Raw genomic sequence first — 72089 nt, 5'->3', positions numbered from 1 at the left:
ATAACCCGGAAACTACAGAAGTATGGCGAATGTATTTCAATGGCTCGTTGAAGCTGCAAGGGGCAGGTGGAGGGATCCTCTTTATTGCACCTGGAGGTGAACAACTCAAATATGCTCTTCAATTGTTATTCCCAGCGTCCAACAATGCAGCAGAATACGAAGCTTTGATTCATGGACTAAACATTGCCATATCACTGGGCATCAAGAGACTGATGGTATATGGGGATTCTCTGGTGGTCATATGTCAGATAAACAAAGAGTGGGATTACTCGAATGACTCCATGGGGAAATACTGCTCCGCCGTCCGAAAGCTGGAAGACAAATTTGAAGGTTTGGAATTTCATCATGTGGAGAGAGACCACAACACGGCAGCTAATGCATTGTCCAAGCTAGGATCTAGTCGGACTCAGGTCCCGCCTGGAGTTTTTGTCCAAGAAGTACTGCACCCGAGCATTTCACTAGATCGGGTAGAGGAATGCAATATTCTGAGCTAACTAGAGTCAGATCCTGATGACTGGAGGGAGTCGATCATCAGGTACATAAAGAATGAGGAAGAGCCGGATGACAAAAATGCAGCAGAGCACATTGCAAGGCAGTCAACTCATTATACTCTCATTGGGAAAACACTATACAGAAGGGGCGCATCAGGAGTCCTCATGAAATGCATTCTTTCGGCTACAAGGAAGCAACTGCTAGATGAGGTCCATGCTAGGCAATGCAGGATACACGCAACATCAAGGACTCTGGTTGGGAAGGTCTTCAGGTCTGGTTTCTACTGGCCAACAACAAAGAGTGATGCAGCCGAGTTAGTCCAGAGATGCGAAGCCTGCCAGTACTTATCAAAATAGCAGCATCTACCAGCACAGCAACTACAAACCATACCTGTAACCTGGCCGTTCGCGTGCTGGGGACTGGATATGATTGGACCCTTCAAGAAAGCTCAAGGAGGATACACTCATGTACTGGTTGCTATCGACAAATTCACTAAATGGATAGAGTTCAAACCCATTGCTTCTTTAACTTCAGCTAAGGCAGTGGAATTCATACAAGACATAATATTCAGGTTCGGAATACCGAATAATATCATAACCGACCTGGGATCCAATTTCACAAGCTCAGAGTTCTTCAATTTCTGTGAACAGAAAAGCATTCAGATCAAATATGCCTCGGTGGCGCACCCAAGAGCGAACGGACAAGTAGAAAGAGCCAACGGGATGATATTGGAGGCGCTCAGAAAGAAAGTCTTCGACAAGAATGAAACGTTTGCAGGAAAGTGGATCAGAGAGTTTCCATATGTTGTCTGGAGCCTGAGAACTCAACCTAGCCGAGCTTTGCACGAAAACACTCCTTTCTTTATGGTCTATGGTTCGGAGGCAGTGCTACCCGCTGATCTCAAGTTTGGGGCACCGAGATTAATCTTTGAAAACATAGCAGAAGATGAGGCTACTAGACTAGAGGATGTTGATATACTAGAAGAAGAATGATTGAATACGGTGATTTAGTCAGCCAGGTATCAGCAAACTCTAAGGCGCTATCATGATAGGGCCATACGACATCGTTCCTTCACAGTGGGAGATCTCGTCCTCCGCCGAATTCTAACGGGGGAGGGACGACACAAATTGTCGCCACTATGGAAGGGGCCATTCATAGTAGCAGAAGTCACTCGACCTGGATCATATCGTCTTACTCAAACGGACGTCACAGAAATTGGGAACTCATGGAATATAGAACATCTCAGGAAGTTTTACCCCTAGCTATATTTCAAAAGCTATTGGGACGGCCTTGTATTCTGTAAACCGGGAAATATATCATCAATAAAAAGACTTCATTCTCAAAGGCGCTCAAATTGTTTACTGTCAACCTGCATGCTTACTTAACTCAGGGTGACCACTATGCCCTACTAATGGAGCAATCGATTTAAGTCGGCAACGACTTAAGGCGGTGTGACATGCTCACGCTTACTTAACTCAGGGTGACCACTATACCCTACTAACAGAGCAATCGATTTAAGTCAGCAATGACTTAAGGCGGTGTGACATGCTCACGCTTACTTAACTCAGGGTGACCACTATACCCTACTAACGGAGCAATCGACTTAAGTCGGCGACGATTTAAGGCGGTGCGACATGCTCACGCATAACTCAGGGTGGCCACTATACCCTACTAACGGAGCAATCGACTTAAGTCGGCGACGACTTAAGGCGGTGCGACATGCTCACGCGTAACTTAGGGTGACCACTATACCATACTAACGGAACAATCGACTTAAGTCGGCAACGACTTAAGGTGGTATGACATGCTCATGCGTAACTCAGGGTGACTACTATACCCTACTAATAGAGCAGTCGTTTTAAGTCGGTAGTGACTTAAATTGGCACGGCGCACTCACGCCTACTCGATCCAACACAAGCACGTTTGCAATTACTCATCTTAGGGCGATCTCTATGCCTCGCGAAACAAGAAGAAATTTCAAAATCATCACACTGCATTTAGTTCTGCAATTGTAGCTACTATTGGATTCTAACAATAGGAAAATAATAATGGCATTCAGTACTGAAAACGCTTTCTGACAGAATATTCGAGCACACTAACCACATATACAAGGCATTCAGTGTATCTACTTGGTAATGTTTTTCTCAGGAACGACCGATGAAGAGGGGCGACTCGAAGAATCAGGAGCAGCATTCACATCTGCAACTATGTCGTCAGGAACAATCACACCGGGTCTCCTCATCAAGATTCGCACCGCGCGAATGGCTTTGTCCATAGCTCTGTCGCGTTGGGCCCTCAAAGTAGCGGAAGTGTCTTCAGCAGCCTTGACAGCCAGCCGAGCAGCTTCTAGCTCCTGGACGACTGATCTCTTGGAAGCGCGCAGATCCTTGATGATAGAATCTTTGCTCGACACCAATTGCCTAAGGAAAATCATATCATCTAGGGACTCTTGCAGCTTATAACGATGATTATCCAAGTCCTCCATGGTGAAACGATGGCTCCTCTCCAAGATAGTCAAAGAGTTGCTGGCATCGCGATATAACTTGTCAAGGTTGTCACGAGAAGTTGCAAGGGTATGTTTTTCCTCCTGCAGACAAGAATCAGTTCTCCAACGTCAAGCAAGCATTAAGAACACAGTAGAGAAAGTCAAGTAAAGCTTAATTCATTGGCCACCTTTTCAGAGTCAAGCTGAGCATTGAGAGTGGAATTCAGCATGTTGGCATCATTCAGAGAAGCAGAAACCCGGGCCAAGTCCGTCTGACCTTGAGAATATTTCTCTTCAAGATCAGTGTACCGTCGAGCCATATCTAGCAAGAAACGGTCAAACAAGGGTGTTCAGCCAAAAAGCAGATCAGTCAAGTAGCCAAGGAAGAAACAAAGGGCACTAACCAGCATTCGCCATCTCCAAATCAGATACCCGCTGCCGAAGCAGCACTGGATTCCAATGTGTTAGAGACAGAGCTCTTTCTGGGACAGAGGCACCCTGCGATCTCAGCTGACCAGCCATCTCGTCAACCAATGCCTGACATTGAAAACAAATGAGTGTAAGAACAGTATTTCACCTGGAGTATAGTCAGGTCAGAAAAAACCAAATTACCTAGAGATTGGAGAAGAACGAAGGAACCCCCAAATCATGGGAATTCAGTTGGTGATTTGATGAAGGATTACCAACCGAAGCAATCTGCAGAGCATCAGTGGGGACCAATTCAGCGTCACCAGCAGAAATCAAAACTCTATCATCAGATGCGCTAGCCTCTAAGGCGACCTCCTGACCCGAAGCTCGTGCTGCTGTCATGCAACCAGAATGTGGAGGAGAAGACCCGACGTGAACATCCATGGAAGTATGAGAATGAGAACCCGCTTGGACACCCTCGGGGGCTGGGTCATAGCTCGCGCTGCCCACCTGAGCCGGATCACCACCGGCAACACCCTCGGGGGCTGGGTAAACGCAAGTGCCATCCTTGGGGACCGAGTTCTCTGTAGCAGTCACCTCTAAGGCTGAAGGATTTTCAACCACTTCCATGGGAACGGAGCAATCCAGATCAGTCTCTTGACTCTTAAAACGTGCTCCAGGGTCGATGAGGCACGAGACGCTGCTCGGGATAACTCTAACCCGACAGCAGGCACATCAGCACAAATTTCCATCATTCCACCATCTGCCGGCTCCGACAACAGATCTTCAGGGACCATATCTTTGAGAGTCTGATCAAAATTTGCCAGAGACAATTCTTGCAGACCAACGAGAGCAGACAAAGCTGGAGAAGGAACACCACTACTCTCCCCACTGGCTATATAGCGCCGACTGTTCTTCCGAATTAAGGGGATTTCCTCCTCCTCTTCCTCATCCTCATCAATAATACAGATAGTACACCCATTGGGATCAGCTCTGGCCGGATTACACCCATTGGGGTCAGCATCATCAAGGTCACACCCATTGGGGTCAGCATCAGTCGGGTCACACCCATTGGGTTCAGCTTCAGTAAAAATGGCACTGGCACTTCCCCGGCAGCAGGAGCAGAAGGGCCGGCATCCTCATTCAAGCATGACACTCACCGAAGACGTCTCTTTTTCTTTTTCTTCCCCTCAGCAGGAGAAGTTGGATGATTGGTTCGGCGAGGACGCTTCGGGCGAATACTATCAGATCTCTGAATGTCCAAAGTTTTTCCAGACTCTGGGATGGGTGCTACAGCTAGTGTTTTAGCAGGGACCGAATCAGAGGAATCCTTAGCCAACATGTCCAGCATGGCACTTATTTCTGCGTCGCTCGGATTCAAAGGCATCTCAAAATGAACCTGCCTCTCGTCATCGGGGATCTCACCAAGCGAAACAACCAAAGCCTCAACCTCTTCGGGAGAAGGTCGCACTCTAAGGCCCAAGCCACTGTCACCAGCAGGAGGATTTGACACAAAACTGATGAAAGCCTTGGAAGGAGGCAGATTCCAGGCTGAGTATGCAACAGAAGCACCGACATTCGACACCTTGTCTCTAAGAATCATCTCAAGCCGGCTTACCAGATCCACAGTAGGAATCCTTCTATTGGTAACCCGGGTCGAATCAGTGAGGCCACGATACAGATAAGCTGGGTACGCTCTGTCTTTCAGTGGTTGAATGTTCTTAAAAACAAAATCGGCGACCACAGCCTCGGCAGTCAAACCCTTCTCCTTCAACAAGCCAACCTCGGCAAGCAGAGCCCCGGCCTCAGCTGCCTCCAAGTCTATGGGGGGATTCAGTCCAACTTGGAGCGCGAACATCTGGCTGTCTCCCTGACCGAGGGGGAGATAATTCCCGTGATTCTCTACGATAAACCATTCCAGGCGCCATCCTTTGATGCTGTCCTTGAGTGGGATGTCGAGGTACTCGGTTTTCCTCCCACGGCGCATCTCCAAACTCGCACCCCCCACGAGTTGGTGCTGTCCCCCGGCCATCCCAGGCCGACAGTGATACAAGTATTTCCACAAGCCAAAATGTGGCAGAATACCAAGGTAGGCTTCACACAAATGAACAAAAAACAGAAACTTGCAGAATAGAATTGGGATTCAAATGAGTTATATTCAGATGATAGAAGTCAAGGAGACCGCAGAAGAAAGGAGAAATAGGAAGAGCAAGGCCGCAGATGAGAAAAGGAATATTAATAACGGACTCGTGGGTGTCCTCTGTTGGGACAGTGACCCCACGGCAGATCCGCCAAGAACAAAGTTCCTTCGGAGGAAGAACTCCGACGGAGACAAGGTGAAGAAGGTCGGACTCAGAAACAACAGACATGTGGTTACCTGCGAAAGGCAACTGGCTGTTGGGATCGATGGGAGGAATGGTTGCGGCAGATGAACTCTGAGTCTTCCGCTTGGGCGCCATCTCAATCTTGTTGGCGAGCGGGGCGGAGGCAGTATCGCAAGAAAGCAGAGAAGGTCTGGATGCAGAAAAGCAAGACTAGGGCTCAGAATACAGAGGCATGCGACGGCGCAGTACAAATGGGGTTTTCCCAGGCCAGATGCCATTTCTAAAAAGTGCCCAGTCATCACTCACCTGTTATTTCTAAAACACTGGCGTGCCATGTCATCACTCGGCCGTTATTTCCAAAACGGTCGACGTGACCCAATATAACTCAGCTGTTATTTCTAAAAACGCTGACGTTACCAGTCTTCACTCGGCCGCTATTTCCAAAACGACCGACGTGGCCTGTTATCACTCGGCTGTTATCTCTAAAACGCCGACGTCACCAGTAACCGCTCGGTCGTTATTTCTAAAACACCGATGTGGCCCTTTATCACTCAGCTGTTATTTCTAAAAACGCCGATGTCACAAGTAATCACTCGGTCATTATTCCTAAAGCGATGAAGTGGCTCTAAAGGACTCGGCTGTTACCTCTAAAACGCCGACACCGCAAAAAAGGAAAACCACTCGGTTACCACCTCTGAAAATACTAATAGTAAATCAGTCGTTTTCTCTACGAATATGCAGGCAAATCTAAAACGTGACTCGACGATTCTAAGTCGTTATTCAAGCATTACATCCAAGAACAACAGCCGCATTAAGCATAAATACGATCGACCGATCGACGGGAAGGCAAAGGAACGCACACAGAATGGGGCGAAATCTTCTTCATTATAAAGGGAGGGGAAGTATTACCAAACTTAAAAAACCAACTCATTATGAGTTGGTTTTCTTCCCACTGTTTGATACCCTACACTACTACATTACATTTCACTACACTATACTACTAACTACTACTACATTATTTCACTAATACTACTTCTACTACTAATCTATACTAACATTTAAAACCAGTGGCGCCTAGCCACTTGCCTTGTTGCTGCCCTTGCTGCTGCCGTCCCTGCCGTCACCGCTGCTGCCCCTGCCGTCACCGCTGCCGCCCTTGCCGCCACCTTCGCCGCCGTCGCCGCCACCTTCGCCACCGTCGCCGTCGCCATCGCCGCCGCCTCCGTCGTCGCCCTTGCCCTCGCCATCGCCGTCACCACTGCCCTCCTCGGACGAGTCCAAGGAGTTCTCCTCGTCTGAGGAGACCTCCGACTCATCCGAGCCCTCGAGCCCGGCACGCTCGATGTCCCTGATGTAGGTCCATACCTCTACGGCGATCCCCTGGGAGTCGTCTGAATCATCAGACGATGCCGGGGGAGAGGCATGGACTAGCGAGCCCTCTGACTCGGAGGAGAACTCCTCCGAGTACTCCGAGTCGCCGAAGTCCTCCGAGGGAGGAGTCGGCTCTCGTTTCCGCTTATCGCCGGAATGATGTGAGGAACTCCCACCTTTCTTGCTCTTGCCCATGGTGGAGAAGGGAAGTGAAGAGAGTAAGCAACAAGCGGCAGTAAGACATGTGAAGATGCCGGAGAAGCAAGCACACTATTTATAGAAGAAGAAGGCCACCGCTCACCTCCTACCACGGCCACTGAACAGTCACAAAAATTCAATATGCAATTTAAACCGTCTGGAAACATGTCAGGCGGCTAGCGTCGTTCCACGTAACACGACACCCATTGGGACTCCAGTCAACTGCTTGGGCGATATGATTACACCCACGGTCACGTCAAGTTACTACTCAGAAGCAGTTTGCTAAACGCTCAGCTCACCAAGCCGTCCCTTGCCTACACCCATTAGGGGGGACGTCCAGGAATTTTCAATAGATTTTCCCAAGCAGTCACATCCATACAGTATACGCAATGAATACCTCAAGACAGAAGGAAGATATCAACAGAGATCAGAGGAAAGCCAAATATAGCCGATGAGGTACAAGTCTAATCAACAGAAGCATTGAAGCACAAAGTGATATAAAGACTAGCCAAAGGCCATCTACCAAACGTCCAATCAGTCGCAGATCAAATAAATTGCAAGACCTAACAAGATACGGGCAGATCGTGTGCTCGATTTCAAAGACAAAAATGTATGCTGACCTCTAAAGCATAATGTTTATGATATAATGCTGATCTCTAAAGCATTTGACAAAAGGAAAGGATGATTTCTGAAAAACGGCGTGAGATGAAGACCTTCGAGTGGATTATTTTCAAAAATCCACTCAAAGCTCGGGGGCTACACCCATTGGATGCACCTTTGGTGCACCCAATGAATCATCAACCCCAAGAGGTAGAATGCTGACTTCTAAAGCATTAGGCGAAACTAAGACAAGGCTGACTTCTAAAAAAGCACAAGTGGGAGATAAAATTGATTTCTGAGAAGACTTGAAATGAAGACCTTCGAGTGGATTATTTACAAAAATCCACTCGAAGCTCGGGGGCTACACCCATTGGGTGCACCTTCGGTGCACCCAATGAATTTTGAAGTTCTATAGAGCAAAATGCTGACCTCCGAAGCATAAACTCGAGACAGAACACCGAATTTTGAGGAATAATAGCGGAAGAAGACAGTAAAAGATCGTTTTTACCGGATCACTCAGAGTTCATAAGCAGTGGCCCGACAGACTTATTTTCAAGGCATTCCTTATCAAAATCAAAAAAGCTGCAAGCTGGACCAAGGATCTTTGGGCCGGTTATTTCAAAATCAACCCAAAGATCGGAGGCTTGTGGGGACGGATATCCCCCGGGTCCACCGGAAGGATAAAAGTCCTCACAAAAGGCCCGTGGGCCCAATAATTTGCAAGGTCATTCCTTCGTGGGCCTAGGGAGGAACGTCTAGTGAAGTGGATTGACACAAGACCGGATCGACGCAAGCCCATACGGCCCGATGAATTTGAGCAATGATCACAACAGTGATCCGACCTTCCCGCGCAGGGGCCTCATACATCGGAACGGAGCGGGGATAGGTCGACTCGATTATAGGAAGATAGACTCAGTCAGTTCACTATTACTTAGGCACACGTTGTTATCATATCCACATATAACACCCCACGGTCGAGTATATAAGGCCTAGGGGGCACTCCCTCAAAAGCATCTCACTACTTAGCCATCCACCTGTTTCTCTACGTCCTCAACACGAGAGAACCTCCTTGTAATCCACCACATAAAGTGCTCACGCCAGGACATAGGGTGTTACGCATCTCAAGGCGGCCCGAACCTGTACAAAACTGTCCACCGTCTCTCGTGCATTAGCACGAACCATCGAGCTACAGTCGGTAACACCGTCCTACTCCACAAAGCACCTCGAGGGGCAACCCCTGGTGCGCGGTCGGACCCAAAACACCGACAGTGTCCCAATGGACAAGGGTTGCACTCAACCCCTCTCAAGCGATCCTATGACCAACTTGAGTTCCACAATCTTCCTTATCTCAATATGAATATCCTCGCAAAGATCTCCACAAGTTGGAGTCTCTTGCACCCTTACAAGTTTCATGAGAGATGAACTCTAGATCAGCACAAGGGAGAGATAGAACACACACAAGAGCTAAGAGAACACCACCCAAAGACACAACATGAACACACAACAAAGAAACAACACAATCTTGCAGAACTGGCACTCGAATCTCTTCGGGGTGTCTCACGAATGCTTAGGAATGGAGTGTAGGATCTTAGTATGCTTGGTGTGTAGAAGAGGTCAAAATGGGGGCCTACTTATAGCCCCAATTCCCCTTCTATCCATTGGACTTGCCCACCAAAACTATTATGTGCACGGTCACTAGACCGGTCTAGTGCACACCGGACTAGGAACAGGGGCGGTCAATCTAGGATCCTGATTGACGTCTTCCAAATTGGCTGAGCACCGGACCGGTCCGAGGCACAAGGACTTCCAGATAGACTTTCCCTTTTCTCCTTGTCCTAGTCATCATTGTTATCAAGATAGTTTGTTATAAAGTGACTAGACTTACCACACTTGAAGCAGACATGCTTCCCCTTTGACTTGTTCGTGTTGTAGTCCTTGTGCCCTTTCAATGCACTCTTAATGTGCTTGATGATAAGCGCCATCTCCTCATCCTTGAGGCCGGCAAACTCGACTTGTTCCACCTTGCTTGGAAGCGCCTTCTTCTCTTTTGTTGCTTTGAAAGCAACAACTTGTGGCTCGATGGAGGGGGTGCTTCCATTAGCAATGTCATCGATGTACTTGGCATCTTTAACCATCATTTCATGACTAACAAATTTGCCAAGCACTACCTCGGGATTCATCTTAGTGTACCTAGTATTTTAACGGATCAAGGAAACAAGATTTGTATCTAAAACAGTAATGACCTTAGCATGAGTCGGACGACTTCATGATCCATCGATCTTTTGCTTCCATAGTTCCACACTTGGTCACCAGGATCATGAGTCTGTTGTACATTTCTTGTGGCCCTTCTCCCCTCTTCATGGTGAACCTCCCAAGTTCACCCTCAATGACCTCCATTTGCTGACTTTGGTCATCAAGTTGTCTTCGTGCGCGATCTTCATTATGTCCCAAATTTCTTTGGAATTTTCTAAGCCATTTACCTTGTTGTACTCTTCTCTGCATAGAGAAGCTAGCAAAACAGTAGTAGCTTGGGCATTTATATGAATTAATTCTTCTACATCCGGTATATGCATTCCATTTTCTATAATGTCCCAAATGCAAGCATGGAGTGAAAAAAGATGACTACACATTTTGTGGCTCCACCAAGAATAATCCTCTCTATGAAAGTGAGGAGGTTTGCCAAGAGGAATAGAAAGTAGTTGGCCATTTGAATTGCGAGAAATACATGAATAAATAAATGGAGTGCGGTTGAACTTAGATTAACCGTCTTTTGTTCATGACGCCTGGATATAGATTCCTCCATGCCCGAAGGAGATGGTGATGTAGAAGAGTCCATCTCGTATTAAATGACCTTTTTGATACACCTTTTATTGCAATCCTTCTTAGAGCATGGGGAGTCAACGGTCTTCTCCACTTTCTTATTGGCGACAGTCTTGTCCCCTTTGTTCTTCTCGTCGTGTTCATCGACCATATTCCTCTTCCCTTTAGGATCAACTCCCGACATCACTTCTAGTAGTTAGCCTCAAAAAGTAGTGTCAGGCTTTGATATCAACTGAGAGTCACCTAGAGGGGGGTGAATAGGTGATGCCTAGAAACCAAAACTTAAACACAAACTTGGATCACAAATGAAGAGTTAGTGCATACTAAGATCCAAGAGAGTGAGAGTATGGAGAGAAGTTCTCTTCACTTGATTGCTCTTACAAGATGTGAAATTAACTTATAGAAATATTTCAAGAGAATAGGAGAACTTAGAGAGGAAGAAACATTCGCAAAAGAAAAGCACACAAGACACATGATTTTATCCCGTGGTTCAGTCAAGCCTCAAATGCTTGCCTACTCCATGTTGTGGTGTCCCGACAGACAAGGGTTGCACTCAACCCCTCTCAAGCGATCCTATGATCAACATGAGTGCTACAGTCTTCCTTATCTCAATATGAATCTCCTCGCAATGATCTCCACAAGTTGGAGGCTCTTGCACCCTTACAAGTTTTATGAGAGATGAACTCTAGATCATCACAAGGGAGAGATAGAGCACACACAAGAGCTAAAAGAACACCACCCAAAGACACAACACGAACGCATAACAAACAAACAACACAATCTTGTAGAACTGGTCCTCGGATCGCTTCAGGGTGTCTCACGAATGCTTATGAATGAAGTTTAGGCTCTTGGTATGCTTGGTGTGTAGAAGAGGTCGAATTAGGGGCCTATTTGTAGTCTCAGGTCCCCACTTGCTGCTGGACCCTGAGAGCACATAGAGGTGGGGGTGAATAGGTGATTCTGCAAATTTTTCTTAAAACAACACAAACTTGGTCTATAATATGAGTTAGAGTAAATAAAACCAAGTCTAAGAGTAGAGGAGAGAAAGGACTCTTCACTTAATTTCTCCCTTGAGATGTGTATTAAACTAGGAGCAATATGTAAGTGAAGTGTAAGCTCAAAGAAAAGTTTGAGATGTCCATAATGGGGGAGTTAAAGGTTCAAGTCCATCAACTCAAGGATGGCACCTTCATCTCTCAAACTAAGTACACATAGGTTATATTAAAGAAGTTTGGGATGAAGGGTGGTGTTGGGGGCCTTCATCTTCCGAAGGTCCTCGAAAACATGACTAACCATTTGTTTTTCAGCATGATATGGATTGTTACAGGGAGCTTCGGCTTTAGGATGGAGGTTTTCCCCTATGACAAAGGCATTCAAGGTGAAGATATGATCCGAAGATGATAAGAATGAACACCGAAGCTATAATCGAAGAGTAATAGCTTCGACTTATAATGATGATGAAGACTGAACATGATGCTGACCGGAAGGGGAAAAGACTAGATAGTCCTTAATGATTCATGTTAATATTATAGGTAAATGTCAGGGACATAAATATACTTTTACCCGGGCTGCGTCCCGTGCCTATAAATAGATGAACAGTAGCACCATATTGTTCAAGCTGGATTGTAATCACTCTCACGTCAACACCTTCGAGCAAGCCGAAGGTATCAATGTAATACAGATTCTGTTAATACTCATGCATATTTTACGGAATGCAAGTATGAATGAATTAATGAGTTATACTCGCTAGTTTCATCTCTTTGTATTCTTGTTTATCTATAAGATGATGAAGGCTTGTCCTTCATGACCTTCGTCTGATGATCATTATGTCCATGGGGAGATAATGCTTCGGAAGACGAAGGTCCTTAATACTTAACAATTGTGTTGCCTGTTTCTTGACTCACAACATTTGAGAGCAAGTGACCAACATTGGCGCCCACCTCCGGTGAACTCACTTCCACAACCTTTGGCAAGCATTCACCTTCATCATGCCACCAAAGAAGGCAATAGCATCAAGGGCTGCCCTGTAGCCACTGGACACCAACTAAGAGACACTCTCACTGAGAGAAGCTAGGATCCAGAAAAGGAAGGCTACTAGCCCAACACCACAGGAAGAGGAGTTGGACTAGGAAATCAAAGATCTAGAAGCTATACATCAACAAGTACGGAGGAAGAGAGAGAAGATGCTTCGGCTAGCCGAACTTCAGAGGAAGATCGATGAAGCTGCTGAAGAAATACGCCACATCACCCAAGATGACTAAGGACAAAGGCCTCAACAGAGATAGCTTCATCAAGAAAGTCCAACCAATGATGATGGATGGTATGATGACTTTTGTCATGGTAACTTTGCTTTTGATGATGCTTTTCCTCTAGCAATAGAGTTGCAGGCTACCCCATGGCCACCATCGTACAAGCCACCGCAGTATCCCATGTACGATGGGCACTCGGATCCAAAGCAGTTTCTCATGAGCTACGAAGCAACCATATCCTCATATGGGGGGGGCAACACGACTGTCATGGCAAAATCCTTCATCATGGCATTCAGGAGTGTATCTCAGACGTGGTATTCTTCCCTTCACCCGGGAACGATCACGTCATGGCAAAAGTTGAAGGACATGCTGGTAACTAGCTTCCAGGGTTTCCAAACGAAGCTAGTAACTGCCCAAGCATTGTTCCAATGTACGCAAGATCATGAAGAGTACTTGCATAGATTCCTACGACTCAGAGCCCAGGCACCAACGATACCTACTGAGATTGTCATCGAAGCTATGATCAAGGGGCTCCGGCCAGGACCGACGACACAATATTTTGCTAGGAAGCCACCACAAACTCTGGAGAAGCTCCTCCAGAAGATGGATAAATATATCCGATGTGACAATGATTTTCGCTAGAGAAGGGAGGAGGCTTACAGGTATTCTGAGATGACTAGGGGCTTCGGAGGAAGATTCCATCCCAGGCATGTAAGAGTAATCCACAATCCCAGCACAAATGATGACAGGGCAAACCACACCCAAGGCAGCCAGCAAAGCTCACAATCTTCGGGGATGCAGCAAACCTCTTACAAGCCACCAACTCCAAGAGGTAGAGGGGGAAGAAGCTTCGGAGGAAGGTTCAGCACTCACCCCAGGAGATTATTCTATTTATTCTGTGGGGAGGATAAGGGACACACAACAAGGACGTGCCAAGTCACGATCCAAAAGCAGAAGGAGATCGCTGAAGCCGAAGCATGGCAGAATCAGTCGAAGCAGGTCTTGCATACTACCTCATGTTATTCGCCATATATCCCTGAATATGTGGGCAACCAGCAACCCACGACATCAGTTGCTTCGGCAAGTCATTCTTAAGCTTCTTGGGCTCAAGTACCACCACCACCACCACTTACGCCTACCTTGGTTCATAATCAGTAGCCAGAAGGGCATCGCCAGGTGCAACAACAACGCGACACTCGGGAGGAGTCCGAATCTCGCACAGTCAATAGCATGTGCCCAAATCAAGACACATTTACTAAAAGCAGCACAAGGGCTCGACTTCAATGTAAATTTTATTTTTCTATCTTTATATTTCTCTTCCAAAAGACAAATATAAGGAGGTTTAACCTTCGGCGTGTTGTAATAAATCTGTGGTTACACCATTGAGTGTAACAAGAAAGGTGAAGAAGCTCCAAAGTCGTTCCTAAGGGGATGCAGAGCTAAAATATCACCTAAGTAAAAGGTGAAGAAGCTCCAAAGTCGTTCCTAAGGGGATGCAGAGCTAAAATACCACCTAAGTAAAAGGTGAAGAAGCTCCAAAGTCGTTCCTAAGGGAATGCAGAGCTGAAATGCCACCTAAGTAAAAGGTGAAGAGACTCTAAAGTCGTTCCTAAGGCAATGCAGAGTCTTGGTTTTCTTTGATGATATGAGCATAAATATCATTTCCATCATACATCATTTTGCATCGACAAATGCACTCCTTCAAATATATCTGCCAGCTCGTCAAAGAGTGTACCAATAACACAAGATATGCCTTCGTAGACACATTTTTAAACAGGGATGGTACCTTCGTCAATAGTACTGCTATGCAACAGCCAGGACTTGGTATTCAGTATTGTCTCGGCAAAGAAGGGGAATTTCTTTCTTCGTGAAGCGTGAAAAGAAGTGAAGGTGTTTTTTCGCTAGCGGCTCAAAAAAACGGTATGTACGAAAGTTTCACGCATCACAAAGAAATATATTACATTAATATACATGCAAATAGTTGATAATTGTTTCTTACAAAAATGAAAGCTATGTACAAGGACACTAAACTTTAAAATATACAGAACTTCACTATTCTTTTAGAACTTTATCGGCAGCTTCGTTCAGCAGCTTGTCGATAGTTTCGTCAATAGACTCATCAGCAATCTTAATCATATCGAGCGCCTCCTTCATAGATGGATCAGTTTCAGGATCATATGGCTCGGGAGGGGGAGAAAGCTCAACTGCATTAAAACACAAATATCTGTTAGTACCGAAGTTGCAAAAAATTTCGAACCTAAGCTATAAAGATATACCTATAAGCCTAGCCCGTTCAATAGCTTCTTCAACTCTTTTAGCCTCATCTAAGGCGTCATGAGTGAAAGAGAAATATGCCCTTGGGCCATTTCTATAAATGTTTTGATGATTAGATGCCAACACATATTGTTTTGGTTCATATGTGCTAAAGTGCAAATCAAGAATCAAGGTATGTTTCTAGCCCTGATAAATTGTTTTTGGATACTGACATATCTCTTTAAGTGCTAGGGACACTGCCAAGAAAATTTGAAAAGAATTGGAGAAGTCTTGGTTGCATTCAGCCAAACCAGCACCAGTCTATGGCACACTGGACTGTCCGGTGGTGCACCAGACAGTGTCCAGTGCCCAGGCTGGCCCAGCGACGAACTCGTCGCTCTCGGGAATTCACCGAGGACACCGCAGCTAAAATTCACCGGACTGTCCGGGGAGCCAACGGCGCCCGCGGCCAACGGTCGGCAGCGCGATCAATGGGCGACACGTGGCCGAGCCAACGATCGATTGGTCACACCGGACTGTCCGGTGTGCACCATACAGTGTCTAATGCACCAACGGACCGAAGGTCCAACGATCGGCTGCACCTGATTAGGAAGGAGATCGGACACCGGACTGTTACTGTTCATGTCCAGTGCGCCACCCGACAGAAGGCAAGAATTGCCTTCCAATTGGATCTCCAACGGCTCCTAGATGCCATGGGGCTATAAAGGGACCCCTAGATGCATGGAGCAGTACACCAAGCATTCACTAATCATTCTAAGACGCCTAGACTGCACCACCACGCATTCGGATCACTGTGTTAGAGATTTGAGCACCATTTGAGCTGTGAACTCCCTGCGCCGTGTTTTGTGCTCACGTCTTGGCTTGTGTGTGTATGTTTGCTGCGAATTGAGTCTTGTGTGTGTTGCTTTCCCTCTCTTACTCTTGTGCTTCTCTTGTGATCAAAGATAGTAAGGGCGAGAGGCTCCAATTTGTGGAGATTCCTTGCAAACGGGAAAAGACTGCTAAGAAAGAAAATCGTGGTACTCAAAGTTGATCATTGGATCATTTGAGAGGGATTGAGTGCAATCCTTGACCGAAGGAGGTCACCACAACGTGGAGTAGGCATTGGCCGAACCACGGGATAAAAATCACTGTGTCTTGTGTCCATCTTCATCGTGATTGGTTTTCTTCTAAAGTTTACTTTAGCAACTTGGTCTTAATTGACTAACATCTCATAACCAAGTTCTTGCTATTTAGTATTGAATTTTACAGAATCACCTATTCACCCCTGATAGCACCTAGAGGGAGGGGGGTGAATAGGTGATCCTGTAAAAACTTAAAACTTATAACCACAAAACTTGGTTAAGTGTTAGTACAATGAAAACAAGTGGCTAAGGACCGAGCTCTTGCAAAACACAATAGTTACAGTGAGAACAAGCACAAGAGACACGATGATTTATCCTGTGGTTCGGCCAAGTATAACACTTGCCTACTCCACGTTGTGGCATCCCAACGGACGAGAGTTGCACTCAACTCCTCTCAAGTGATCCAATGATCAGCTTGAATACCACGGTTTTCTTCTTTCTTTACTTTTTCCCGTTTGCGAGGAATCTCCACAACTTGGAGTCTCTCGCCCTTACAATAAGGATCAAGGTGAAAGTACCAGAGTAAGGGAGGGAAGCAACACACACAAATCCACAGCAATACGCACACACACAGCCAAGACTTGAGCTCAAATGAATAGCACAAAGTTCACCACTAGAACGAAGCTCAAATCACTAAGAATATCAATCGAGTGCGCAAAGACGGAGTGTGAATGATTAAGAACGCTCAAATTATGCTTGGTGTACTCCTTCATGCGCCTAGGGGTCCCTTTTATAGCCCCAAGGTAGCTAGGAGCCGTTGAGAGCAATCCAGAAAGGCAATTCTTGCCTTCTGTCGGGTGGCGCACCGGACAGTCCGTTGCGCCACCGGACAGGCACTGTTCACTGTCCGGTGCAGATTGCTTTCCTATTTTTTCACACCTGACCGTTGAAGATTTGGAGTCGTTGGCGCACCGGACAGTCCGGTGCCCCCATCAGATCGTTGGCTCAGCCACGCGTCACGCGCGGATTGCGCGGCCGGTCGTTGGCTCACCGGACAGTCCGGTGATTTTTAGCCGTACGCCACCGTCGAGACTCGAGAGCGGCCAGTTGACCAGACTCCAGCCTGTGTCACCGGACACTGTCCGGTGCACCACCGGACAGTCCGGTGCACTCAGACTTCGTAGAGTCTTCACTGCTCCGGCCAAGTCTTTTTCCTTTTGTGTTTTCTCTGATTCTAGCACTTAGACAAATATGTTAGTACACAAAAAAACCAATGTACTAAGTCTAGAATCATACCTTTGTGTTGATTTACACTTCATCCACCATTTGGCACAATTTAATACTTCAACCATTTGTGTTGGGCACTTAATCACCAAAATACTTAGAAATGACCCAAGGGTACATTTCCCTTTCAATCTCCCCCTTTTTGGTGATTTATGCCAACACAACACAAAGCAACACATAGAAGTGCAGCATTAATGCAAATAAGAACAAGAATTGTTTTTGATTAAAATTTGGCATATTTGGATCATCCTTTGCCACCACTTGGTTTTGTTTTTGCAAATCAACTTCAATTTCCTATCTCTAAGTCAAACACACTTGTTGAGGCATAAGATAGGTATTCCAAGAGAAATTGATCAAAGATTCAAAAACTCCCCCTTTTTCCCATAATCAAACATTCTCCCCACAAGAGACCAACTTTTGACAATAAGAGACAATAAGAGTATTTTGACAAAACAAAAGCTCTAACTCTACTGTTTTCAAAATTCTCAAGTGGTAGCTGATCCATTTGCCTTAGCCTTATTTTCTCCCCCTTTGGCATCAAACACCAAAACAGGATCATTTTTGGCCCTTTAACCTCATTGCCTCACCAAAATTGTCAATTAAGAGCAAAAGGCAATAAGATCATGGAGATGAACTTGGAGTAAGTTACCCTCTCATCGGAGTGCAGTGGCAATCTTTCATGGTCCAAGTCCACCTTTCCCTTTCAATACACCTTTGAGACTAATTTAAGAAAACTCAAGCACATGGTTAATCTCAAAGGGTCAAGTTGTAGCACATCTCCCCCTATATATGTGCATCACTCACACATGGACTTTTGAGGTCTGGGGATTGCTTGTACAACTTGAGCACCATAATCAACAAAATGCATAAAGGAACATGATCAAGGGCATAAAACACATGTATGCTATAAATCAATCCAAGTTCCGTGAATCTAAGACATTTAGCTCACTACGCAGCCTGCAAAAGGTCTTCTCATCTAAAGGCTTGGTAAATATATCGGCTAGCTGGTTCTCGGTGCTAACATAAAACACTCGATATCTCCCTTTTGCTGGTGGTCTCTCAAAAAGTGATGCCGGATATCTATGTGCTTAGTGCGGCTGTGTTCAACAGGATTATCCGCCATGCGGATTGCACTCTCATTGTCACATAGGAGTGGGACTTTGCTCAGATTGTAGCCAAAGTCCCTGAGGGTTTGCCTCATCCAAAGTAGTTGCGCGCAACACTGTCCTGCGGCAACATACTCGGCCTCAGCGGTGGATAGGGCAACGGAAGTTTGTTTCTTAGAACTCTAAGACACCAGGGACCTTCCTAAGAATTGGCATGTCCCTGATGTACTCTTCCTATCAACCTTGCATCCAGCATAATCGGAGTCTGAATATCCAATCAAGTCAAAGGTAGACCCCTTTGGATACCAGATCCCGAAGCAAGGCGTAGCAACTAAATATCTAAGTATTCGCTTAACGGCCACAAGGTGACACTCCCTTGGATCGGATTGAAATCTAGCACACATGCATACGCTTAGCATAATATCCGGTCTACTAGCACATAAATAAAGTAAAGACCCTATCATAGACCGATATGCCTTTTGATCAACGAACTTACCTCCTTTGTTGAGGTCGACATGTCCGTCGGTTCCCATTGGAGTCTTTGCGACCTTGGCGTCCTTCATCCCAAACCGCTTGATCAAATCTTGCATGTACTTCGTTTGGGAGATGAAGGTGTCGTCCTTGAGTTGCTTCACTTGGAACCCAAGGAAGTAGTTCAACTCGCCCATCATTGACATCTCAAATTTTTGAGTCATCACCCTGCTAAACTCTTCACAAGACTTTTGGTTAGTAGAACCAAATATTATGTCATCAACATAAATTTGGCACACAAATAAGTCACCATCACAAGTCTTAGTGAATAAAGTTGGATCGGCTTTCCCAACCTTAAAAGCATTAGCAATTAAAAAGTCTCTAAGGCATTCATACCATGCTCTTGGGGCTTGCTTAAGTCCATAGAGCGCCTTAGAGAGCTTACACATGTGGTCGGGGTACCGTTCATCCTCAAAGCCAGGTGGTTGCTCTACGTACACCTCCTCCTTGATTGGCCCATTGAGGAAAGCGCTCTTCACATCCATTTGGAACAACCTGAAAGAATGGTGAGCAGCATAGGCTAACAAAATACGAATAGACTCTAGCCTAGCCACAGGAGCAAAAGTCTCCTCAAAGTTCAAACCTGCGACTTGGGCATAACCTTTTGCCACAAGTCTCGCCTTGTTCCTTGTCACCACCCCGTGCTCGTCCTGTTTGTTGCGGAACACCCATTTGGTTCCCACAACGTTTTGCTTTGGACGTGGCACCAGGGTCCAAACTTCATTTCGCTTGAAGTTATTGAGCTCTTCCTGCATGGCCAACACCTTGTCCGGATCTAGCAAGTCCTCTTCTACCCTGAAAGGCTCAATAGAAGAGACAAAAGAGTAGTGTTCACAAAAATTAACTAATCTAGAGCGAGTAGTTACTACCCTGCTTATATCACCCAAAATCTGGTCGACGGGATGATTCCTTTGAATTGTCACTCGGACTTGAGTTGGTGGGGCTTGAGGTGCTTCTTCCTCCATAGCATGATCATCTTGTGCTCCCCCTTGATCGCACGCCTCTTGATGAACATGTTCATCAGTTTGAGTTGGGGGATGCACCATTGTTGAGGAAGAAGGTTGATCTTGCTCCTTTTGTTCCTGTGGTCACACATCTCCAATCGCCATGGTGCGTATGGCGGCCGTTGGAACATCTTCTTCATCTACATCATCAAGATCAACTTGCTCTCTTGGAGAGCCATTAGTCTCATCAAATACAACGTCGCTAGAGACTTCAACTAAACCCGATGATTTGTTGAAGACTCTATACGCCTTTGTATTTGAGTCATAACCTAACAAAAACCCTTCTACAGCTTTGGGAGCAAATTTAGAATTTCTACCTTTCTTCACTAGAATATAACATTTACTCCAAATACACGAAAGTATGACACGTTGGGTTTCTTACCGGTTAGGAGTTCGTACGACGTCTTCTTGAGGAGGCGATGAAGGTAGACCCGGTTTATGGCGTGGCAAGCCGTGTTCACGGCTTCCGACCAAAACCGCTCAGGCGTCTTGAACTCTCCAAGCATCGTTCTCGCCATGTCTATGAGCATCCTGTTCTTCATCTCTACCACATCGTTTTGCTGTGGTGTGTAGGGAGCGGAGAACTCGTGCTTGATTCCTTCCTCCTCAAGGTACTCCTCTACTTGAAGGTTCTTGAACTCGGACCCGTTGTCGCTCCTTATCTTCTTCACCTTGAGCTCAAATTCGTTTTGAGCTCTCCTTAGGAAGCGCTTAAGGGTCCCTTGGGTTTCTGTTTTATCCTGCAAGAAGAATACCCAAGTGAAGCGGGAAAAATCATCAACAATAACAAGACCATAATTACTTCCCCCGATGCTGAGGTAGGCGACGGGTCCGAAGAGGTCCATATGCAGCAGCTCCAGGGGTCTTGATGTGGTCATCACGTTCTTGCTGTGATGAGCATTTCCCACTTGTTTACCTGCTTGACAAGCTACACAAGGTCTATCTTTTTCGAAAGTCACATTTGTTAGACCTAACACATGTTCTCCCTTTAGAAGTTTGTGAAGGTTCTTCATCCCCACATGTGCTAGACGGCGATGCCACAGCCAGCCCATGCTAGTCTTAGCAATTAAGCATGCATCTAGACCGACCTCTTCCTTTGCAAAATCAACTAAATAGAGTTTGTCGTCTAGTACACCCTTAAAAGCTAATGAACCATCACTCCTTCTAAAGACAAACACATCTACATTAGTAAATAAGCAATTATAACCCATATTACAAAGTTGACTAACGGACAACAAGTTATACCCGAGCGATTCAACTAAAAACACATTAGAGATGGAATGCTCGGATGAAATAGCTATTTTTCCTAGTCCTTTAACCTTGCCTTGATTCCCGTCACCGAATATGATTGAATCTTGGGAATCTTTGTTCTTGACGTAGGAGGTGAACATCTTCTTCTCCCCCGTCATGTGGTTTGTGCATCCACTGTCGATAATCCAGCTTGAGCCCCCGGATGCATAAACCTGCACGGCAATTTAGGCTTGGGTTTTAGGTACCCAACTCTTGTTGGGTCCTACAAGGTTAGTAACAATAGCCTTAGGGACCCAAATGCAAGTTTTATCTCCTTTGCATTTTGCCCCTAATTTCTTAGCAATTACTTTCTTATTCTTCCTATAAATTGTAAAAGAAGCATTGCAAGCATGGTAAATTGTAGAAGGTTCATTACTTGCTTTCCTAGGTACATGAACAACATTTCTCCTAGGCATATCTCTACCATACACAGAGGAAGAACTTGAAGGAAACATGTCATTTGAATCATACGCATTACAACTCCTATCATGATGAACATTTCTAAAAAAATTTCCTATCATAAATAAATGCATGATACTTTTGAGCACTATTAGCCATAGGGGCCTTCCCTTTCTCCTTTGTGAAAGTGGGAGCCCTTTGGCTTGTTAAGTTCTTGGCTTCCCTTTTAAAGCCAAGCCCATCCTTAATTGAGGGGTGTCTACCAATAGTGTAGGCATCCCTTGCAAATTTTAGTTTGTCAAATTCATTCTTGCTAGTCTTAAGTTGGGCATTAAGACTAGCCACTTCATCACTTAATTTGTAAATGGAAATTAAGTGTCCACTACAAGCATCAACATTAAAATCCTTACACCTATTGCAAATCACAACATGTTCTACACAAGAGCTTTATTTATTAGCTATTTCTAACTTAGTATTTAAATCATCGTTAATACTCTTTAAGCTAGAAGTAGATTCATGGCATGTAGATAATTCACATGAAAGCATTTCATTTCTTTTAACCTCTAAAGCAAGAGAATTTTGCGCACTAACAAATTTATCATGCTCTTCATATAAAAGATCCTCTTGCTTCTCTAACAATCTATTTTTCTCATTCAAAGCATCAATTAATTCATTGATCTTATCAATTTTAGTTCTATCTAAACCTTTGAATAAGCTTGCGTAGTCTACTTCATCATCACTAGACTCATCATCACTTGAAGAAGCATACGTAATAGTACTTCGAGTACTTACCTTCTTCTCCTTTGCCATGAGGAAGGTGTGATGCTCGTTGGGAAAGAGAGACGATTTGTTGAAGGCTGTGGCGGCGAGTCCTTCGTCGTCGGATCGGACGAAGAACAATCCGAGTCCCATTCTTTTCCAAGGTGTGCCTCGCCCTTAGCCTTCTTGTAAACCTTCTTGTTCTCGCTCTTCCCATTCTTTCCTTGTTCCTGGTCACTATCATTGTCGGGACAGTTAGCAATAAAGTGACCAATCTTACCACACTTGAAGCAGGAGCGCTTTCCCTTCGTCTTGCTCTTGTTGGGATGCTCCTTGCGACCTTTGAGCGCCGTCTTGAAGCGCTTGATGATGAGGGCCATTTCATTCTCATTTAGCCCGGCCGCCTCAACTTGCGCCACCTTGCTAGGTAGCGTCTCCCTGCTACTTGTTGCTTTGAGAGCAACAATTTGAGTCTCGTGGATCGGCATTGGACCATTCAACGCCTCATCAACATATCTTGCCTCCTTGATCATCATTTGCTCGCTTACGAACTTTCCGAGTATTTCCTAGGGCGTCATCTTGATGTACCTAGGATTCTCACGAATAGAGTTTACAAGATGAGGATCAAGGACAGTGAAGGACCTTAGCATAAGTCGGACGACGTCGTGGTCCGTCCATCACGTGCTCCCATAGCTCCTTATCTTGTTGACCAGGGTCTTGAGCCTATTGTACGTTTGAGTTGGCTCCTCTCCCCTGATCATCGCGAACCTTCCTAGTTCGCCTTCCACCAAATCCATCTTGGTGAGCATGGTGGCGTCGTTCCCCTCATGCGAGATCTTGAGGGTGTCCCAAATCTGCTTGGCGTTGTCCAAGCCGCTCACCTTATTGTACTCTTCCCTGCACAAGGATGCTAAAAGAACAGTAGTAGCTTGTGCATTTTTATGGATTTGTTCATTGATAAACATGGAGTTATCCGAACTATCAAATCGCATTCCATTTTCTACTATCTCCCATATACTTGGATGAAGAGAGAACAAGTGGCTACGCATTTTGTGACTCCAAAATTCGTAGTCCTCTCCATCAAAGTGTGGAGGTTTACCAAGTGGAATGGAAAGCAAATGAGCATTGGAATTATGCGGAATACGAGAATAATCGAAAGAAAAGTTCGAGTTAACCGTTTTCTTTTTCTCCTCGTATTCGTCGTCCTTTTGAGAAGAGGAAGATTCGTCGCTGTCGTAGTAGACAATCTTCTTGATGCGCCTCTTCTTCTTTCCATCCTTCTTCTTTTGACTCGAGCCGGAGTCATTAGCTTTGTTGTCCCTTGGCTCGTTGAAGATGGACTCCTTCTCATTGTCATTGACCACCATCCCCTTTCCCTTAGGATCCATCTCTTCGGGCGATTAGTCCCTTTCTTGAAGAGAACGGCTCTGATACCAATTGATAGCAACTAGAGGGGGGTGAATAGGTGATCCTGTAAAAACTTAAAACTTATAACCACAAAACTTGGTTAAGTGTTAGTACAATGAAAACAAGTGGCTAAGGACCGAGCTCTTGCGAAACACAATAGTTACAGTGAGAACAAGCACAAGAGACACGATGATTTATCCCGTGGTTCGGCCAAGTATAACACTTGCCTACTCCACGTTGTGGCGTCCCAACGGACGAGAGTTGAACTCAACTCCTCTCAAGTGATCCAATGATCACCTTGAATACCACAGTTTTCTTCTTTCTTTACTCTTTCCCGTTTGCGAGGAATCTCCACAACTTGGAGTCTCTCGCCCTTACAATAAGGATCAAGGTGAAAGTACCAGAGTAAGGGAGGGAAGCAACACACACAAATCCACAGCAATACGCACACACACAGCCAAGACTTGAGCTCAAATGAATAGCACAAAGTTCACCACTAGAACGGAGCTCAAATCACTAAGAATATCAATCGAGTGCGCAAAGACGGAGTGTGAATGATTAAGAATGCTCAAAGTATGCTTGGTGTACTCCTTCATGTGCCTAGGGGTCCCTTTTATAGCCCCAAGGCAGCTAGGAGCCGTTGAGAGCAATCCAGGAAGGCAATTCTTGCCTTCTGTCGGGTGGCGCACCGGACAGTCCGGTGCGCCACCGTCCGGTACTGTTCACTATCTGGTGCAGATTGCTTTCCTATTTTGTTGCAGCCGACCGTTGAAGATTTGGAGCCGTAGGCGCACCGGATTCTGTCCGGTGCCCCCATCAGAACGTTGGCTCAGCCACGCGTCACGCGCGGATTGCGCAGCCGACCGTTGGCTCGACCGACCGTTGGCTCACCGGACAGTCCGGTGCACCATAGGACAGTCCGGTGATTTTTAGCCGTACGCTGCCGTCGAGACCCGAGAGCGGCCAGTTGACCAGACTCCAGCCTGGCGCACCGAACAGTCCGGTGCACCCAGACTTCGCAGAGTCTTGGCTGCTCCAGCCAAGTCTTTTTCCTTTTGTGTTTTCTCTGATTCTAGCACTTAGACAAATATGTTAGTACACAAAAAAACCAATGTACTAAGTCTAGAATCATACCTTTGTGTTGATTTATACTTCATCCACCATTTGGCACAATTTAATACTTCAACCATTTGTGTTGGGCACTTAATCACCAAAATGCTTAGAAATGACCCAAGGGTACATTTCCCTTTCAACCCCCCTCTAGGTGCTCTCAATTGGTATCAGAGTCGTACTCTTCATCTAAGGGACTAATCGCCCGAAGAGATGGATCCTAAGGGCAAGGGGATGGTGATCAACAATAAGGAGAAGGAGTCCCTCTTCAATGAGCCAAAATACGACAAGCCCACTGACTCATGCTTGAGTCACAAGAAGAAGGACGGGAAAAAGAAGAGGCGCATCAAGAAGATTATCTACTATGATAGGGATGCCTCCTCTTCTTCACCAAGGGATGACGACGATGAAGACTCTTCATCGAAAAAGAAAACAGTTAATCAGAACTACTCTTTTGATTATTCTCGCATCCCTTACAATTCAAATGCTCATTTATTATCAATTCCACTTGGAAAACCCCCACACTTTGATGGAGAGGATTATTCTTTTTGGAGTCATAAAATGCATAGTCATTTATTCTCCTTCCATCCTAGCATCTGGGAAATTGTAGAAAGTGGAATGCATTTTGATAGTACTGATAACCCTGTGTTCATCAATGAACAAATTCATAAAAATGCCCAAGCCACTACTGTTTTGCTAGCATCTCTATGCAGGGATGAATATAACAAGGTCAGCGGCTTGGACAACGCTAAGCAAATTTGGGATACCCTCACGATATCACATGAGGGAAATGATGCCACCATGATTACAAAAATGGAACTAGTGGAAGGGGAGCTTGGGAGATTCGCGATGATAAGGGGAGAAGAGCCAACACAGACCTACAATAGGCTCAAGACCCTTGTCAACAAAATCCAAAGCTACGGAAGCACAAGATGGACGGATCATGACGTCGTCCGACTCATGCTCAGGTCATTTACAGTTATTGACCCCCATCTTGTAAATCTTATTTGTGAAAACCCCAGGTACACCAAGATGATGCACGAGGAAATCCTCGGAAAATTTGTAAGCGGACGTATGATGGTGAAAGAAGCACGATATGTGGACGATGCCTTGAACGGTCCACTTCCCGTCTACGAGCCGCAGCCCGTTGCTCTCAAAGCAACCAGCAGCAGGGAGGCGCTGCCTAGTAAGGTAGCACAAGTGGAGGCTATCGGGCTCAATGAGGATGAGATGGCGCTCATCATCAAGCGCCTCAAGACCGCACTAAAAGGACGCAAGGAGTACCCCAACAAGAACAAGTCAAGGGGAAAAGGCTCCTGCTTCAAATGTGGTAAGACTGGTCATTTTATAGCTCAATGCCCCGGTAATGATAGTGACCAGGCACAAGAAAAGCATGGGAAGAGGGAAAAGAAAAAGAACTAAACAAAAACCTAAGTTGGCATGGTTGTTGCATCATGCTGGAGCATATTTATTTTGTCTGATGTGGTATCTGATCGCGCGTTCGTGTTGTTTCGGTTTTCGACTCACGATTTAATTTCGATTAGAGTAAGGCGAGAGCGAGCAGTAGGTTGTCGGCGTGGCCTGGCCCGTGGCGCGGCCCACCCTGACCCGGCCCAGCCCATGCGTGCCCCTAGCGCCCCTCCCCCCCCCCATGCGCGGCCCCACCCCCCTTTCCCTCTCATTTTTCCTTTCCCGCGCAGCAACTTCCCTCTCCCTCTCTTCCACCTCCCCTTGCCCTAGGTTGGATTCCGGTGAGCGGTTGCCGCCGATCGTCGAGCCCCGAGGTGAGCTTTCATTCTCCTCTCTTCTCTCCCTCTTCCCCTCCCCTCTCCCTGTGCGCAGCACCCCGACAGCCCCTTCCCCCGACCCGCTCGCACCCCGGCATCCCCTCCCCCGGCGCAGGGGCTCGCCCCCAACGCGGTCCCCAGCGCGGTCCCGGTGCGCGCAGCCCCGTCCCCGATGCACGTAGCCCTAGCTCGCGTAGCGTTTAAATTCAGTTTAATCCATGCGTTGCGTCGCGCGATTCGTCGATTCATTTTAAATTCAGATTTATTAGTGCGTTGCGTCGCTCGCTTCGTCGCGCGATGATTCGTTTAATTTCAATTTGAGTAATGTGTTGCGTTGCGCGCTTCGTCGCGCGACGTTTCGTTTTAAATTCAGTTTATTTAGAATATGCCGTCGTGCGACGTTTTGTGATAATTTCAGATTTAATTCAAGTGTTTCATTGCGTGATCTGTCGCGCGACGATTCGTTTAATTTTAGTTTAGTCTAAGTGTTGCGTCGCGCGCTTTATCGCGCGACGATTAATTTTAATTTTAGTTTAATCCATGTGTGCTATCGCGTGCTTCGTCGTGCGACAGTTTGTTCTAAATTCAGCTTAATCCGCGTGTGCTGTCGCGCGCTTCATCGCGCGACAATCCAATTTAATTTCAGGTTGAGTCGCGTTGCGTCGCGCGCTTCTTCGCACGGTGGTTCGTTTATTTTCTGTTTAAATTATGCGTTGTGTTGCGCGCTTCATCGAGCAACAACCTTTTAAATTTACCTAGAATTGTTTATAATAATTAAGTGTGTAGCGTAACTTTATTTTATGTATAGCGCGATTGTTAAATTAATGTGGTTATGTCTAGACAAGTATTTTAATTCACAACTGCTTAACGTAATCACCCTTCGACCGTAGCCTTGACCGTCGTATTTTTCTTTCTCGCATAGTCGTAGATGCGAGCCCTGTGCCAAGCGTCTGTTTATTTGTTACATTCTATGGTGTGATGTATTGTTTCTTTTTATATTAATTTTGTGGGATGTATGTTTGAACTCGTAGAGATAACAGTCCGTTGGCGGAGTCCGAAGGAGTTGCGGGTGAAGACTCTGAGCAGCAGCTGTTTGGTGAAGGCAAGTGTCCCTTGACCCATCTATGTCCTATACATTTTATAATTCACCTTTCCGCATTTATACAATTTATACCTAAGGATTGACTAGCATTTTGTTTATCCTGTCCTTGTTCACCTATGTGGGTTGGATCATTTTGGTTTAGCTCTATGCTAGCGCTTTACTTTAATCAATGAACATGATAAGATTATTTATGATACGATGATTACCTTTTGATTATGATGATGTTACTGTGACATTTATGGGGCTTGAGTAATTTCTTGAGTGCCTCTTCATAAGGGCTGGTTCGTTGGATGACAACCCAGGAAAACAGTACAACCATGAGGGTGGTATGGGATGCCCTTAGCCAAATAATTAGAGGAACCAAGATGTAGTTTGCTTCGTTGTCGTGCCATCAATGAGGCTCGGTGTATGTGGCTCGCTCTGCCAAGGGTGGTTTGCCCCTTGGGGAGAAGTGCGGTACATTTAGGAAACCTAACGGGCAACTACAGCCTCAGGGAAACTTTGTAAAGGCTACGTAAACCTTGCCTATTCACCTTGGTAGTGTTTAAGGGTTTGATCGGCCCGAGGCAAAAAGGGATCACGACTCATGGGTAAAGTGTGCAACCTCTGTAGAGTGCTATGAAACTGATATATCAGTCGTGCTCATGGTTATGAGCGGCCTTGGAAGCTCCATTGATTAGAGACACATTGATTCGAGATACTATGTTTACAGATGATGATGAGGATAATTCTGATTTTGATGGTTATGCTTATGATTATGGTTTTCGGTATTCTTTCTGTTTGGAAAGAGTACCTTTGGGTTAACAACTTGGGTTTAATGAAAAAACCTGGCTCTCTACTAGTAATAATTACCTGACCAACTAAAAGCAACTGCTTGATTTTAAACCTCATATAAAGCTAGTCCACTAGAGCCAAACAGGACAATTGCTGAGTATGTTGATGTGTACTCACACGTGCTTTACACACCAAACCCCCCTAGGTTGTCCACATTGCAACCACTGCTCAGAAGAAGATGAAGTCATGGTGGAGGATTTCCAGGAGTTCCAAGAGTACGATGAGTTCTAGGCATGGATTAGCGGCAACCCCCAGTCGGCTGCCTGTGAAGGCCGTGTTTAGCTACGTTTCATTTTCACACTTTGATATATGTTAATGACTATGTGGATGTCTCGGACATCATGATGTAATCAACTATTACCCTCTTTTATGTTAAAGTTTGAGCATTGTGTGATGATGTCCCGTTATATAACTGTTGTGTACGTGAATTGCTAATCCTGACACGTACATGGTTCGCATTCGGTTTGCCTTCTAAAACCGTATGTGACACTTTTGCTGAATATTTGTGAGTTTTTTATGAGTCTTCTAATGTCTTATTTTGAAGTGCTGCATCCTCAATGCCATAGTCCAAGCATCTTATGAACTACAAAACACAAACACATGCAAACACATTATTCCATAGATTATGTTGATCATTAAATACCAAAATCACTTAATCATATGGGTCTGGGTCCATTTTCTTACATATGGGAAATTTAGTCGTGGTTGGTAGCCGGATCCAGGGCTTGCTAAAAGTTACCGTTTACTCCTAGTTAGAGCCACCAATCGGAATTAAAGGTGTGTGGATCTTTAGTCCCCATTGATGGCGCCAAGACAAAAGGTTACATTTAATTTTGATTAGATTTACCAACCAGAACTAAAATATCCATTCAAGGTTAGCTTAGGACATGTACAACCTAGATATTATATCATGGTTCTTCAAGCAGTAGATACATTTAAGAAACTCCTTCGTGCAATTCAATGTATCTAAGCCTTGTATCTTATTCACTAGGACCCTCAAGATACGACTAATTTATGTGGTTTGTATCGGTGAAATCGTATCTAGACTTAGAGAACTGTGCTAGAGAAGTTCCATCACCAAGATATGTCTCTTGTATTTTTGTGCACTTACACGCTTGATAGTCTTTAAGATATGAGTCATTTATATGGGTTGTACATGCCCTTACAACGCTAGATGTTGGAACTACGATTAAGATTGACTATAATCCTGAGACTAAAACCAATCAGACTAAAACCTGAAACCGCTAGAGGGTTCTCTACTAGTGTCTTACCTACATACTAAGTAAACCTACTGGTCTGGACTCCCTTAATGAAACAACAAAAGATGAACAGAAACCACTACTTCTAAAGTATGGGTCGAATAACCAAGCCTTTTGCCTTTTTAAAGAAAAAAGTCTACATAACCCCTAAATTTTTATAGTGTAGTCTACTTCAGCTCTCACCTTCACAACTAGTTGTTTAACCCCGCCCTCTCAACTTTACAAAACCAAACAAATTAACTAGTATTAGTTGGTGGTATTGATGACATAAATTGATAAGAAGTTGCACCCGTTTTGCATATTTTAGTTCTGTGATATAGTAGTATCAAAATTTATATATTTTTCACACAAATTGATAATAAGATATTGTGTGTGCCCTAATTTTTCTGAAATTTTAAGAGTGGCAGATTAATTATTAAAAATCAAAACCTACATGAAAAGTGCATAATATTTTTGTCCCTAATCCATTTCTTATAATCTGAGGATAAAATTTTTACCAGCGCTAACTAATACTATAACTAAACTACTAAAGTTTTTTGTTGATTTTATTAAGCAAGTTAAGTGTCCTTCATCTAAATACTAACTAAATCAATTTTATATTTATTTTTAGATACACTTAGTAATCAATAATTAAGGAATCTCCAAATTTTATGCTGTCCTTCTCGTAGCTAAAATAACTTATACAAATATTTCTATAATTTTCTAAGGACTTTAAATCTGGACCTATATAAAGTTTTAAAAAATATTTATGTAAATTATGGATCCATAGTTAAAGTTCTCAGAAAATTCTAGAAATATTTGTGTAAATTATTTTAGTTAAGAGAAGGGACGTGAAAAAAGGAGATTGTTTTATTGCTATTTGTTAAGTGTTTCTAAAAACAAATGTAAAAATGATTTATTTAGTAATTAGAAGAAATAACACTTAACTTGCTTAATAAAATCAACAAAAACTTTAGTATTTTAGCTATATTATTAGTTAGCGCTGGTAAAATTTTTAGCCTCTGATGAGAAGAAATGAATTAGGGACAAAAATATTAAGTTTTTTCCTGTAGTTTTTTTTTATTTTTAGTAATTGAGTTGTTAACCTAAAATTTCAGAAAAATTAGGACACATATAATATCGACATATAATATCGTATTACCAATTTGTGTGAAAGATTATATAACTTTTGGATAATCCTAGATCACAGAACTAAAATAGATAAATTGGTGCCACTTAAATCAATATTGTTGCTTACTTGTTCTCAAATACTATGAATTAAGAACAAGACAACACAATTGTTAAGTATTAAAGCCATTCGTCCTCCAAAGCATTATCACCCCTTGGATATAATGATCTTCAGATGAATGTCATGAAGGACATGTCTTCATCACTTAATGATTGAATAAGAATATAAAGAGATAATTGTCGGGTACCGTAATTAGGGGTACCCCCCAACTCTCCTAAACACGGCTGGTAACCACCATCAGCACAAACCGCAAAGACTGATGGGTGCGGTTCAGGTCAAGGCCTCGTCTACCAAGGGACGCAATCTCACCTCGCCCGAGCCCGACCTCGGGCGGGAACAGTAGTCCCGGACGAATTCATGCCTCGCCCGAGGGCCTCCTCAGGCAGTGGGCGCACCCTCGACTCGCCCGAGGCCCAGCTCGGGCAGGCTTCATCGAGAAGCAACCTTGGCCAAATCGCCTCACCAACCGACCGTATCGCAGGCGCATTCAATGCAGGGATCGCCTGACACCTTATCCTGACACGCGTGCCTCAGTCGGCAAGGTCGAAGTGACCGCAGTCGCTTCGCCCTTTCACTGACCGACCTGACAGGAAAACAGCGCTGCTTGCCCCACTCCGACTGCTGTGCCACCCACCAGGGTGAGACTGACAACAGCCAAGTCCGGCCTCGGGCGCAACGGGAAGCTCCGCCTCGCCCAACCTCGGCCTCGGAAGGAGGTCTCCGCCTCGCCCAACCTCGGCCTCGGAAGGAGGTCTCCGCCTCGCCCGACCCCAGGGCTCGGCCTCAACCTCAACCTCGAAAGGAGGTCTCCGCCTCGCCTGACCCCAGGGCTCGGCCTCAACCTCGGCCTCGGGAAGAATCACGTCCTCGCCCGACCCTAGCCTCAGCTTCAGGAGAAACCTCCGCCTCGCCCGACCTTGGGCTCGGACCAACCGCGCCACGGGGGATACATCATTACCCTACCGCCAGCTAGCTCAGGCTACGAGGGAACAAGACCGGCATCCCATCTGGCTCGCCCCGGAAACAAGTAATGTTGGCTCCCCGCGTGCGTCCATGACGACCACTACAACACATGTGACCTTCTATGACAAATATGTGATGACACTAGTGAGAATCGTCATTAGATCGCTCTGTTTATGACGATTTCAATGAGACGTGTAAGTTTAATGACAAAAAATTAACCATCGTCATTAAAACTGTCATAACTCATTCTAACATACTTTTTGTGACGATGATTCATGGCAATATGGGTTCGTCATGAGAATAAATCGTCATATTTTGCTCTACATCAGACTTGTGACAATTGTGTGACAAGCTCATTCATCATTTATATATGTGATAGAATTTTTAAAATGAAATATTATATAATCGATGTAACGAGAGGTCCACCATCAAGGCTAAATGGGTTCTGCATGAGGTGCTTATTGATGTAACACATTAAATTATTTTTTAATTTTTCATCTATTTATATTAAAGTGTCTCTAGTATATAGCTAATCTATAGGATTTTGCCTCCTATCACCTTGTTTTTTAGCCCATAATATATTAACTTGCCCACGATGACAAATCTTTCGCACCTACGCATATGGTCAAGCTACTGTTTTATAGATGTGGAGAGGCAAGGCCAACTTTGTTACACATCTTTTAATTCTCGACCCATCTAGCGTCTTTGACTAGGAGCCCACTTCAATTGAAGAGTATTCAGTTGAATCCTATTGTGTTTTCCAACAAAAGTTGCATATATATTGCATAATTTATATCTATCAAGATTTTCATGATTTTCGATTCACCCCAAAATAAATATAACGACGATGAATAAATATAATATATAATATATAATATAATGTCGACGAATCAGAGGAGCGCATGCTACGTTTTTTGTTGTAAAACTTGTGGCACTACATAAGCCTGGACTTAATTTCCCACACCTTACAAACATGACCTCATACAACATTTGCTTACACACACGTCAGAGCAGACAAATCAGCTAGCTGTGTCGTCGACTCCTTGGTGAATGATTTTACTGCCTTTAGAAGCGACCCAGGCAACATGGCCTAATGGCAAGACGTGTCCAGGTCCATGGACGTCCAGGTCCATACACGTCAGGTAGCCCGCCGTCTAGTTCTGTTGCACGTCCATGTCCATGCCCAAATAAGTCCACGTCTAGTTCTGTTGCCCAAATAAACAATGCGGCTGGTTGTGATCCACGCACACATGCATGGATTCACAAAGGCCACGAACTTTCCAAGGGGTGGTAGTAGGGTAGGTGGTCGTCAGGGAATAACACGCCTGGACCTGTTCGGCGTAATGGGAGTGCCTGCGTCCAGAATCCACTACGAAATAGATTTATAGGAATAATCGTTTTCTGGGAACTCATAATAAGGATGAATCCACGAGTCTCAGAACATCCATCTAGGTCACAGGCAGCCCGCCGGCTACAAGTCTCGCAGGGTACAAACGCAACGACCGGACGCCAGAAACACACGCAGGAGCTTGAAGCCGTCGACGGCTGTTCTGGCGCTATCACCGCGGCAAGGTGTTTCCTGCCGTACAAGGGAGAAGAAACATCAAAAGGTTTGTAGATCTTAAGTACCATCTGTCACCATGAAAACAACCCTAGGTGTTACTCCTAATGGTTGTTATGATCCGTGATCCATCCTTCTAGGTGTAGGAACATAACATGGCCTAATGTTTGGCCTGAAACCATTAATCTTACCATACTTTTGCTTGTTCTTCCAGGATTCGCCATCTTCCAAGTCTCCAAGATAGAGCACTCGCCATCTTCCAGGATTCGCCATCTTCCAGGATTCACCATCAAGGTTTCATCCCTTGCTGCCGATAGAGACAACCACATATTCAATTTGAAATCTGTCCGGCCAAGGGAAACCAGTGTCTGCACAAGTTCATAGGTTAGTGACTAATATAGTACAGGTTTCAGATTTCACATTAGTTTATAGGTTACACATAAAAACTTAACATGTTTCACAGACAGAACACTAGTTCACAGGTTTCAGATTTCACACAGGTTTCACATATTCACACCCAAGTTCACAGGTACACGGATTCATAGAATTCACACACAAGTTCACAGGTTTCTCTGATGTTCACTGGTACACACACAAAAGTTAACAGGTTTCACAGACTGAAAACTGGTTAGATCAGTTGTGCTGCAACTGATGAGAAACTAAAAGAAAGACATCTTCCATTGAAATAGAGTGCACATTTTCACTTTCAGAAGTACATGTGGGAATTAGAGATTCTAAAAGAGTACTAAAAAAGTGTGTATTCTGTGATAACCTGCACTACCAAGAATGTTTTTTCTTGTGAATTTTATTAGAAACAAAAAATAAAAATGTTACATGCTGACACAATTTTATGAGGAGAAATGCTGCAATAAAGACCATATGGTTAGCGAGAGCGTGCCACTACCCGTACAACTTCGGTAGAACAACCAACTAGGAACTAAACAAAGAACGATGCTTTTTGGCTCTACAACTGTGATAAGAAGATCTGTTACCTTCTCTAGAAAGCCATTTTGTACCATCAAATTAGTTTCCTGCAAGATGGGATTCAAATATACAGAACTTTCAGTTACTGTGTAACCTCTCAAAAATAAAATCATGAGAATAATAAAGAATTTGAAGAAGTAATTAAAAATCTAAAACTGGATCAACATTCTGGCTACCTTGCAATTGAATAAAAAATGAAGCATTATCTTCATGGCTAGTATTATATTTAGTTGGTATTAGTTACATTTATTCAGAAAATTTTAGTGGGTTAGAATTTTAATTTATCTAACCTACATTCTTTTATTATTTCAATGTATGGCAGATGGACAGATCTTGGATCAATTCTAGGCTTTTCAGCAACAAGTATCTAGCCAGGGTGGATGAGTTCATGAAGTTTGTTGAAGAGCGGTTTCCTGATGCCGAGGAGATCCTATGCCCATGTTGATAGTGCTTGAATCAACTTTATAAACATAAATCACAAGTAGAGGATCACTTATATATTAATGGGATGGCGAGCACATACACAACATGGATACATCATGGAGAGCCACTATTGACTGGCAGATTAAATGAAAATGCTGACCATCTAGATGAACAACCTAGTTTGAATGAGGATGCTAATATGAATGAGTATGAACAAGATAACCCTGATGATAGATTACCAGATATGGTGCATGAGTTATTCACATCTGAAGAAGGTACAGGGAAGTCCATGTTTGCAGTTGTGTTAGATGAGATGAAGCAGACACTTCATCCAGGTTCACCATTCACAAAATTTTCTTTTGTGGTTCGATTACTTCATATCAAGTCATTTTATCGGATCAGCAATGTGGCATTCAATGCAATTTTGAAGTTATTATCATTGTCGTTCCCACAATGTAGCCTTCCAGCATCTTATAATGAAGCAAAGAAACTTATTCGTGTATTAGGACTCGGATATGAGTGAATCCATGTGTGCCCAAATAATTGTGTTTTGTTTCGGAAGGATTATGCAAAAAAAGATGAATGCCCAGTGTGTGAAGAATCTAGATGGAAAGATGGTGAAGGTAAAAATAAGAGTCCTCAAAAGGTACTACGACATTTTCCTTTGATTCCTAGGTTGAAAAGGATGTTTTCCTCAAAAAAATATCTGAGGAGGCACAATGGCATAACTTGAAGAGGAAAGTTGTGGAAAATGAGCTCAACCATCCAGCGGATGGTAAGGCATGGAAGGACTTCGATAAGCAACACGGTTGGTTTGCAGAAGATCCTAGGAATATCAGGCTTGGTCTTGCAACAGATGGTTTCAATCCATTTGGGAAAATGAGCTCCTCTTATAGTATGTGGCCTATTTTTGTTATCCCTTACAACTTTCCACCATGGGTATGTGTCGAGCAATCAAACTTCATGATGTGTCTACTCATCCCTGGCAAAGAATGCCCAGGAAAGGATTTTGATGTCTTTTTAGAGCCACTAATTGACGAGTTGCAAGATCTTTGGTTGGGTGTCAATACTATTGATGCAAGAGTTGGAAAAGAGTTTATTCTACATGCTGCGGTGCTATGGTGCATACATGATTATCCAGCGCTAAGCACATTGTCTGGTAGAGTCACCAGAGGGTATTATGCTTGTTTGCATTGTGACAAAAATCCCTGCTCTAGAAGAATACGGAATAAGATTTGCTATATTGGGCATCGACGATTCCTTGAAAAGGATCATCCATGGAGAAAAAAGAAAGACTTTGATGGGAAAGTTGAAAACTGTGACAAGCCAGAGGCATTTAGTGAGGTTGAATTGAAGCAGCAGTTGGACAGTGTCAAGGATGTTAGACCAGGAAAGCATCCTCAAAAAAAGAAGAGAAAGCGGGATGCAAATGATGGCCAATGTTGGAAGAAAAGGTCGTGTTTGTGGGATTTGCCTTACTGGACAGGTTTGAAGCTACGACATAACATTGATGTGATGCACATCGAAAAAAATATATGTGAGTCAATTCTTGGTACATTACTAGGTATTCCTAGGAAGTCGAAGGATAGTATTAATGCTAGGCTTGATATGGAAGACATGGGCATACGAAAATCTTTGCACTTGAAGCGTGATGGAGATTCATATAGCGCTCCTCCTGCTCCATACACAATGGATAAAAAGCAAAAACTTGCTTTCTATGACTTTCTAAGAAGTGTAAAGTTTCCAGATGGATATGCTTCTAACCTAGCAACATGTATTACAGCTGATGGATGCAACCTCCAAGGGTTAAAAACTCATGATTGCCATATAATATTGCAACGTATTTTACCTGCCGCTCTTCGAGGAATCATGGATAATGACATGTACATAGCAATTGCTGAACTAGGTAACTTTTTTCAACAATTATGTGCTAGGACATTGAAGTTAAATGTTTTGCATAGAATGAAAGAGGAAATCCCAATTGTTCTATGCAAGCTTGAGCAAATATTTCCTCCTGCATTTTTTGATGTCATGGTCCACTTGACTGTCCATTTACCTGATGAAGCTATCCTGAGAGGCCCAGTGCAATATGGTTGGATGTACCCCGTCGAAAGACGGTTATTTACTTTGAAGCATTCTGTGAGGAACATGGCACGCCTAAAGGCTCAATTGCTGAAGCATATGTTGCTAATGAATGCTTGACTGCTTGTTCGCGGTATTTTGATGATCTCGACACATGACATAATTGGGAGGGCAGGAACAAAGAGCGTGTTGATATGAGCAAGGGTGATTTATCTGTTTTCCAACATGGAGTCGATTTACTCGGAGGGCATAGGATTACATACCAAGAAAATATATATGACAAGATGGTTTGGTATGTGTTAAACAATTGTCCGGAGGTTGAACAATATATAGAGTATGTCTTTGTATCCATAATTTTGCTTCATTTGTCTACAAACCTACTAATTTGATGTGCTAATTGTTTGTTTAAAAATGCTCTGCAGGTTATATAGAAAGGAGCTACAGAATGAAGGAAATCAAGATATTGAAAAAACCATTGAGAAACAATTTGCTACCTGGTTTAAGAACCATGTGAGTTGTTCTTGCATATTTTCTTTAACCATTTTTAGTGGTTGAAGATGTTTTAACCATCTTGGGGAATTATGTGTACAGATTGCAACTCTACGATTTGTGAATGGTGAAGATGTAAGTGGTGACCTATACGCTTTGTCATGTCAACCAGATCTGCGAGTAAGATTATTTTCATCATGTATTGTTGGTGGTGTAAGGTTCCACACTATTGAGCGTGAAAAAAATAGAAGGACACAGAATAGTGGAGTTATGGTTCATGGCACCCATAATGGAGAAGATGTTGAATTTTATGGTTGCTTGAAAGAAATAATTCAGCTGCAGTACAATGCAGACTCTAGCGGACATCAGTCAGTGGTTCTATTTCGGTGTGATTGGGTTGATACCTGTAGTAACAGGGCAAGGATGAAAGATGATGGATTCTTTAGAAGCATCAACCATGCATGTATTTGGTACAAGGATGATCCTTTTATTCTATCCACGCAGACGACAAAGGTATTTTACTTGGAAGACACCAAATATCGTGGAGACTGGCGAGTTGTTCAAAAATTCTCACATAGGCATTTGTGGATGTGGCTGAAATTTCAAGCGATGAAATATCAAAGGGTGTGGAGCTGTCATACCAAGACGATGAGTGTGTTGATTTTCATATTCAAGATTGTGATGTCAATATGGACAATGACGCGTTGGATGGTGAAAATTCTTTTACTGTTCATGCAAGTATAGTTCAAGACCTTCAGAGACAAAGGGAAGATGAACTGGAAGATTTATTTGAAGACGAAGAAGAAGAAACATTTCTGCAATATGCTAGTGATAATAATGAAGAAAGAACAATCCATAATGGCGAAGATGATGATAGCGACGATGAGTAGCTTGGCGAAGAATCAGCACAGATTCCAACAAAACAATCTGGTTGCTACTGCTACTAAGTGGTCACTAACATTATCTAAGATTCATGAGCCTTTGATCTTGAAAGCTAATTTTTCACCTTGATAAAATACTTAGACTTATGGAGTAGTGCATTTCTTGCTGATTAATGATGATGCTCATAGAAAAAATAAGCATCATTATGTAAGGCGAGAAGATTGCTTTCAGATCAGCCCATTTGTTTCTATATTTTTTTACCATTTCCTAAGATACCAATAATGTCCATGTTACCTTTCCTAATCAAATAAACATTTTATAGAGGTATACACAATAACGCTAACAGTTACGCTAATACTATGAAGATACTTGTACCCAAGGATCGAAAGACTCAGATTGACTTACTAATTTTCCATCATGATTCAAAGGCTTGAATGGACCACCAATGGCTGCAGTGCCAACTGATTGTCCACGCTTCACATCTCCATTTTGTCATACTGCAATGGTGTCAAAACAAAAATACAAGTAAGTGCACGATATCTTAGTTTAGCTGATCGTTTCATGGTCAAAAGGATTGAGGTTGTCGAACTACAAAGTATCTGGCTCGTTTAGCTACCTTGAGAGGACATGGCATTTGCTGAAAATAGGCCTGCAACCAGTGAACACATTCAAGCTTAAGAAACATGAGCTTAACTATCACTAAACACTAATGCAAAAACAACATATACCTGCTGGCAATACTAGAAAAGATCATAGGTGACCATGCCAACCTCCGGAAGAAAGATGGTAGTGACTCATCATGAAACAAATGAGATTTGATTGGTGGCTGCAAGACAAAAAAGGGTTATGTATTGCTGTGTTCAAACTCAGCATGCATTCAAATGTTGCTGCAAATAATGGATTGCATACTGTAGTGGGGGTCACCTTTACTAGCTTCCCAAATTATGCTATTGTTGTCAACTAATGCAGACATTTCCCGTCCTGACGTCGATCTCCCATAGGAAAATTCCCCAAAGCCCGAAATAAATCAAGCAGCAACCACAGAATGGCCATTTCGCACAATCGGCACAAGACGTTCATGGCCTCCGTGCCCCAGGCTGCACCGGTCGCCGTGAATGTGCACCAACAGCAGCACTTCCACCAATACCCCACCGCCTCCTCCACGGACGCTCCGCCTTCGAACGGAGAAGAACAAGCGCCCCAGGAACCCAGCTTCGAATGGAGACGCACCCGGCCCAGTAACCCGCAGCGCGCGACCAGAAGGGTAAGCGGAGGTCCTTCGTGGTGGACGCCAAGGACGGGGGAGAGATGCCGAGTACCTGAGGCAGCGCGTGACCAGGAGAAGGCAGGCTAGCAGAGGGCGCTCGCGAGAAAAGCGCGCAGAGATGGAACATGGCACGGTCTCTCATCGCGCCTCGCTCGCGGCACCTCGCCGGATCCGAGTGCTCACCTCCTCAAGCAGTGGATTTGGGGAACAACTCGGATCGGTCCAGTGAAGAAAACCTTATTCTCGTTGACGTGTGGGCCACCCACGGACAGCGGGCTGTTTACCGCGTCTGCTCTCCGAAAGCTGTCATCTCGCGCCACTTTTTTTAAGAAGAAAAACTAATGTGCTCAAACCGTATTTAAACCATATTGAAACCTTATTTGGTTTTTTCGATTAGAAAGGCATTTAAACCATAGAAATTAATAAATAATCCGATAAGGGAGATCTTCAGCAGAAATATGTTTGTAGTGGTTAGAAGAACAGATGGTACACTTTTCAAGCAAAAAACAAACAAAGGTATGAAATATATATGGCTCAAACCGTGAAGTACTACTCCAATGTTATGAATCTTAGTGAGAGATGTGACCGCCTGTGAACAATCTACAAACTAACTTTTGTATAATCCTCTGATTTTTTATCGCAAGCAACTAGAACCAAGTTAAGACTCCATGCCAAGTTTCACTATTTTTTTACCACCTTTGGTATTTATTTGATTTTTTCGGATTGGAAAGGCATTTAGACCATAGAAATCAATAAATAATCCGAAATTGGAGATCTTCAGAGGAAGTAAGTTTGTAGCGGTTAGAAGAACAGATGGTACACTTTTCAAGCAAAAAACAAGCAAAGGTATGAAATATGGCTCAAACCGTGAAGTACTACTCCAATGTTATGGATCTTAGTGAGAGATGTGACCGCCTGTGAACAATCTACAAACCAACTTTTGTATAATCCTCTGATTTTTTTATCGCAAGCAACTAGAACCAAGTTAAGACTCCATGCCAAGTTTCACTATTTTTTGACCACCTTTGGTATTTATTTGATTTTTTCGGATTGGAAAGGCATTTAGACCATAGAAATCAATAAATAATCCAAAATGGGAGATCTTCAGCGGAAGTAAGTTTGTAGCGGTTAGAAGAACAGATGGTACACTTTTCAAGCAAAAAACAAACAAAGGTATGAAATATGGCTCAAACCGTGAAGTACTACTCCAATGTTATGAATCTTAGTGAGAGATGTGACCGCCTGTGAACAATCTACAAACCAACTTTTGTATAATCCTCTGATTTTTTATCGCAAGCAACTAGAACCAAGTTAAGACTCCATGCCAACTTTCACTATTTTTTTACCACCTTTGGTATTTATTTGATTTTTTCGAATTGGAAAGGCATTTAAACCATAGAAATCAATAAATAATCCGAAATGGGAGATCTTTAGAGGAAGTAAGTTTGTAGCGGTTAGAAGAACAGATGGTACACTTTTCAAGCAAAAAACAAGCAAAGGTATGAAATATGGCTCAAACCGTGAAGTACTACTCCAATGTTATGGATCTTAGTGAGAGATGTGACCGCCTGTGAACAATCTACAAACCAACTTTTGTATAATCCTCTGATTTTTTTATCACAAGCTACTAGAACCAAGTTAAGACTCCATGCCAAGTTTCACTATTTTTTGACCTCCTTTGGTATTTATTTGATTTTTTCGGATTGGAAAGGCATTTAAACCATAGAAATCAATAAATAATCCAAAATGGGAGATCTTCAGCGGAAGTAAGTTTGTAGCGGTTAGAAGAGCAAATGGTACACTTTTCAAGAAAAAAACAAACAAAGGTATGAAATATGGCTCAAACCGTGAAGTACTACTCCAATGCTATGAATCTTAGTGAGAGATGTGACCGCTTGTGAACAATCTACAAACTAACTTTTGTATAATCCTCTGAATTTTTTATCACAAGCAACTAGGACCAAATTATGACTCCATACCAAGTTTCACTATTTTTAACCATGTTTGGTATTTATTTAATTTTTTGGCTTGGAAAACCATTTAAACCATAGAAATAGAGTTGTTTCCATACAAATAGAGTTGTTTCCCATACATCAACGAATATCTCACTTATTGCAATGGTATATCACAACATCTCACGCTGCAAGAGCTCCCAGGTTCGAATCCCGGCTGCAGCGGCGAACTCATTTTTTTGATTAATTACATAACCATTTTTTGCATTTTTTAATCGCTGAACCCGCACGTCCGGACCCCACGTCCCACGAGCAGCATCTTTTCTTATTTCCTTGGCAGCATATTTCCTTATCTCCCTACAACTTCCCCATACGGCGGCGGCGGCGGGAGGGACTTCACCTGCACGGGCGGCTTCACGGCTTCCGCATCCTTCAGCCGATCCGAAGACACCATGCCTCCAGGGAGGAAGGGAATACGAAGCACAAGGGAACCCCCACCAGGTAAATTTCAATCGCTCTCGGATTCGACAGGTCCAGTCAGTAAGACTCCCCACCTTTTGTATCTCTTTCAGTTTAGGGTACTGGATCTTGTTTTTCCTATGCTGCAAAGTGTACCTTATTCCTCTAATCAGGCGTTCATTTGTTCTAGTGATGGGCATGGTTCAATACATAGCGAGTAAAATGTATGGATGAGGTATCCAAAACTAACTATGCCAATAATTAAGCAACCGAACAAGGATAGCAATTTTATTCAGTGTATTAGTCAGAATATTACATCATAATTGTAAAGCTAAAAAAACATTGACATAAAATAGTGAGTCAATCTTTATAAAATACTAAAAAGAATGTTTTCCAATTACCTCAAGAGTCATAAACCCTCATCATGTATCTGATGTCTTGACGACACATAGGGCACAATGGATGAGGTGTACACTCTATTGTTAATGCGCATTCAGAACAGCAGACAAGATGCCCACATGGAATAAAAGTTGCTCTCCTTCTCTTCCTTAAGCACACAACACATAGTTGCCCGTCTCCTATTTCATCATCATCACTAGAGTCATCCCTGTGAATAGCATCTTCAGCCTCCTCAAACATCTGTCATGCCTGCCTAGCCTCTCTTCGTAGTTTGATTCTCGTCCAGCCCCTGCAACATTATAAACTTCAAATTGTCAGAGGACTGCAAAAACTAAAATTGAGTCCGAGATTGGTACCCACGACTGACCAATGAGCAGGGCCTATTCAGTTTGTTCCTTTTATATAGTAAGTAGTAATAAGTATGAATTGTAATTTTTCAGTCGAAAGTTCTGAGGCTTGTACAAACTGTAAATATTGAGTCCGAGAAATCTCACTATGTTCAGTGTTCTGAGGCTTGTACAGACTGTAATTTTTTCAGTCGAATGAATATGAGTAAGAGTCTTCGTTTGATCAATTGGTAGTTATTTGCTGGGGTTAGTCCAAATTACATGAGTTTTGCAAGCTAGTTTTCTAAACAATTAGTTGAAAGTTTTGGCTAAAAACTTAGCCCAGTTGTGGCAGATACACTCCAACTAATGTTCTTAAGTGCATCCCTTGAAGATTTTTTACCTAGTTCAAATATGGTTTCTTTGTTCAATATTTTTTACCACTAGCAGCCAGTTTTTATAAATGTCTCATATATCAAAGAATAGTTGTTGCCTTGCCACTAGTAATAATAACATACCAAAGAAATTTCTCTACTGTGTACAGTACTAATACATTATCTAGTGATTATTCCATCCATTTTCAAATTGGGATTTCATTCCTTCTTTTCTAATGTTTTTAGTGTTTTCTTTTTTGCTACTGTGCTCTTGTGGGTCAGTACATGCATTTGTCTTCTATTATTTTTTAGAGTGATTTATTATTTATCAAATCATGTCATTAATGTACAGAAATCACTTCTACTGAGTATGAGAAACAAAGGGCAGCAAATGTGATGAGGAACAATCAGATGTTCCAACGGCTTGGGATTAATCAGTTACGCACAATGATGACTGCTACAAGAGTAAAGAGCAAATATGATGGTCCAGAGGAATCAGGGTCTTTGTTTGACGGCGAGGATAGTGAAGGCTCTGAGCCAGAGGAGGTAAGCAAGTTTCTAATTCATCTATTTGTTTCCTCATGTTATATATCATTACACTTGCATTTCCAAACAAATTGATATGCACATGATTATTGTGTTATACCTACAGGATTCCCATGTTGCACAAGGTGTACGTAGCCACAACCCAACTCATGTTGCTGACAAACCTACACAACAAACACGAGGTTCTAAAAGGGTTGTGGCCCCTGATGTTCATGGACAACAGATTAGATTCACTAGGCAAAGGAGTGCTGCCATAAATCAACAATCCTCCCTAAGCCTAACTACTACTACACAAGCTGGTTCAAGAGCCACCACAAACCAAGAATCCACCCAAAACTTGGCTGCTGCAACACAATTTACTTCAAGTGTTGCCACTGAGCAAGATCACACTGTAGGCCTGACTACTGCTGCACAACCTAGTTCTCCCACACAAGCTGAGGTCAATGACCACAATAGAGATGAAGGCAAGTGATTATTTGTTATTCAATGCATTTATTAATGTATCAAATAATCTAAAATTTCTCAAATAAATTAATCTGTCATTCTCATGATCTGTAGTAGCTATATATAATATTGATAAAAAGCCTGAGCACAAAGATCTTCGTGTAACAGAGTGCCTGTGTAGGTAACAAATCCTCTATATACAGATTTCAGTTATAGAATGCATGTGTAGGTAACAGATGCAACTAGTACTTGATTTTCGATTATTGGGCTGTTAAACATAGAACAAGGCTAGAGCAATGAAGTTGCATATTTGTCTATATATTACTGTATGTTCTGCTCTGTCTAGGGAAAATGCTCACATGCACCAGAACCCATATGATCTTTGCCATTCACTAGATTGTTTCTGCTAGTTTGAAAATTTAATATCTTTTTGCGTTTTATGATGCTAATCACCAGAATTGGTACTAAGGCAAAGAAGTAGGGGCAAACAACTTGAATCCTTGAGCAGAGGGTTAGGCACTAAGATTCCAATCCAAATCTCTAATGGGAAGCGAAGGTCAGAGCCACCTATTCAGGCTGCAAAGTTTGCATCGGAGGGTGGGATCATACTGAGGCAACACCTTCCAATATTTCCACACTGGAAGGAGTACAAGAAGCAAGAGAACGAGGGTAAAATTACAGACTACATTGGGAAGCTTGCTGTAAGTCATTTTCCCTCACTTGTTCAGTTAAAGTTCATTGCCCTTTTCAATTGAGTATCATAGAGTCACCACTTCTTTGCTAGGGTCAATTCACCATGGATGTTGAGAGTAATGCAGTAAAAGATGCATGTGTTGATATGCTAAAGGGTGGACAGCGCCAAATGAGGTATAGGCTGGAAAAAAGTACTTCACTGGAGTTCCTGCAAATCAAGTGAGGACTACATCACCTGTTTCATGTATGATTGATGATCAATGGAGAGAGTTGGTACAAATGTGGTCTAGCCCAAACCACAAGGTATTTGCGATCAAGCTCCACTTATCCCTCTATATAAATAATATTTTCATTTATGAAGTGTTTGGAATGCAACTTTTCTTTTTCTTGGGAAAATTGTTCTTTGTTAGTACTATTTGAGAACCTAGTGGTTGATTCCACCTCCAATAGTTCAGTAACCGTTTATGTGTGGCCTGTATTGATCATTATCAGAGCCTCTTGCATGTTACCTCATTTAGGACATGAGAACACTAGTTTGCTACAAAATGAGCAGTTTCCTATTGGCTACAAAAACACCTTGTACATCACAGTGATATTTTTTTGGCCAACATAATTTAATTGAGTATTATGGGTGTAGGACTAATCTGCCCTTCCCTCTCCCTCCTTGCTCTCTTCTCTAACACGGTCATGGCCAAGTTTTGCTTGCCGTTCCATCAAATGAAGGTGTTGCTTGCTATCATGCTGTAAGAAATGAAGCGGCAATAATTCTGATGCTAGCAGCAAGCAACATGATTTCTAAAAATTATGATTAGCAACAACAGCAAGCAGCAACTAGTTCATTTTCAATAGCAAGCCGTTCACTTTCAAGCACACCAAAAATTGTTTTCTGATCAGCAAGAACAGCAAGCAGCAACCCGTTCAGTTTCAACAGCAAATGGTTCAACAACTGTTTTAGTTTCAACCAGTTTTCTGTCTTACTCGCTGCAAGAACAGCAAGCAAGCAACCATTTCAGTTTCAACCAGTTTTCTGAATTTTCCATGTGATATATGAGTTGACAGACTTATTATTTACCTTCACTCAATATTAATGTAACCCAAGACAAAATTATTGAAGTGTCTTATATGCTTTTCAGTGTCCATATTATCTTCTAAAAGTAGTTTGTTTTTGTTCTGTATTTATGATGAAAAGATAGCTCCTACAATTATGAAAATATGTTGCAAGCTGCACTCGTTTTATGACTAACGTTGATTGTATATTCATAAACATAATCTATTAATTTATTATCGCTATTTTGTCTACCTTACAATTGTATTTTACATACAGAACAATTGTGTGAAGAACAAACTTAATCGTGAGAAGGTGCAATTTCCACAGTGCACAGGATCTCAATCATATGTTGCAAAAGCTTATGTAGTGGTAAGAAACTAATTATGTTATGCTTGGAGGAACTTGTTGCTTCTCACAATCTTGGTTATTGTATGAATGGCTACTGCTACCAACACAATCGCTTTATTATCTCTAATATTTGAGTCACATCTTTTGTTTGTTAGTGTATACACTGATTCCTGGTTGTCTATTTTTTTCAACAATATTTTTTGTGTATTTACAGTAGTGTAGCTGCATCTAATTGAGTGGCTTTTTGCTAGCAGCAGTGTGTATTTATAGCATTGTTCCTAGTTCCTGGTTCCTGTTTGTTAGCGTATACACCTGAATGAAGCACATAATCATGTTCATGGCATTGTCCACTGTTGTGTGCCAATTGTCTTCCAACATGTTCACTTGTTATTGTTTTGGAAGCAATTGCATCTTGCTGCTGCATTGCAGTAACATCAGGCCAACAACAGTTGCACTGTAGCAACTGTAGGCGAACAACACTTGATGTATTAGTTGTTGATAGCTGATGTATAATTTTGCATAGCAGCTGATGTATTAGTAGCTAAGAATTCAGACTTGATAGTTGTATTAGTAGCTGATGTATACTTTTGCTATCATTTAATTACTCATGAGAAAACCTTGCTATAATTAGCTTATGTTTTGATCTCCATGCTGATCAAATTGTTGCATTGAAATTAATTTATGTTTTGATCTCCATGCTGATCAAATTTATTTGACTTCATTTCAGAGACAAGAAAAATATAAAGATGTCGAACCTAGTGCAATTGATCTTTTCAAGGAGATGCATTGCAGCAAGAAAAAAGGATTTAATTAAGTTGTTCAGAAAGCCATAGTAAGTACATGTTTTTCTCTTTGTTACTACATTGCAATTTGTATTACACTATATTAAGTTTTAATACTTATGCTAGGGTGATATGGAAGCAATGGTGGCAACACCAGCTGAAGATGGACAGCTTGCAAAGTCTGCAACAGAAGTTGTTTCCAATGTGCTACCGGGTTCAAGTAAATTTCTTCACAATGCTGGCCTTTTGCCCTCCTCCAAGAGAAGCAACACAGGGACTGTTTCAGCAAGAATGCAAGAGCTTCAGTCTCAATTGGACAATGAGAGGCGAGAAAAAGATGGACTTCGAGAAGATAAGGATACCTTAAAAGTCAAGTCACAAGCATCTCAGGCAACCATTGCTAATCAATCAACTGAGATTGCAGATTTAAAGAAGTCCTTAGCAGAAAATAGCATCCTACTTCGACAGATATTAAGTATTAGTCATGATCAGGTGAATCCTTAAGCATGCTTGCTAAGATGATGGTGTCAACCATCCTGAAGACACATCTCACAAAACTGTGGACCTCTTTTTATCCTCATGTTTGCTATATGGAACTGCAACTTACAGTCTATTATATGTGTTCTCTTGTTATAGAGTTTTAGTACTTGTCTGGTTAAAGAATTATGAACCATGTTCTTTTGTGTGTTGGACATATTATGCTTGAAATATATGGATGTTGGAAAAAGTTGTAACTTTGGATGATTGTGAAATATATGCATTATGTTTTGGATGGTTGTAGGCATCAATGTATTTAGTGATGAACCAAAATATCACAATATGATTGCCACGTCACCTGCCATGTCATCAACCATACAAGTGTTTTGTGACAATAAATTTCGTCATAATTTATTTGACACGTCATCCATTTTATGATGAAATTTATTGTCACAAAGTTATTGCCACATCAGCATCCACGTAAGCTTATTTATGACGAATATATCTGTCATAAAATTTTGCCACGTCACCTGCCACTTCATATCGCCACGTCATCAGCCATGTGGCAACCTGTCCAGTGCTACACTTAATGACGTTTTCCCCTCATCTATGATGATTTGGAGCATCATAGATTTAATGACGAAAATATGTGGTCGTCATTAAATCTGTGACGTTTCTTAACCATTCGTCATAGAAGGTGCTTTAACACGGCACTTCTGTGACGACAGTGTTTTTGTCATAAAGTCGTCACAACCACTTATGCTATGACAAAAATACCATTGTTGGTGACGTAATCTAAATGTCATAGAAGGTCACATGTGTTGTAGTGGACGGTGGTTCTCAGCCCCCTACAGAAGCAAGGAGACGTCAGCAGGAACCCAGCAGCACCGACAGCTGTGCTTCTACAGGGCTCAGGCACTTCTCCGACGGTCACATTACCGCGTACACAGGGCTCTAGCACCTCTCCGACAGCCACATTGGCATGTACACAGGGCTCAGGCACCTCTCTGCCAGACACGTTAGCGCATAGCTACACCCCCTATTGTACACCTGGACCCTCTCCTTGCATCTATAAAAGGGAGGTCCAGGGCTTTCATGCGAGAGGGGTCGCGCGGGGGAACGAGCTAACGAACAGGCTCTCTCTCTCTCTCTCTCTCTCGAATGCTTGTAACCCCTACTACGAGCACACCCCCCTGGTGCGAGATAATACGAGCCGCGTTTCTCCCTTGTGTTCCATCTCGCGCCAACCCATCTGGGCAGGGGCACGCAGCGACAAATTTACTCGTCGGTCCAGGGACCCCCCCGGGTCCGAAACGCCGAAAGTTGGCGCGCCAGGTAGGGGCCTGCTGCGTGTTAACGAACACCTTCCCGTTGAGTTCCAGATGGGTAGTCTTCAGCAACCTCTTTAGCCCGGGACGGTGCTCCGCTTCGGGAGTCTCTAGTTCATGTCCCTCGACGGCAGCTACGGCATGGTACTCCTCCCCCCCGCAGCGCGACAGCAACAACGACGGTCGTCAACTCGCCCGGCGGCGGCGAACTCGACGACGTCTTCCCCCCACGGCGGAAGACCAGCATCCGGGTTTGTCCCGCCACCCTCCTCGCCGCAGGAGGAGGAGACGGGGCAACCGTGGCCAGGAGGAGGCGGCACCTCGTTGGCTGTCGAGCGAGTCGACGACGCCGGCACCCCAGCGGGGGACATGTCGGGCGTTGTCCTCACACCTAAGACAATGATGAATGTCGTTTCCCCGCAACGTGCCAACCCCAAGCGGACAGATGACGCCAGCACACTCGCGAAGGACTTACTGGGCGTTAGCCTCGTACCTGAGATAACGGTGCAGTCCGTCCCTGACGCGACTTCGTCACCGTCCATCGATCAAGAGGTGTCGTCCGTTTTCCACCCTGTGCCTTTTAGATTCAGCTTCGACCCACCAAGCGACCCCACTTCGGTGAGCGCTTTCATAAAGGCATATCCTAACCTTCTAGGGTACCATATGTGGTCATCTTGGGACCGACTGATGGCCGTCTCAACCTACGGGCCCCCGGGTTCCGAGGAAGAGGACGATCCTGACTCTGGTTGGGATTTCTCCGGGCTCCGTGATCCTAGTGCCATGCGAGACTTCATGACCGCATGTGACTACTGCCTCTCCAGTTGCTCCGATGATGGCCACAGCCTTGACGATGAGGGTTATGGCCCAAGTCGCGAATGTTTCCACGTCGATCTAGGGGGTCACGACGAAGGCAACCACCTCGGTATGCCGGAGGATGACGATCCCCCTGGGCCTGCTTCTCGCGTTGACATCCCGCGGGAGCTAGCTGTGGTCCCAGTCCCTGCGGGGGGTCAGGACACACAGCTCGAGCAAATCCGCGAGATGCAGGCCAAGCTCGATGAGGAAGCAGGGAAACTTGTGCAGCTCCGGCAAAACATCGAGCAGGAGTGGGCAGGTCGAGCACTCGCCGGAAAAGCGCATCATCAGGCCCAGGACGTCCAGCGCCGTATCGTTGACGATGCCAGGGCAAGGCTGCCTCTGGCCTCCAGCGGGGTCGGCCAGAATCTGGCTGCAGCGGCAATACTACTTCGAGCAATGCCGAAGCCATCCACCACCGAGGGGTGGCGTATCCAGGGAGAACTCAAGAATCTCCTGGAGGATGCCGCGGTCCGGCGGGCCGAAAGCTCTGCCTCCCGAAGGCAAGGGTGCCCCCGGAGCATCGCGCAACGACTTCCCGACTCATGCGGGAGGCCTTGGTCCACACCGGGCGCACGCGGGACGTGACGCCTGCAGCCCCGGGTCGCCTCGGCAACGAGCACCACCGCTGCGACCGTCGAGCCCACCTTGACGAGAAGGTGCGTCGAGGCTACCACCCTAGGCACGGGGGACGCTACGACAGCGAGGAGGATCGGAGCCCCTCGCACGAACCACCGGGTCCGTAAGCCTTCAGCCGGGCCATACGACGGGCGTCGTTCCCGACTCGGTTCCGGGCCCCGACTACCATCACCAAGTACTCGGGGGAAACGAGGCCGGAGTTGTGGCTTGCAGACTACCAGCTGGCATGCCAGCTGGGTGGAACGGATGACGACAACCTCATCATCCGCAACCTCCCCCTGTTCCTCTCCGACGCCGCCCGAGCCTGGCTGGAGCATCTGCCTCCTGCGCAGATCTCCAACTGGGACGACCTGGTCAAGGCCTTCGCTGGAAACTTCCAGGGCACGTATCAGCAGTCTCGGCGACGCTACCACGCCCGAGCGGTTCGGCCCCGAGGCTTCCAGGTGGGATACTTGGTACTTCGGCTGCGGTAGGACGCCCGAGGGCGCCACAAGCTTACTCCTCTCGGGGAAGGGTCGTTCATCATCGCCAAGATTTTGAAGCCCGGAACATACAAGCTGGCCAACGATCAAGGCGAGGTCTACAGCAACACTTGGAACATTCAACAGCTACGTCGCTTTTACCCTTAAGATGTTTCAAGTCGTTCATATACATCGTTCTCTTTACATACATAAATAAAGTCTAACCGTCAAGGAAGGGTCAGCCTTGCCTCGGCAAAGCCCGACCCTCCCTCGAGGGCTAGAAGGGGGGAACCCCCTCTGCGTCAAATTCTTCCTCGGTAAATTTTTCTACCAAGAAAGATTTTCTACCAAAACGACTTTCGTGCCTTCTCGACTATATCGATAACAGAATCCTGCAAATAGGTAAGAGTGCGCGTAAGCGGCAAGGTCGACCGAGCCGAGGGACTCCTACGCCTCCGGGATATGGATACCTCACTCATCACCTTCCGTGAAAAGTAACTCTCGCTCGGATAAGCGATTCTGCTACCGACGAACAAGTCCTGATACTCGAAACGAGAGGAAAGGAAACGCAGCTTTATAACACAACGATAAAAGTGTTTAGGCCTCAGCGGCCGCGAGAAACACACACACGCTGCAGACAAACTGTTCCGGCAGGATCAGACATTGGCAGGGCCACCCTCGGCGTCGTCTCCACCCTCAGCAAGATCTGGCCCGGCCCCAGACGGCGACACAAGCGGAAGGATCTCCACCTCAAAGGAGGACGCCAGCACCGCGCTTGGGCCCGCCGCGGCCGCGTCAAGCCTCTGGACCACGGATAACGCCGCCTCGTCTTCGTCGGGTAGGCAGTACCCCTCGCTGACCCGCTCCAGATCCACATCGTAGTGGGGTGCAAGTACGGCGAAGGCCCACCTAACGCTGTGGTGCAGTGCCCCGCAGAGTCTGCTGCGCGCATGGCCACCCAAGGCCCGCAGGTGACTCTGGGGAGAGCTACCCGAGGGGACGTCGTCAAGGTCAAAGGCCCGGCAAAAGTCCGAGATGGCATCGGACATAGCCACGCGGTCGGCCTCCTTCTGCTCGTCCGCCTAGGCGAGCGCCTTGACGGACTCTACAGAAAGCCGAACAAAATTCTTCAAACACGGGTTGAAGAATGAGGCTGAATCGAGGTCACAAAGCGGTCAAAACATACCTTCGGCTCGGGCGCGCTCCTGTGAGGCCACGGCCTGGGCGGACTGGGCAGACCCGACGGCTACGGCCAGGTCCTCAGCAAGGGTCCCGGCCCGAGCGGACGCCTCAGCTAGCTGCTCTGTAGCCTCAGCCAGCTGACCCCTAAGGGCCTCAGCCCGGCCCACGGCCTCGGCAGCTTGGCTCCGAGATTGGTCCCGCTCGCCGATGCCTGGCCAAGCTCCAACTGCCGCTGCTGCATCTCTGTCCGTGCCAACGCCGCCTCTGCCCGCGCCGCCGCTACCTCCAACTTCAGCTCATCACAGAGCAGCCGAAGGTCCGCCACCTCGATGCTCCGTTGGGCTAGGCGTTCATTAGCCTCGGCGAGCGCGGCCTTCTGGGACCGCAGCGAACCCCAGATGCCACTCTCACGGCGGATGAACAGCGACTTGGCGGTGCTCATATCCGCAAGTTCCTGAGGAAGGAAAACATGGTATTACAAAGAATGCCCTGGTCACGCAAGGTGTACGCCTAAATCCTTACCTGGCAGACCCTGGGAACGAACTTGGAAAGGACCTCCATGGTCAACCGAAGCGACCTCATCGCCGCCTCGGCATGCTCACGGAGCTCATTCCGAGACTGCTCCTCCCGATCATCATTGAGAAAAAGGAGGAGCTCCGAGGCGCCGCGGCTCCAGAACCGGAACGGTTGCCCGTGCCATTCATTGGGGTTGCGCTGCGCGGGGATAAGGCCGCTGCTTCCCAAGACGGGCCGCGGTTCTGCGCGCCCCTCCACCAAGGCGTCGGGTCCCCCTGCAGTCGACGCGCCGAACACCATCGCCGTCGACGTACTGGGCCTCCCCTCGGCTGAGGTGGTGGGCCTCCGATCACCAACCTCGGCAATGGCGGTCGCCCTCTCGTGGCCAAGAATGGGGAGGTCGGGGACGACCACGAGCGGTGGCTCCTCAACCATCCCGACGTCGGGAGCGACGGGCGGCTCCGCGGGCGAATCAGCGACGGCCCCGGCGGGAGTCGATGCCGTCGCCAGCAACAGGTCAGGCGGGCTTGGGGCCACGGCCGCGTCAGCAGTCTCCTCTGGCACGATGGTCGGCCCGGGGGACTTGCCCCATGGCAACTCGTGCCGCCTGGGCCCCCGCTCGAGGGCGCTTTGTGCGGAGGCCAGCCAACCGGCCTGGTGCGCCGCGGCACCGGCTGCAGAGGCCAGCCCCGTCTTAAGCGCCTTCCTTAGGGCCAGACCAGTCGAGCTCTACCTCCGCTTGCTGAAAGAAGGAGACAAGACAAGATCAAGACACACGGAGGAAAAAACCAAAGCAGAGGTATCCTCGGATACTTACCCGCTCCGGACCAGGGCCAATCGTGCCTGTGGGGAGGCCCCTCGGGCCTCGGCCCTCGCAGGCGCTGCCGAGGGTAGACCCGCTGCCGACTCCGGCGCCGCCTCCACCTCGGGCGCCCGAGGCGCCAAAGGGGTGGCCCGCCCAGGCGTCGTCACGACGGCCGGAGGACCAACTTCCTGTGCAGCCGGCACGGGCGACTGCTCTTGGGGGACAGGCGGATCAGCCTGACTCCCCGGAGTCACCTCAACTATCTCGGCCAAGGGGTCAAGTACCCCCTCGGCCTGCCCCCGCTCCTCGCACCGGGACCTTGATGTTCGGGCCCCAGATTCTGATGGCGCCAACCCACTTGGAGGCTGGCTCGGCAACCCCTGGCCTAGCCTCAGATCCGGGCTGAGGCCAAGACGGGCCGCCACGTCGTCGTCCTCGTCATCATCGTCGTCATCGTCGTCGTCAGGCGTCTCCGGCGACGGCTCCCTCGGGAGCCCGTCCCTCTCCTGCCTCCGACGGCGCCTCTCCAAGGCTTCCCGAGCCCGCATCTGCTCCCGGGTCCGGGCCTTTTCCGCGTCCTTCTTCTCCTTTTTCTTCTCCACGGCGACCCTCCGCGCGGCTCAGTCCACCGCGTCCTCCGGGTCCGGTGGCAGGGAGGGCTTGTAAAACCTCAACCCCTGGAGACGAACAGAAATCACGACGGTAAGAATCAAAGGCAACTCGGCGCAAAATAGGAGAAGGAGCGGACACTCACCAGGGACACGTACCCACGCTCGGGACGCATCACGGGCTGGGTAAGGGCACTAGTATCCAGCCTCCCTACCATACCCGCTACCCGCCTGGGGAGGTCGTCGGTGGAGAGGGAAGCCGAGGACATCTGCGAGCCCTCCAAATCAACCCCCGGCTTCATCTCCAAAAGCGGCAACCGCCGCTCCGCCAAAGGAAGCACCCTCCGGCGATGGATGGCGGCAACAACCCCCACGGCGGTGAGTCTGTCATCTCTTAACTTCTGCAAGGCATCCAGAAGAGGCTAGAGCTTCTCCTGTTTCTCGCGCGTGGCCCCCCAGTGCCAGTTAGTGCCGGCGGCGGTCACCACTCGTTGAGAAAACGACGGGAGCCTCCCGTCGTTGTTCCGAAGATAAAACCACCGGCGCTGCCACCCCTTGTTTGAAGACACGAGGGTGGCAGGGATGTACTGCTGCATGCGCCCTGGCCTCAGCTGGAGGGTGCAGCCCCCGGCCCGCACCGCCATGTTGACCTTCTTCGCCTCTGTCGTTGAGGCGAAGAGCTCCACGGAAAAGAGATGGGTCCACAGATCCCAGTGAGGGTCAATCCCCAAGAAACCCTCGCAAACCGCCGCGAAGATGGCCGCTTGCGCGATGGAGTTGGGGTTGAAGTTATGCAGCTCCACCCCGTAGTAGTGCAGGAGCGCCCGCATGAAGCGGCTCGCTGTCACTCCAAACCCCCGCTCATGGAAGGGGATAAAGCTGACCACATACCCCGGCGGTGGAGTTGGATCGGCCTCGCTCGGGACCATCCACTCCGGCTGTGGCCCACCGGAGAGGGGACGGAGCAAACCATCGGCGACAAGGGCCTCCAGATCCCCCACGACGACGGTGGAGGAAGGCCACGGGTCGCGCGGCGGGACGACAGTCACCTTGTCATCCATCGCCGAACGAAGGTGGTGGAGGCGGAGGGGATGAGGTGCACGGTTTTCTTTTCCCCGGCTATTCTCTTAAGTTGCAAAAACCAAAGCAGAAGGCGAGCGTAAATGGCAGGGTAAAGAACCACCGCCGGCCCCTCTTCTGGGTATATAAAGGCCCGAGCGAGATCTATTCAAAACATCGCCCAAACTCGCCGTGAAATTCAAATTCGAAGGTGAAACGCCCGTTCCTCGAACGACTCGAGCACGTGCAACGGCTGCCCCGCGAATCGCCCGTCCCGTCGCATTAACTCCTCGGCAGGGCAAGCGACACATTTGGCAGGCGAAGCGGGCGTCGTTTCACCTCCGCCATGATGACCGCGTCAAAAAAGGTGCGCCACACCATTTAAATTCATACCCTTTTCCTCTTCCCCTTTCTCTCTCTTGCTACAGGGACCGGGAAAGGGGATATTTCGAAAGGGATCCTTCTCCGCGAAGGAAGCGGGCCCTGAGCCCTCCTACTGATCAGGGGTTTGAAGGCTGGCCCCTCGGAAGGGTTCGACAGCCGCCCCAGAGCATTCAGGTTCCGCGCCCACTACTGATCAGGGGTTCGAAGGCTGGCCCCTCGGAAGGGTTCGACAGCCGCCCCAGAACACGCAGAGCGAGGGATGACTCTGGGTACGTCCGTTGCATGGCCGAGGCTCGGGCTACGCTCCCGAGGTACCCTAGGACATTTCCGAGACCAGCAGGAGCGATTTTGTAATGGAATCCCATCAGAGGGAGGCATCGAGCCCTCGGACCCTATCGAATGGGTCCGGGTCCGGCAAATCACCAGTAGGTACTTTTGGAGCACGCCTCTGGGCCACTAGCCGACCCTTATCGAACAGGGCACGGGTGTCCACTCGGATCACCCGTTAGCAGCTCACTGGAAACACCATGTTCGGCGCCCTTCGAGGGCAACATGGCGCTTTCCCCCCTTCCTCCTTGCGGAAAGGCGACGAAGGGGCGTATGATAAAAGTCGAGACAGTCCTTGATCGTCCTCCTGCTCCATGCAGAGGCTCGAGGGCTTCTCTCGCAACCCGGCTATGGCCAAATCGTTGACAGCGTCAACAAAACCAGCTCAGAAACCCGAGACCTGACCATGCACCCGGGCCACAATCACGTCGCATGAGGGAACAACCAGGCCGACTGAGGCATCACGAAAGGCATTAAGACCTCAGAGGAGTCAAACCACTCCTCCGAGGCCTCGGGGGCTACACCCGGCGGGTGCGCTCGCGCGCACCCGCCGGAACAAAATATAACCGAGAAAGGCCGATCCCCTCACAAAAAAGTGCGGCAAAGCCTCTAAGCGAGTACCATCACTCCCTTCGAGGCTCGGGGGCTACTGTCGGGTACCGTAATTAGGGGTACCCCCAACTCTCCTAAACACGGCTGGTAACCACCATCAGCACAAACCGCAAAGACTGATGGGCGCGGTTCAGGTCAAAGCCTCGTCTACCAAGGGACGCAAACTCGCCTCGCCCGAGACCGACCTCGGGCGGGAACAGTAGTCCTGGACGAATTCACGCCTCGCCCGAGGGCCTCCTCAGGCAGTGGGCGCACCCTCGGCTCGCCCGAGGCCCAGCTCGGGCAGGCTTCATCGAGAAGCAACCTTGGCCAAATCGCCTCACCAACCGACCGTATCGCAGGCGCATTCAATGCAGGGATCGCCTGACACCTTATCCTGACACGCGTGCCTCAGTCGGCAAGGTCGAAGTGACCGCAGTCGCTTCGCCCTTTCACTGACCGACCTGACAGGAAAACAACGCCGCTCGCCCCGCTCCGACTGTTGTGCCACCCACCAGGGTGAGACTGACAACAGCCAAGTCTGGCCTTGGGCGCAACGGGAAGCTCCGCCTCGCCCAACCTCGGCCTCGGAAGGAGGTCTCCGCCTCGCCCGACCCCAGGGCTCAGCCTCAAGCTCGGCCTCGGAAGGAGGTCTCCGCCTCGCCCGACCCCAGGGCTCGGCCTCGGGAGGAATCGCGTCCTCGCTCGATCCCGGCATCGGCCTCAGGAGAAACCTCCGCCTCGCCCGACCTTGGGCTCGGACCAACCGCGCCACGGGGGATACATCATTACCCTACCCCCAGCTAGCTCAGGCTACGAGGGAACAAGACCGGCGTCCCATCTGGCTCGCCCCGGAAACAATAATGATGGCTCCCCGCGTGCGTCCATGACGACGGTGGTTCTCAGCCCCCTACGGAAGCAAGGAGACGTCAGCAGGATCCCAGCAGCACCGACAGCTGTGCTTCTACAAGGCTCAGGCACTTCTCCGACGGCCACGTTACCACGTACACAGGGCTCTAGCACCTATTCGACAACCACGTTGGCATGTACACAGGGCTCAGGCACCTCTCTGCCAGACACGTTAGCGCATAGCTACACCCCCTATTGTACACCTGGACCCTCTCCTTGCATCTATAAAAGGGAGGTCCAGGGCCTTCATGCGAGAGGGGTCGCGCGGGGGAACGAGCTAACGAACAGGCTCACTCTCTCTCGCGCGAACGCTTGTAACCCCTACTACGAGCACATCCCCCTGGTGCGAGATAATACGAGCCGCGTTTCTCCCTTGTGTTCCATCTCGCGCCAACCCATCTGGGCAGGGACACGCAGCGACAAATTTACTCGTCGGTCCAGGGACCCCCCGGGTCCGAAACGCCGACAATAATGAATGTAAACTGTTGTCTCATTCACATATGTATTTCATAATGTACACATGAACATTAACAAAATTTACATTACATTGATACCTTTGGCTTGTTCGAAGGTGCTGACGTGAGAACGATTACAATCCAGCGTGAACAGTACAATGCTACTGTTCATCTATTTATAGGCACGGGACGCAAACCGAGTAAAAGTACATTTGTGTTCTCAATATTTATTCACAACTATAACATAAATCATTAGAGACTGGCTAGTCTTTTTCTCTTCGGGCTAGCATCATGTTTGATCTTCAACACCGTATTAAGCCGAAGATGTTACTCTTCGTCTATAGCTTCAACGTTCACTATTATCGTCTTTGAGCTATATCTTCGACTTGTACACCTTTGCCCTAGGAGAAAACTTATATCCTGAAGCCGAAGCTCTCTGTAATAATCCATGTTATGCTGAAATCAGATGGTTAGTCATGTTTCTTTAGGATCTTCGGAAGAGGAAGACCCCCAACAAATATCATGTGATCAAAATCAACAACTAAAAATGCAAATGGGTTATTTGTCTAGTTTTATAAAGCCCAGAGAGTTAAACAACCGATTTTTAAGGTAAATGGGTGAAGTAGATTACACTCTAAAGGTTTAAGGATCATCTATACTTTTTCCCAAATAAAATACAAATGAAACGTTAACTTTAATAAAACTACGATGAAATTCTTATAGGGTGTTTGGTTTGAGAAATAAGTTAGTCCATCATCTACTCACTACTTACTTTTTTGTTTGGTTTGTGGAATAGATTAAGTTGATCCATCATCACCTCATTTCTTATAGCTAGTTAGTTACTATTAACATGAAGAATAAGTTTATCCCACCAAACTTAAGAAATGGACTTATGATACATTATTTTATTTTGATAGAGTGATTCCTCAAACTAAACAACTCGTTACTCAGCGGACCCAACGAGTTACATGGAGATGAGAAAAAGCGTGGGATCAAGAGACGATCATCAGTGAGACCAGATATCGTACTGATGAGCCTTGCGACACCGACACATGGTAGCCGGAATTCGTGGATGTGGTTGTGCAGACAGCAGACGAGATCCACATCCATGCCCCCTCTCCAGGCTTCTGACTTCTCTGACGGTGTGTGTGGTGGCAGTGAGCCGTCGTGCACAGACCTGAAGGCCGTGTCTCTCTTTCTTCACGGGACGCTGAGACCTGCCTGAAGGCCCCCGGCCAGCGCGTCTGGACGTGACCGCAACACGCGGTGCAACCCCCACCGCGCGCGCCTTTGCGGCGGCGGCGGCACATGTTCTGGCCGCAGAGGATCACTCGCGCCGAAGAGAGGGGTGGCCATCGATCCTGACGTCAGTATCCTATCAGGAGCGAACACGTAGATTCCCGGGGCCCACGGAGCATGCATATGCATCCGAGTACACGATGCAATAGCGGCCGGCTGGCCATCGGATCCGATTAGGTTTTCCTTGCCTTTTCTGGCGTAGTATGCGTTTGGCAGCAATAGTAGTGAGTCCTGATCCAGAAGGCGCGCGCAACGGGACCAGGTTTTATTCCTGCGTTCGCGGCAAGTGCGGATGATTATTCTCTGGTTCTGCAAGCCCCCTGCCGCCGCCGCGAGAGGATTGGATCAACGAGGGCGAATGCAACGTCAGTCCACACCCATATGATTCTCTCTGTAAAGCTTTGGCGACAGCCCAGCAAAATCATGCAGTGAACGAACCTCACTTTTAGTCATTAATAAAGATCGGCGATTTTTTTTCTGGCCGGTGATGGTTCTAGGATTCAGGACTGGGGTATTTTCAAACCAAAGCTGTCGAGCTACCATTGGCTGCATGCTACCGTCATGCCCTTTCCCTCCTCCGGGTTCCTATATTTTAGTTGTCCTTTAAAACAACGACACAGACTTCGAAAATATAACTTTGGTTAATATTTTTTATTAAAATACAAATAAAATTTTAATATATTTATATTTTTATAAAAATACTTATTATCATATAAATATTAAGTTTCAAAACTAAATAACAAAATAGTTATTTCTAGTCAAAATTTTATAAGTTTGACTTAAACCTTGTCCAAAACGAAAACTAATAGGAAATCGGAGGGAGTATATGTATAAGGCACTACCGGACACAGCTGAGCTTGAGTGTTACACTCGGCAAAGAAGTTTTGGTAAACTGTACATCGACAACGACCGTCAGCTGTAGATGGCTCCTGACGTCACCTTGGTGAGCGTCGCGTCTCATCGAGAGTTTGACACTCGGCAATGGGGTCTTTGTCGATCGAGTGTATTTCTATGTGGAGTGTCTCACGCTCGGTAAACGAGGTCGTTGTCGAGAGTCTTAATTCGTCGAGTGTGGCACTCGACAAAGAATGCTTTGACTAGTGTCCGACAAAATGCACTCGGTAAAGAGCCGGATTCCGGTAGTGAGGGCATGTATAGTGGAGAGACACCAAAATGGTTCTTCAAGCACAAGTGACAACTAAGGGACTATTATACAATAGATTGTCTATAATTACAGTCTATTAATAAATACATAAGTAAATGTGTATATAGAGCATCGAATCAACATAACAAACGATGTATTCATACAAGAGAAGTGAAGACGTCTGTTACTACTTAAGTTACGAGCTAGAGACATCTCTTTATTGAGATGTGACTCTATTTTTTTTGCAAATATCCTTTTTAGACACCTCAAAAGCCTCTATATTAACATCATTGTATATGCTCATATCATTGAGTTGGTAGCCTGGTAGTCGCGACCTATGTTCTGCACTATAGATAGCACTGTTTACGGTGGGATTTGAAATAGGTGGGATAGGAAATGAGACAGGAGAACGACTAGAGATATATATAGCCTTACAATTTGGAAGAGGTGAGAGGATTAGGGGCGGGCGAGATGTGGCAGACAGACGGGATGCCACTATCATGCATTTCCACCCTGGGGAAGGATACATAAAGTGTGGGATAGGATTGGACCGGCAAACTGTGGTTTTTGATAGACCAATGACAATAGACGGATAGAAAAGAAGCCCAACTAACACCATGCATGCGTGTGTATACCTTGTATATCATCAAAATTAATTGTTGGATATTCCCAGGCATACATACTGGAGTTATGACTTGTGGTGCCCTATTAGCATGTCTAAATTTGGTTGTTTATATGTAGCTTATATCAAGACTTTACGGTGTAATTTTCTCGTTTTGGGTTGTCCGTGGAGGTTGTTATGTACATAGATGTCAATGGGACTGGACACCCGCTAACCTATAAGAAATTTTCTTATTAGGCTTAGGGAATAGTACAAAAATAATCCTCATGGATATAAATATAGGATAAAATTCTCATCCATTGGGTAAGCGAGTATGGGAATGGGAAGCAATCACCCAAACCCGATTACCCATGGATAATATTCACCCAGTAAAATTAGGTGTACAACCTAACAGGCAATAAGTACAACAACTAACCCTATCTCTCCCAACCCTTTTAAGAACCCATCCACCCAAACCTAGGCGGCGAGCCACCAGTCGTCTGCCCACCAGTCCATGTGTCACTTTGTGTTTTGCTGTTTTGTATGGTTAAATAATGTTTTTTCTTGTTACATGTTAGATTTATTGGTGATGTATTACCGAGACGTCAGACCATTTATGCTATTGTATATACGTGACTAGTGTGTAGATCTGGGTTGGTTTGAGATTAGGAAAGTAGTGCTGTAAAATTGCGATAAATGTGGGACAGTTACCGCTTTATTCTCAACGTTGAGTAAAAGATGCGTAAGATTTGTGGTAGTTGCAGTATATCTTGCTTTGTCTGTTTTAGCGTAAAACTGATACAAAAGAAGCGTAAGATTGTGTATAATTTAGCGTAAACTACAGTTGACTTTATAATAGGTAAGAGGTCCACTATTCGGGGCGTAAAAGTCACACACAATTTGGAATAGTTGTTGTGTATCTCGCTTCACACAAGGTTGTCGTAAAACGCATAAAAGTATCATAAATTGGCATAAAATGCATCAAGAATTTCGTAAATTGACGTAAAACGCATCAAGAATTTCATAAATTGACGTAAAATGCATCAAGAGGTGTTTTGAGGTAATAAAACACAACTAAATGTGTCGTAACTTTCGTTGGAGTATTTTGTGTAAATGTTATCATTTTCTACAACCTTAATAGCAATCTTGTAGAACAGATGGCAGAGTTGCATAACGTCCTGGAATGGAAGATTCTGTGTCATTATCAAAATTAAACCCAAATAGTTTCATCCATCACTGTGGGTACACCTCCAACATTTGAGATGACTTCTAATGGGAATTCTGGCTCTTCTTCCGCCTTTTCTTCTGGCTTAGCTGCAATCTGGAAAAAAACAAAATCTCTTATGCAAGAGAAGCCTTGATTTGGTGACTAATTAAGCATGCGATCAATGTAGCTTGGACACTAGTAAACTAGACAAAAATAATAATATTTGTGACTCAAGAATCAGTTGACTATTGAAAATTCACATAAAACTAGTCCAAGGTGGATAGAAGCTACCAATATTTTTGTTTTAGGACAAGATAGTGCCCACTGTATGTGTTGATGCAAGGTGTTGCAATCTTGTGCAAGTATGACATGTGCAATGACTGAGCAGGTTATAACCTGAACTTAGTATAATCTAGTGACACAAGCTTCAACTCAACTTAACTCGTCGGGAACAACATAATATAGTGAGTAGTTACACCAGATACACTGTCTAAACTATAAACAAGTGCATAATAAAATGAACATACTACATAAGACAGTACAACAACCCATAATGCCCCTTAAAATTCGGTCCATGAATTTAGATTATCTCTTGGATGAAACTTCCGGATTCAGGGGACATGGATCGATAATACCAGACATAAAAAATAAATAGTGAATTTATGCTCTTTTTTAACACAATAGTGAATTTATTTTATGCAAACACATAGTCTTATGGCCCAAACAGATAAGAGAGTAGGATCAGGTGGTACCAAATAGTGATATTGGCTCTGCATTTCTACATTGGAAAATTCAAATTACCAACACTACAGGAAACACCTAAATTTTCGTGGGCCAAAAACCCACGAAAATAAGCCTAAACCGACGAAAATAGGGTATTTTCGTCGGCAGGCCGACGAAAATAGCCGCCGAAAATAAGTTCGACGAAAATAGACACCTATTTTCGTCGGTACCGACGAAACTAACTTATTTTCGTCGGCTTCCCGTAGACCGACGAAAATAAATGGTCGACTGACTATTTTCGTCGGCCGGTGCTGGCCGACGAAAATACGCCAGGATATTTTCGTCGGCCTAGGTGGTGGCCGACGAAAATAGCCTGGGAACATATTTTCGTCGGCCACCACCGAGGCCGACGAAAATTGATGCTCCCCCCCAAAACAGATTTTTCTGCACCTATTAATAATTCACAGCAATATACACAATATCACAATTCACATATACAGATTCACAAGCCTAATACATAATTCACAAAACACATTCACATATACATAAATAGTCCATTCAAATAAGTCTAGAGTATCCATAAGTCCAAAAGTCCATTGTCCATTAAAATACACAATTCACAAAACTCTAGTCCATAAGTCTAGAGTCCATAAGTCCATAAGCTACTAACTACTCACTACTCACTCCTCACTGATCACTCCGGCGGGCTGTGGGAGTTTTGGCCACTCCCTCCTCCGCCACCAGGAAGGTGGCCACTCCCTCCAGCACCATGGACGAGGAAGTCTTGGACGTTGACACCACCCTCCGATCCATGAGCATGTGACGCTGAACCCTGCAATTCATCAATCATTCAAATAAGGCTGTATACATATACATTGCTGTGTTTGGTCAATATTTGCGTAAAACTAAACATGGAACGTCACCTGTGATCCATGGTGAGGAGGAGGTTGTGCATGCATCCACGGGTACTGTTGTGGTGGCCACCCCAGAGGTGGTGGCACCCACCCCGTCGGTGGCGGTGCCATCCACGCTTGATATGGCTGAGAGCCCGCTGGTGGCTGGGAGACCGGTGGCACCCATCCCGGGACTGGCTGCGATCCTTGGGGTGGTGGAGGCGTCCAAGTGCCTCCCCTACATATCAATGGAGAAGTTAAGTTAAAGAAAGATTAGGAGAAGCAATATATCAGTGAATTGCTTATATACGAAAGTAAACTCACCCAGAACTCGTCCCACACAGCCACCTGACAAGTCCTTCGTTTTTTTTCCGAACTTCCCCCTCCGCTACTGCTTTCCCCTGACTCCCCTGGCTGGACATAGTCCTTTAGACCCCAGTCAGCCCACTGCATAGCCGCGAACCTCTCGCCATTGAGCTCCACCATGCCAGGGTAGTAGAAGCGACAGAGGCTACCCAACACCGCGTTCACCTTGGGACGTCTGCCTGTACCGTCCCAAGTCAAGTCTTCCCATGACCTACAAACATTAATAAAACAATTAAACCAGTGCAATCACGTTCACATTAAAAAATTAACACAACAGAAATAAGCTCCACCATTCTCCATGCGGCCGGATGAGCCTCCTCTCGGCAGGTCTCGGACCAAGCGCATTGCTCTTCTTATACCTAAGTATACAAGTAAATTCAATATGATGAAATGATTAAAAACTAATATCAATTAAACTAATATGCATAATAATACCTGAAGGACGTAGAACCATCTGACGCGTCGCCCGCGCTGCCTGCCCCCATGGGGTCAACCTCCTCATCCTGCTCACCCTCCTCATCCTGCTCACCCTCCTCACCCTGCACATGAGCATCCTGCTGAGGAGTCTCCTGCTCACCCTCCTCACCCTGCACTTCGTCTAGACAGTCGAGAAGTTGCTGCTGCCTCTGTCGGCTCTGTGAGGTGCCCTGAAAAAGGCCACTGCCCGAGCTGTCCTCGCTGGCCGCGCTGCCCCCACTCCTCCTCGATCTCCTATGCTTGAACATGTTCAACTGTAGATAAATTAATGTCAAACCACAGTATATGAAACAAATAATATGAAAATTAATAATGTGGAAATTGGAATACATAGCTTAATTGATTAACTAAAAGAAACATACTAATCAAAAGTCATCCGCATCCGATGATGCTTCTTCGGCTCGTTGTTTATTCATACGCTCTTGATTTCGTTGGATCCTTACTGATCTTCTAACGACGACAGGTCGTTTGCAAAGGTGTTTCTCCATTTCTTCTATCTTCTGAGGCCACTTGTTCTCGCAGCGATTGCAAGGACACTTCACTAGACGACTCGTTGCATCTTTGAAAGCGTGCTCAAGAAAAGCCTTTGTTACACCCATCCATTCATTCGAATGTGCCCCATCCTTTCTCCACCCGTCATACATCACCCTCCGATCACCGTCCATTTCAAAGGCTAAACAAAAGACAAAAAAAATCAACGATCGTTTGTGGCTTAGGTGAACTCCCTATTAGGTAAAGGCCCTAAACCCACCCAAGAGTGTAGGCCGATGCTTGTGATTTGTGACGTGTAGCCTACGATTGCCGCGAAATTTCGGCAGCATAACCCCGCTGCTCTCCAAGCACACGCCTGAACATGGTGCGTTGGAGAACAACTGGGTTACACAACCGAAATTCCGCGTCAATCGTAAGGCACATGTCATAAATCACAAGCATCGGCCTACACTCTCAGGCTGTCCAAAATACGTGGACAATTCCGGAACGGCGAACCTCACAAGCCAATGTGACGTTCGCCGTTCCCGAACGGGTGACGCATACGGTTCGCTACGGTTAACGATTAAAACTAAACTCTAAACATTAAAAAATATCTCGGAGACAAATATGAATTTGAATTAAAGCAATCAACAGTTAAACTAATCACAACACGACAAGATGACTAATATAAATTAATGACTTATTTTCGTCGGTACTCAATTATTCTTAAACTAGGTGCGTGGGAATGGTGAGATGGGTTTTTGTACAGTACAACCATTGTGCGCGCTCTGCAAAAGCGAGGTTGCCGACTGTGGATCTGCACTGCACCCTGCCAGATCTGCAATTTATTCCACAATCGTGTAGTAGTAGTAGTAGTAGTAGTAGTAGTAGTAGTAGTAGTAGTAGTACGCTGTACAACAGTGACTAGTGTAGTAGCAGTAGTAGCAGCGTAGGTCTAGCTAGCTGAGTCTGAACTGCACGCACGACTGCTTTAAATGGTGTGACACGGTGAGATGATCAGGGAATCAACTATGACATAGGAAGTGCAGTTTTGTGCCATATCTCACCATGACAAGCAGCTAAAAAGGGGTGGAGTTTCTGGGTTAAATGGGAACCTCACAAAGAAGTACAAGGTTACATGTTCCACACTTCTATTGCATGGCCACCATGTAGGATAGGGGCACAAGAAAGTAGCAGTTGTCACCAAATCTCCACTGAGCACCAACACTGATGTTCAGTTCCTTCTGGTTACTATTTCTAGTCTGAAAATTCAGACCTCTGCCGCCCAGTTATTGGGTTACTTTTTCTTCTAGTAGCATAATGATCATTAACCAAAACTCTATGGATAGAACTCTGAATTTGGACCAAACACATCATTTCAGAACACAAAATTGCAGGCGTGGAAGTAGGGAGACAGGGAGGCTCACCGCGGGGAACGAGGGCGGCGTGGATGGACGGCGGGCGCGCGCGATGGATCTCGGTGATCGTCGCGATGGCGGCGTGGACGGACAGCGGGCGCGCGCGACGGAGCTCGGTGATCGTGCGACGGAGCTCGCCGAGCTTGCGTGAGAGAACGACGGCTACGGGGCGCTAGAGAACGGCGGGCCCACGCGACGAAGCTCGCCGAGCAGAGAACGACGAGGTGGGGCGCGAGCGGGGCGAGGCACGGCGCGAGCGCGGCGAGGCACGATGGAGCTCGCCGAGCTTGCGTGCGCGCGACAGCGAGGCGGGGCGCGGCGGATCACGACGGAGGTCGTCGGGCTTGCGTCCGCGCGACGGCCACGGGTGCAAGCGAGCGCGGCGAGGCAGGGCACGACGGAGCGAGGCGGGGCCGGCAGGCGCGCGCGACGGCGAGGCGGAGCGCGGCGGGGCACGATGGAGGTCGCTGGGCTTGCGTGCGCGCGACGGCCACGGGCGCAAGCGAGCGCGGCGAGGCGGGGCGCGACGGAGCGAGGCGGGGCACGAGCGCGGCGGCGGTGGGGCGCGAGTGCGGCGGCGCGACGGGATTTAGGGCAGGCGGGGCGCGAGCGAAGAGATTTCGTGCTGAGCCAGGGATGGACGATTAAGGGACACTATTTTCGTCGGCCTCACGGAGGCCGACGAAAATAATGGTCCGGTTAATGTCGTATTTTCGTCGGCCTCTGCAGGCCGACGAAAATAATGGTCGTATTTTCGTGGGCCTGGCGGAGACCGACGAAAATACACCACATTTTCGTCGGTCCCGAGGCCGACGAAAATAAGTTTCGTATTCTCGTGGGCCTGCCCACGAAAATAGCCACATTTTCGTTGGTAACGACGGCCGACGAAAATAACATTGCATTTTCGTGGGCCGGCCGACGAAAATAACCCGGCCCACGAAAATTTATGCGTTTCCTGTAGTGCAAATTAGCAGAAATCGGCACATACCACGACAACGGCCAAGATTAGAACTGCACCTCCACTTGTTCCACCTAACAGGGGAGCGGGATGACGAACTCCTGGCCCGAACTGAGCGGTGAGTCGGGGTTGTCGACGGTGAGCCCATTGGCGGTGTGGATCTGGTCGGTGGAGGGGAGGCCAAGTCGCCGCAGACACAGCGGTTGGCACGCGAGGGGCGTCCTGACGGGGGACGATGCGGTTGGCGGCACCTGGAGAGTCGAAGTCGAGCGCGTTCCTGCGATCGTCGATTTCGCTGTCGCGCCACGGAACACCACTGCCACTAGAAACAACAGCCGTGCAGTCGCGCTGGAGAGCGGGTCCGCGTGGAGTAGGGGCAGTCTGGAGATGTAACACCGGCGCTGCGAGGAAGATGAAGATTGGGGAAGAAGAAACTGGCGGCGGCTACGTGCGGGGAAAGGAGGTAAGGTTAGGGGAGGGAAGAAAATGAGGGAAACGAAGGGAATGCACCTCTAGAACGATATGACGGGGAGGCAATCCGCCATGGATCTCATCTATGGGGACCCTTGTCCGCCGCGGTCGTGCTGGCTTCGCCGCGCTCGCTCGTGTCGCGCAACCGCCGCCACTAAAACACTAGTCTCAGCCATCGCAGAAACCTAGGTAGAGCGGTTGGTTTTATATGATGGTACATGAGCGTAAACCTGTGTATAACTAAGCGTAAACATTATAGTGGGTGGACTGGATGGTGCACCTGATCAACCGGGCAGGTGGTCGGGGCTTCCTGTAGTTAAACAGAGCACAAGGCTCAAGTTCTTATATCATATGCACTACCAAGCATGGCTGTAAATCTTCTTACGCCCCGGACCAAGTCTAGTTAATTAATTTCGCTCATCTCTTTCCATTCATTCTAGTAATTTTACACCTGAGCAAATGAAGTTATATATATAAGCCACGGCTGCCACGCCCAGGCCATGGCCAGAACGACTCAGTTGTGAAAATCCGGCCTTGGCTATACACACGATCTTTAATTTGGTTCAATTACGGAGTGTAGGTAGCAATAAGCAGGTGGCAGAGGAACTTCAAATATTAAGCTAGATCATAAAAAATGATGCAGTTCCGGGATTCCCATGCTCAAAGTCAAGCATCCAAATGCGCACCGCAAAGAACCTCGCCCTTTTTGTAAAGCGAGCGGGGGGTGGCGCGCGCAGGATCGGAGGCCCCACGAGATTCGGGGGGGGCGGGGGTGGAGGAACGATATCGATGGTCGATGAGCATGAGCTACGACCTTGCTGCTCCGCAAGCGAACCAAGAGGGGGCGCCAAAGTTCATCACACCTCTGTTTCTGTCTCTCTCTTCTCACTGGCCTCCTTTACGACTGAGCGTAGACCGATGCCGCATGCGCCATGCACAGCACAGAGAGGCCCTTTTGTTTAATCTGCAGTTGCTGTCACGCGCGAATCACTTCCGGCGGCCTGCCCATGCCACGATGATGCGCTGATTAACCAATGCGCCGGCCGTAGCAATGTGGACCATTCTACCGTATTTTGTAACCTCATAGCTATATATATAAGTATATATACTCCATTGGGGAAATTTATTACAGTAACCACCATTCTGAAATTGATGCAGTTAATTCTAGATTTACGTACCTTCAGTTAAATTATCTAATATTTGACAAAGTTTATATAAAAAAGTGTTGATGTTTTATGACATTGTATATATAAGGGTACTTATTTGATATTATAGATATTGATCTAGAATTATATTTTTGTACACAGAAGAAATAGATACCTATTTCTCTACAGGTTAATTGTCTGTGGCCATGGTCTAAGTTAGGGTAATAATGCATAGTCCCTCCATTCTAAAAGGAAATAAAATTCTAAATTAAAACTTTCTTAGGTTTAACCAAGTCTAATATTTAAGTCTCTAAATAGATTTACTAGAGGTGGAACAGTGCGCGTCACGGCGAGGCGGGGGGGGGGGGGGGGTCTCGCTGTCAGACACAATGCCGAGAGTGGTGGCAGCAGTGGCAGGGCGAAGCGAGGAGTAGTGCGCTAGAGATGGCGAGCGAGGCACGTGCGGTGAGCTCCCGGGGTCAGCTGCAGGGGTGGTGGTCAGAATTTTGCAGGCCTGAGAGCGGTGGGCAGGGAGGGCGAACAGAGCGGATAGAGCAAAAAGTTGGATGGGGGTGCTTGCGTGGGACCAGTTTGGGGGGGGGGGGGGGGTTGATGGGCGTGGGGTTGGTGAGGGGGCTAGTGGGTTTTGTGGGGCAGGGGGGTGCATTCGGGGGGTTGTCAACTGGGGTGCGGCCTAACCTAGAGTTTGGCAGAAGATGGGTTAAAAGGAAATTGGGTTAACCATTTCCTATAACTAATTTTGGTGGTTGATAATCAACAAAACACATGGACTAACTAGTTTGTTCTAGAAATCATCTATTACAGGTGCATAAGGTTCAACACAAACCAATAAAAGAATCAAGTTAGGGACTCAATTTGAAACGGAGCAAAGAACTTGAGTGTGCTGAGAATTAGCGCACCGGACTGTCCGGTGTGCCACCGGACAGTGTCCGGTAGACCAGGACCGTACAGGTGTGAACCAGCCACTCTCGGGAAAACGGAGGCACGCTCCGCTATAATTCACCGGACTGTCCGGTGTGCCACCGAACTGTCCGGTGAGCCAGCGGAGCAACGACTACCTGCGCTCAACGGTCGACTCTGACAGATGAACAGTGTCACGGCAGAAGTCAGAGCAGGAAGTCAGAGGGGCACCGGACTATCCAGTACCGCAAGAAGACAAAGCTCCAACGGTCGACCCAGCTCCGAACCCTAACGATTGGGTGACGTGGGGGCGCATCGGACAAGGAACAGTGCCTGTCCGGTGGCGCACCGGACTGTCCGGTGCGTCCATCGCCAGCAGCCTCCCCAACGGCTACCAAAGTGGTTGGGGGCTATAAATACCCCCAACCACCACAACCTTTGGTATCCAAGTTTTTCAGAGATCACATTCAATACAAGAGCTAGTGCATTCACTCCAAGACACATTTCCAAAGATCAAACCCTCTCCAAGCATAGAATTCAACTCAAACATTTAGTGACTTGTGAGAGAGTGTGTTCGTGTTCTTTTGCCCTCTTGTTTCTTGGATTGCCTTTCTTCTTTCTCAATTCTTGTTCTCAAGTGACTTGTAATCAAAGCAAGAGACACCTAAGTGTGTGGTGGTTCTTGCGGGGTCATAGTGATCCAATTGATTAAGGAGAAGGCTCACTTGGTCTAAGTGACCGTTTGAGAGAGGGAAAGGGTTGAAATAGACCCGGTATTTGTGACCTCCTCAACGGGGACTAGGTTCTTTGGAACCGAACCTCGGTAAAACAAATCACCGTGTTCACTCGCTTGATTCTTGATTGATTTATTTTCTCTCTCTTCCGGACTTGAATTTAATGTTGGAACTTGCTCTCCTGTGCAAGTTGATCCAACGGGGGAGTGAAAGCAATGTAAACAAGGTTTTAGCTTGAGATGGCAATAGCTCTGTTAATCTAGCCTCTCAAGGGCACTGTGCGGGGGTATTTATAGGTGTCTGAGTGCCCAGCGTCAAGGATTAAGGACGCATGTGCCCTCATGTGCCTAGGTCCTCCCCGGAATATTCCCATTAAAGCAGGGTTACAGACTGTAATAACAGAAAAACCTTTACAATTTAGGCCCGTAATGCGCAGCGACAGCGCGGAGCCCGTTATGATGAGCCGGATTGCACGTGGGCCCTCGTGTTGGGCGACGCCGCGGGATGGGGCGACCTCGCCATAGGTCTTCGTCCTTCGGCGTGTCGAACGAAGGGTGGAGTCTGCCAGTCGTCGTCTCCGTTGGTGCAGCGAGACTGGCGAAGGCGTCGAGCGAAGGGTAGCGTCTTCGCCTTCGCCCCAACATTTAACTCTAACGCTAACCCCGACTTGTAGTGTGTGATTAAAGTTATAAATTTCAGATTTCGCCTATTCACCCCCCTCAGAGCCAGTGCTTCATTAAGAGTCTAACCAACTCGAAGTGATGTCTGGAGATCATGCCAAGAGGGAGATCATGACCAGCGACAAGTCCGCAAGCTCGGGGAGGACTCTCTCAAGGGAGTCCAGCAACAAACACAAGGAGGAATCCTCTTCCTCCATCAAATCGCATCGGAAAGGTGACAAGAAGAAGAAGATGAAAAAGGTGGTCTACTATGAGACCGACTCTTCATCACCCTCCACATCAAGCTCCGACTCGTCCGTCGCTTCTAAGCGCCATGAGTGCAAGAAGTATAGTAAGATGCCCCTACGCTATCCTCGTATTTCAAAACGCGCTCCATTACTTTCTGTTCCCCTAGGAAAACCACCATATTTTGATGGTGAAGATTATTGTATGTGGAGTGATAAAATGAGGCACCATCTAACCTCACTCTACGAAAGCATCTGGGATATTGTTGAGTATGGAGCGCAGGTACCTAAGGTGGGGGACAAAGACTACAACTCGGATGAGGTCACCCAAATTAGGCACTTTAACTCCCAAGC

General features: G+C 46.2%; 1 long non-coding RNA gene and 1 other non-coding gene across 2 annotated transcripts; one reads left to right on the top strand and one right to left on the bottom strand.

The window, feature by feature from the left end:
• Nucleotides 1-33299: 33299 nt before the first annotated feature.
• On the bottom strand, nt 33300-40279 carry LOC103632762 (uncharacterized). Its single transcript, XR_002263898.3, has 7 exons — nt 39694-40279; nt 39498-39595; nt 39386-39418; nt 39175-39266; nt 34902-34940; nt 34101-34277; nt 33300-33927 (listed from the first exon to the last, which is right to left on the bottom strand). It is a non-coding gene; the product is annotated as an uncharacterized lncRNA (long non-coding RNA).
• Nucleotides 40280-42329: 2050 nt separating this feature from the next.
• Nucleotides 42330-48170, top strand: LOC103632760 (uncharacterized). Its single transcript, XR_002263518.3, has 8 exons — nt 42330-42489; nt 43899-44092; nt 44199-44556; nt 44993-45237; nt 45321-45532; nt 46554-46646; nt 47353-47457; nt 47534-48170. It is a non-coding gene; the product is annotated as an uncharacterized protein (transcript).
• The last annotated feature ends 23919 nt before the right edge of the window (nt 48171-72089 follow it).

Source organism: Zea mays, chromosome 7, assembly GCF_902167145.1.
Source record: "Zea mays cultivar B73 chromosome 7, Zm-B73-REFERENCE-NAM-5.0, whole genome shotgun sequence".
Classification (NCBI taxonomy): domain Eukaryota; kingdom Viridiplantae; phylum Streptophyta; class Magnoliopsida; order Poales; family Poaceae; genus Zea; species Zea mays.
This window is presented reverse-complemented; position numbering and strand designations above follow the sequence as displayed.